Raw genomic sequence first — 72,089 nt, forward strand, 5'->3', positions numbered from 1 at the left:
GTTGTAAATTATTATACTTAGTAGCCTACTGCATGAGATTCTGTGTCGTACTATACCTGAGGATGCTATAACTAATGATTAAGTATGTAGTAAGTTCATCATTGAACATCCCTATGCCATATATAGGCTTAAGAAAAAGCCTGACAAACCTCCACTGAAAAAAGAGCACACTCATATGACTTTTTACATCCCACATTTACTTTAATGAAATATGGATCCCCCAATCTGCTGTTTCTTTCCTTTCTACTATGCTACAATACTTTTCTTATTTAAGAATAATCACTTTTTGGTAGCTTCAGTTATTTGTTTCAAAATGTCCGGTACAGTTATCTTCCTCTTTTCCAGTTCATAAAAAGAAGATGCAAACTGTGTGTTCAGTGAAGAATGAAAAATACATATCCAAGCCTTCTCCAAAAAGGCCTCAGTGACTTTTGCAACATCCTCAACTTCATTTATCTATAGGATGGCTTTTGATAGCTTTATGTAAGCTTTTTAAAGTTCAGCCAAGCCAGCTGCATGATCAACACAAAGACAATAGCTCCCACACACAGGGTTACATGGATTAAAGAACCCGATCCATCAGTAAACCTGCCAGATGGCAGTGGAAGAAAGCTTGTAACTCTCTCACTTTCATTTCAACAGCAGCAAACAATGTTCAGTGTTTAAAATAAACTCTTCCAGATGAGCTAAAGATAAACTCTGAGGTGGGTGGACTTGATCTTGCTAGGCTGCAGCTCTGAAGTGTTTGATTACATTAACACAAAACCCCTGGGTAGAACCCACTTCTGTCAACAGAATGCCTAGACTCAAACACCTACTACACGAAGCCATTTCCTGTGCTTTCATGGGTTGGTGGCAGAAACTCGCTTTGCTTTTTCACAAACTAATAATGATTATATATTTTTCTGTGCTCAATATTTCCTCAAACCGTGTGGATAACTTCAAGATATAACTAAAATGCCAACATATATGTATGTCTGCACAGATAAAATGTTTTGAATCTGTTTACAACTTAAAATTCTACTATTTATTCACCTTACTATTCTCATAGTAGCAAAAGGCGGGGTGGGGGGGGGGCGGCTATTAGGAAGATTTAGAACCAATTCCATTCTGTCAAAAGCTGGAGAACTATCTACATCTGTGGGTTATACCAAAAAGAAAAAAGAGGAAGGTACAAGTGCTTAAGTTCAACATTATAAAGGAAGGTACAAACTTCTTTGTTTTTAATAGACTCTAAAACCCCCAACTCAGGACAAACTAGGCTGGAATAGTTCATATGTAACATGGCAACTTCCAAATATAAAATGACATACTGAAAAATAACTTTATTAAACATTCAGAAACTTATTTATCACAATTAATAGGAGCTTTTTAAATGAGAGAGAGGGAAACAAAGCTGATGATGAAACTAAATTTTAAGAACTGGCTACAAAAACACTTTAGGACCAAATATATCAAGTTATCAATTCAATATATTGGTGCATTTTAAAAAATAAAACTATTCCCAAATTTCGATTAGAACCCCTTGGAAAAATATGCTTCACCACATAGAACACACTTATTGTCAATCCCACCAAACAAAAACTCTTCCGATATGAAGTGATACCCCTGCTGTACAATAGAAGCATTCTTATTTTGAATTGACTGGTTACATTTAAAAAGTTGATTAAAGCAGAAAATAAAAAAGATGAATGATATGTACCACAAAATGTTTGAACTTAAAACATATAACATGTTCATTTCTTTGTCTATCTTCTAATATAAGGCTAGGGGTTCAGCTGGTATCTTTGTTGTTTTTCTTTTTGAACATGGAATCACTTGGATTTCATTTTCTTACATTGTTCAAGAATACCTTGTTTTATTATGCTTCCCTTGACTGTGCTTTGCAGATACTGCTTTTTTTTTTTTAAACAAACTGAAGGTTTGTGGCAACCCTGCAGGAAGCAAGTCCATTGGTGACATTTTTTCAATGGTTTGTGCTCACTTCATGCCTCTATGTCATATTTTGGTAATGCTCAGCAATATTTCAAACTTTATGGCCGGGGGCAGTGGCTCACGCCTGTAATCCCAGCACTTTGGGAGGCTGAGGCAGGCAGAATCACGAGGTCAGGAGATCAGGACCATTCTGGCTAATACGGTGAAACCCCGTCTCTACTAAAAATATAAAAAATTAGCTGGGCATGGTGGCAGGCGCCTGTAGTCCCAGCTACTCCGGAGGCTGAGGCGGGAGAATGGCGTGAACCCAGGAGGCGGAGCTTGCAGTGAGCAGAGATCACGCCACTGCACTCCAGCCTGGGCGACAGAGCAAGCCTCTGTCTCGGAAAAAAATATGTATTTCAAACTTTATTATATTATCCGTAATGGTGATTTGTAATCAGTGGTCTTTGACGTTATCATAATAATCGTTTTGGGGCACTAGGAGCCCCGCCCATATAAGATGGCAAATGTAATTGATAAATGTTGTGTCTGTTCGACTGCTCCAGTCATTCCCACATCTCTTTCCCTCTGTTGGGTCTTCCTATTCCCTGAGACACAACAAAGGCGTTCAAGTGAAAGAAAGAGTCTCACATCTTTCAATTTAAATAAAAAACTAGGAACTATTAAGCTTAGTGAGGAAGACATGTCGAAAGCCAAGAAAGGCCAAAAGTGAGGCCTCTTGTGCCAAACAGTTGACCAAGTTGTGAACGCAAAGGAAAAGTTCTTGAAATAAATTAAACATGCGATTCCAGGAAACACATGAATTATAAGCAAGTGAAACAGCCTAACGTTGTTGATATGTAGAAAGTTTTAGTGGGCTGCCTAAACTGATCTTCTAAGATCAAACCAGCCACAATATTCCCTAAAACCAAAACCTGATTCAGAGCAAGGCCCTAATTCAACTCTATCTGGGTTGAGAGAGGTGAGAAAGCTGCAGAAGAAAAGTTTGAAGCTAACAGAGGTTGGTTCATGAGGTTTAGGGAAAGAAGCCATCTTTGCAACATTAAAGTGCAAGGTGAAGCAGCAAGTGCGAATACAGAAGCTACAGCAAGTTATCCAGAAGAGCTAGCTGAGAACATTGATGAAGGCGGCCACACTAAGTGATATGGTTTGGCTGTGCCCCACTCAAATCTCATCTTGAATTGTAGCTTCCATAATTCCCACGTGTTGTGGGAGGGACCCATGGGATGTAATTGAATCATGCGGATGGGTCTTTCCTGTGCTGTTCTGGTGGTAGTGAATAAGTCTCATGAAATCTGGTGGGTTTACAAGGGGAAACCCCTTTTGCTGGTCTCTCATTTTCTCTCTTCCCTGCAGCCATGTAAGACGTCCCTTTCACCTTCTGTCATGATTGTGAGGCCTCCCCAGCCACGTGGAACTGTGAGTCCATTAAACTTCTTTTTCTTTATAAATTGCCCAGCCTTGGGTATGTCTTTATCAGCAGCGTGAAAATGGACTAATACACTAAGCAACAGGTTTTTTTTTTTTTTTTTTTTTTTTTTTTTTTGAGACGGAGTCTCGCTGTCGCCCAGGCTGGAGTGCAGTGGCCGGATCTCAGCTCACTGCAAGCTCCGCCTCCCGGGTTTTTACGCCATTCTCCTGCCTCAGCCTCCCGAGTAGCTGGGACTACAGGCGCCCGCCACCTCGCCCGGCTAGTTTTTTGTATTTTTAGTAGAGACGGGGTTTCACCATGTTAGCCAGGATGGTCTCGATCTCCTGACCTTGTGATCCGCCCGTCTCGGCCTCCCAAAGTGCTGGGATTACAGGCTTGAGCCACAGGTTTTTAATGCAGACAAAATAGCTTTCTATTGGAAGAAGATGCGGTATGAGGCTTTTAGAGCTAGAGAGAAGTCAATGCATGGAAACAAAGCTTCAAAGGACAGTCTGACTCTCTTGTTTAGGGCTAATGCAGCTGATGACTTTAAGTTGAAGTCAGTGCACATTTACCATACTAAAAATTCTAAGGCCTGTAAGAGTTATGTTTAATCTACTCTGCCTATGTGCTATAAGGGGAACAACAAGGTCTGGATGACAGCACATCTGTTTACAGCATGGTTTACTGAAATTTTAAGTCCACTGTTAAGACCTACTGCTTAGAAAAGATGCCTTTCAAAATATTACTGCTTACTGACAATGCACATAGCCACCCAAGAACTCTGATGAAGATGTATAAAATGATTAATGTTTTAATGTCTGCTGATACATCTAGTCTGCAGCCCATGGATCAAGGAGTAATTTTGACTTTAAAGTCTTATTATTTAAGAAAAACAACATTTCCTAAGGCTAAAGCTGCCACAGTTATTCCTCTGATGGATCTGGGCAAAATAAATTGAAAAATCTTCTGGGAAAGTATTAACCGTTCTAGATGCCATTAAGAACATTCATAATTCATATGAGTAGGTCAAAATATCAACAGAAGTTAGAAAAAATCTGAGTCCAGCCCTCCCTCATGGATGACTTTGAGGGTTCAAACCTTCTTTGGAGGAAGTAAACACAGATGAGGTAAAAATCACAAGAGAATTGGAAGTGGAGCCTAAAGGGTGAGTACACTGCTGCAATCTCATGATAAAACTTAAAGAGATGAGGAATTGTTTCTTAGGGATGAGCAAAGAAAGTGGTTTCTGGAGATGGAATCTACTCCTGGTGAAGAGGCTGTGAACATTTCTGAAATGACAGCAAAGGATTTGGAATATTACATAAACGTAGTTGAGAAGGCAGCAACAGGGTTTGATAGGATTGACTTCAATTTTGAAAGAAGTCCTACTGCGGGTAAATACCACCACATGCTACAGATACATATTTCGTGGAAGGAAGAGTTTATCAGTTTGGCAACTTGCATTGTTGTCGTATTTTCAGACATTGTTCCAGCCAACCCAGCCTTCAGCAACCACCACCCTGAAGTCAGCAGCCATCGGGGTGAGACCCTCCACCAGAAGAGACAGAATGACTCACTGAAGGCTCAGATAATTGTTAGAGGTTTTTTAGCAAAAAAAAGTATTTTTAAATTAAGGTATGTAAATTGTTTTTAGACATAAGGCTCTTATACACCTAACAGACAACAGTATAGTATAAATATAACTTTTACAAGCACGGAGAAACAAAAAAGCTTGTATAAGTCACTTTTTTGTAATAATTGCTTTATCGTGGTGATCTGGAACAAAATCAGAAGTATCTCTGAGGTAATCCTGTACTCACTTAAATAGTAATATCGGATTTCTAGCTTTTTTGTCCTTAAAATGGACTCACAGTTTAAAGTTACTTGCAAACCACTAACTACAGTCTCCTTTTATATTTTTGTATTTATTTTTAGTATTTGATAGTTGTTTGGAAACTTTAGTCAACAGTAAATTTTTAATGACTTGCTTTCATTTACTTTTCACAAAACTACTTTTCTACTTTTCATATAAATTCCCTTTGTACTCACATTTCATTGACTTGCAGTATGATTAGTAATTTGTAATGTGATTATTAACCAGCACAGCTGACACATGCATGCACAAATTGGGTTGGGTTTTCTTTGTTGCCTTCTGCACGCGTGGAACTAGAATAATGCCTGGTTACATAATAGGTACTCAATAAATATTTGCTAAGTGAATAACAAATGGTACACAACTTACTTTTAAGTATATAATAGAACAAGAGGAAGCAGAAGGGCTGTTGTGTGCTAGAAGAAAGTCTATCAGCCTGGAGTTTCACATGCTATGTGCATTCGCATTTTTTTTTTTAGAAAAAGATAATAGAGAATCAGTTATTATTGCAAATCTCTTAGATGGCAGTTGCTTAAAAGTGCTTCCACTGCACTTTGATTACACATCTGGCTTAGCAAAAGCTCTTCCTTACTGTCTGCATAAAACTAAGCATTCTGTCTTAGTTTCCTCTAGGAGTAAACTACCTTTCTCCATGTTAACCTGTAACTAATTTAACTCCCCATTGCCCAGAGAAGGTTTGTGGAACATCTGAAGCTGTCTGTGGGGGCCAAGCTCCTGAAGGGTGATTAGTAACATGTTCTCTCTTTAGTGTTCCACAGGACATTTGGAATCAATTAAATATTCAAATACAGAGTCCCTCAGATCTATGGCCAGGCCCAGCAAGTTTGTCGGGGGAGGGAGTTGAAGGCAGATAACTGCTCTTCCTCACACCAGAATCTATAGCTGGAGACAGACCTTTAAAATATACTCTCTAGGCTTCCTGGTCTGCAAGCAAATAGTTGTCCACAATTAGAAATAATATAGAAAATCAACAGCAGCCTTATAGAGTAATAGGAATCACAGCATATACGACGACTACTCCCAAACAAGGTGTTTTAAAGGTAAACAAGTAGGTGAGTACATTGGGGCTGGAAGACTGTACCAGTCATTTCAGTACACTAGTATGGTATGTGCTGGCTACAAATGGTTTTTGCATTTTTAAAAGATTAGAAAAAGAAATCTGGCCTTTTAGATGAAGTCTGCTGAGCCTTGGTTTAGAGTTTTGTTTCCATCATATGTACTTGCTTAATCATTAGCATCGCTAATTACTATTACTGCTAATAGATAGTAATGATTATGTGCATTGTGGAAGGAGAAATGGATGCGTGCCCATATGTGCCAGGCACTTTGCTAAATGCTTTACCTACTCTGATGCTTTCATTCACTGAGCAATCCTTTAAAGCAGACACTTATATTTCAATATAGAGCCAAAAAAAAAAAAAAAAAAAGCTCAGGAAGGTTAAGTAATTTGCCAAGGTTACAGGAAGCATTACACAGTAGAGTTGTTAGTCAAACCCAATGTGGTGGTGTGTTTACGCTGTGAAACCCCTTGTCCAATTAAATGCTACTGAGAACCCCACTATATAAAATAGTTACTCTGAGCGAAAGTTGAAACAGAAGGCCAGCAACCTTAACCCTTCTCACAATAAGCTGCTTGAAACAGGAGTTAATTTTTCAAAAAAAAAAAAAAAAAAAAAAAATGAAGCCGAGAACCAGCATGGAAAATGGGCTTTCAACTCAATTCTTCCATTATCTGGCACAATACAGTCTCCTCTCTAATACATTGCTGAGGATGAGAACAAGTATCAAAATAACAGGACTGCCTTTTACTTATTTCTTTGCCCAGTAAAATGGTTTAAAGTGAGTCAGCAAAAGGGAGAATGAAGGAGGGGAAGTTAAGGACTTCTTCAAAATCTAACTCATCATTTTGGAGCTCTTAGTCCTCAATTCCATCAAACAGTGATGGGAAGGACATCTTCCAAATGGCAGCTCATTTTACCTTAATAGTTGGTGTTTCCAGATAAGTTTCTAGTTTTCCATCATGGTAAGTAAATATATTTTTTTATTATGGTGCCACAAACAAGAACTCTGAAAGGCTTAACTCTTACAAAAGGTCCAAATCCCCTGAAAAGCATCAAGTATCAAAATGCAGCCAGACAAAGATGGTATTAAATGAACAAAAGGGGCTTCCTTTTAATGAAGTCGAGGTGTAGGACAGATTTATTAGCTTCCATTTTTCCAAGTTGCATTCTGGTATATTTCCTGCCCATATTTCTAAGTTCAGCAGGTCTCTTTGTAGGATTACTTTTTTAAAATACAGTGTTTCAAAGAACATGATGCAGCTATATCCACTACACCTGCAGAGACACACCTGTGATGATACGCTGTTTCTCCAATTCATAAGGCAATGCTCTAACAGAAAACAGACCTTCTGCATGATATGCCAAGATCCTGCCATTCTTGAAAATAACTGATACTCATAAGCTGATATTATAAATGGTCTTAAAAATAATAACCAATCAAGAATTATCCCTGGACTAGTCATTAAATTCAGTGTAACTGTCTATACTTTAGTGTTATAATTCCTTTTTCCAATATGAGATAGTGAAACAAATAACTGAAATTAAGTAGATACTTTTGATGTTGTAACACAGATGCCTACAATATTACTATTTGGGCTCAATTATTCTTATGCATGCCATTATTTACTGATTTTTTACTATGTGGTGGCACTATACTTGATTCTTGAGGGAGGAAAGCTAATAATAAATCTCTTTTCCTTAGAGAATTTCTATTCTGATTATCTAACTGAACCTGTGAATGAACTCCTAAACTTCTGGTAAAAGTACCAAGATCAAGGGGGGAAAAAAGAGAGAATTGTCTCTGCCTACAAGGGTTGGAGAAAGGAACACATTTGAAAGGGACCTAAAGGCTAAGCTGTATTTCCAAGGAGAAAGGAGAGGGTATTCCAGACTGAAAGAACACTATAAAGAAAGGCCCAAAGCAAGTGACTAGGTGACTGTTCTAAAATCAGGACTGGGTTAGCTGATGGGATGACCAGAGATGTACTGTCCAAGATACCAGTTGTTAGACATATGCCTATTTAAATTAACATTACATATAATTAGAAATTCAGTTCTCAGTTGAATTTGAAGTACTTAATAACCCCATGTTTCTAGAGTCCACCACATCAGACAATGCAGAGTATTCCTCCCCTCACTGCAAAGTTCTACTGCACAGTGCTGAGTGTGACAGTATAGGGTAAGCATGGTGCCGTCTCATGGAACCTCAACTCTATCTTCAACAGTTTAATCTTCAGTTGAAATAAAAGTGGTTTATAAACCACTATATTCTAAGAAATCCCTTTAGGAAGAGCCTTTGGGGACTCCACCTTGGCAGCACTGAAATAACCTGCTTTACCCCTCCAGCTTCTACATTTCAGTGAAACACTTCTTTTGAAGAAAGAATTCTGCAGATTTTTTTTTTTTTTTTAAGGCTCAAAACCCACTGTTTTTTAAGCAGGAATGTGATAGATTTGGGTTTTAGAAATATTATCTCTCAGAGCAGTATACAAGATATGTGGCAAGAAGAGACTGGGCAGACCAAGATCAGCAGAGGCTAATGGTGATATGATAAAGGACTGTATTCAGTGAAGCCTCCAAAGAAATACACAGCTAAGAATTTGTATCAGTAAATTTATTCCAAGTAAGACTTGTGTGCACATACCAGGCAGATTATTTCCACACAAACACCAAACATCGTAGTAAAAATAGTTAACACTTTGGCCATGAAACTCAAAAATACTTGAAAAACCTCTTGATAGCACTTTGAGTCACTTAATTCTGACAAATATTAATATGTCATCCATGCTTGCCCACTTATAATTTTACAATATAATTGTATTTTTCATTGTGCTTATTATTCATTATACTTACTATATATATTTAAAACATCTTTGCTGAAATTCTCTTATCCCAAAAATAATTTTTCAGTAACTCCAAAATACCCACATGTACCTCTTAGCAGTGCTACTGCAACATCAAAATTCTTTTTCTTCAAGTAACAAGTTCTCAAGCCACACCATTCCTGATCACAGATATAACTGATATGCAGTTTTATAAACAGCTCTTTTACTCCTTGTTCCTATTTTAGCAGGCCAACCATCACTTCACTGATATCCCAGAGTTTTCTTGCAACAGATTCATCCAAAGCTTTGGGCAATAATTCTTCCTCTTTACAATCCCCAAAGTATCTTCCTGACACTCCTTCTACTTCAGGTGAAGAGGCCAAATAAATGGAAGTCTGGGCACCTTCTACTGGAGTTTTGAAAAAAGCCCATGACACCAAATTGAAGAGTGGTCTAACCAACAGTGGAATGTGTATGTGCCTCCCCAGATTTGTCCGTACAATACCAGGATGCAACACATTGACGGTGACATTTGTGCCTTCTAAGCGGCGGGCTAGTTCCCTGGTAAAAAGAATGTTAGCCAGTTTGCTCCGGCTATAACAAAAGCTTTTATTATAGCTTTGTTCACTGTTCAAGTCATCAAAGTTGATGTCTCCATATTTATAAAGTTTGGAAGAAACTACCACAATCCTGCTGGGAGCTGAACTTTTGAGGAGTCCAAGGAGAAGATTGGTGAGTAGAAAGTGCCCCAGATGGTTCACTCCAAACTGCATCTCAAACCCATCTTCAGTCTTCATGTAAGGGCACTGGAAGATCCCTGCATTATTGATCAAGACATCCAGCTTAGGCTCTTCCTTTAAATGTCGAAAAGAGAATGGCAGAATTAAGAACACATGCCTTGTATTGCTTTTTCTGTTCATGATAATTACATTTTAATAAAAATGGGAACTTGAGACTAAAAGCATTTAATTTGTTGATCTATCAATCAGATAACTACTTGAAACACTGGCAATTTTGTGTTTTAATTAATGGGGAAAGGGATTCCTCTGCAGGATGTTCCTCAGATAAATACTGATATTCATGATCTTTCATTCAACAGCTCTTTTTTCTCATTTATTAAAATGATATACAGAAAGACATTTATCCACAGTCATCTTCCAATAAAAGATGTAGAAATTAACTGTAAGACTTAGTTTCTGGTTTTATGCTTTTATAACATTTACAAATATATAAACTTTAACATTGCACTAGAAAGTTGACTACATGATCAGTACCAAGATCTTTCTCAAAACAAATACAGTCAATTTGAGGTCAAGGTGCTCCTAAAATCCCATATTTCTCCCTTTAATTTCAGTTGAACTAGGAAAATATCAATTTGGGAGTTATCAGGTTAATACTGAGATCGTATCAAAATTATAATGTGTACCTATGATAAAATGTTTAAAAATACTTGCAAACTACTAAAATTCTACTAACAGCTTCTATGAGCTTCCAATAATTGAGAGAAAAATAGAAAAAAAAAAAACCAGATGCACAAGCTTGATAGGAGCCTGGCTTTGTGCTTGTCACGTGTCACCACATCTAATTCCAACAACTCTATAAGCAAATGAAGCTCACAGGCTAGGTGACTTAACCAGTATCAGAGCTCCTAAGTAGCAAAATAAGATCAGATCTGAAGATTAAGTCTTTGGCACCAAGGCCTATTTTCTTAATTAGTAAGCTGGCATGGTTTTCTAATTGGGATTTTCGAAACAGCTAGAGAGGCAATGAAAGCTAGACAGACCATATGCAGTAGAAAACAGATAAGCATAGTTTATTCCCAGAGCTACTAGTTATCAACACCAAAGGAAACTTATGGTTGCTTTATTCTGTAGTTCTCTCAGGGGAAACGGCACCATGGGGGTGGAACAACTTCAAGTCATTTTCTTAAAACTGAAACAAGCAATAGAAAAGGTCAGAAATGCAAACAACACTGGAGAGAACATCATGAATAAATCGAGATTCATAATGAATAATCAAAGATTAAGAAAAAAATTAAATAGGTAATGTAAAAATATCCAGCGTAAAGGGGACTCTAATTTAGGAGATCTGTATCATCAACATTTTATACTTTGAACATATGCTTTTGTATCTTTCCAAATTAAAGTCCTAAAATTTAGACTGTTCTCATAGGGATGTCTTTTTATTCCTTAAATCATGTAAGATCGTCTTCTCTAGCCTTTTCTCGGTTGTTCTATGTTTCTTTTGATGGACAAAAAAATGCACAACATGTTCCAAGTGTAAAGACACTGTGATGACCCATGATTAATTTGAGGTCAACTTTCAAATTTCACTGGCCCTTCTGCCAACTATAAGTGAAAAGAAAAATGTGTTACATTTCACAACTGTTATCAAAGCCCACCTGTCAGAGGATTAACTATTTCTCATTCTGCCCTCTCTGAGCAACTTTGGGTTTGAGTCAACTTCAAAAAGAAGGCAAGAGTTCACTCATGGGGGAAAGAAAGGAGTATTCTTTTTCACAAATCCTTTGGAAGAGTTTCCTGAATTAATCATTTGTTAGTCAGCATTCTTTGCTGGGCTTGTGTCATTTTAAAATTTTATCATTTACTATTTTTTAAATTCTAGGAGATAAATGAAATAAATACCAAGAATACCAACCTGTGGGAAATCTAAATTTCCATTTTTTTTTCCTTCTAATTATAGTTACTTAACTTCAAAGCCAGGCAGGAACTGAAATACTTAGAAGCAAGGACAACTTAGTTATCTCTTTGTGTCCTCACTTTTTAATTAGTTCTGCCTCAAGTGCCAAAGAAGTACAGCCAGTCCCAACTATATTTTAAAGAGGAACAACTATATTTTAAAGAGGAACAGAAAGACCCACTCTTGATGCTTCCGAAATCTCACTGATGAGTATCATTTCTTAACCTGTGTTACACAATAATTAAATACTAGCAGTAAACAAAAAACCAACTCTCTAGTTCTGCAACAGCTCCTAAACTGTGGCCTACAGCGTTTAGCAAACTCTCAGGGTGTTGTGGAATATTTTAAATTTTCGAGGGAAACACAGTGATACTTGCTCAATATCTCAAAAACTACTAGCTCCAGGTGGTTCACAGCTTGAACATTACATTGTGCTATATTCCTTTCAATGACATTATTTCTTTGTGGAGCTGACTTTTAAGCAGCTGTTAGCAGTTGCTGTAATAAAAAACAAGAACAATGCTAAAAATCTACCTAGAACAGGAAATGAGGGTGGCAGTGTCCAATCTGATTCCAAGGTTTCAGACACTGGTGTAATGACCAACAGGGATACATTTCCCATTAGTAGTTATGGCTGTTTAAGAATAAAATAAAGATATTATTTTTTCTTTCAATTATATGCTATCTTCTCAAATAGCTACCAAGTTGTTAGGACATAACTACTTATTAGGTTGTGTCAAAGAAAAATAAATCTCAGAACCCAAAATCACTAAGTCAAAGGTTAAAGTCAAGCTGGGAACTGCCTCAGACAAACCTGCCTCCCATTTTATTCCTAAATAAGATAGCTACAAAGAAAAAGAAGCGGGGGCGGAGCAAGATGGCCGAATAGGAGCAGCTCCAGTCTTCAACTCCCAGCGCCAGCGACACAGAAGACCGGTGATTTCGGCATTTTCAACTGAGGTACTGGGTTCATCTCACTGGGGAGTGCCGGACGATCGGTACTGGTCAGCTGCTGCAGCCCGACCAGCGAGAGCTGAAGCAGGGCGAGGCATTGCCTCACCTGAGAAGCGCAAGGGGGAAGGGAATCCCTTTTCCTAGCCAGGGGAACTGAGACACACAACACCTGGAGAATCGGGTAACTCCCACCCCAATACTGCGCTTTGAGCAAACAGGCACACCAGGAGATCATATCCCACACCTGGCCGGGAGGGTCCCACACCCACGGAGCCTCCCTCATTGCTATCACAGCAGTCTGTGATCTACCGGCAAGGCAGCAGCGAGGCTGGGGGAGGGGCGCCCGCCATTGCTGAGGCTTAAGTAGGTAAACAAAGCTGCTGGGAAGCTCGAACTGGGTGGAGCTCACAGCAGCTCAAGGAAACCTGCCTGTCTCTGTAGACTCCACCTCTGGGGGCAGGGCACAGAAAACAATAACAAAGCAGCAGACACCTCTGCAGACGCAAACGACTCTGTCTGACAGCTTTGAAGAGAGCAGTGGATCTCCCAACACGGAGGTTGAGATCTGAGAAGGGACAAACTCCCTGCTCAAGCGGGTCCCTGACCCCTGAGTAGCCTAACTGGGAGACATCCCCCACTAGGGGCAGTCTGACACCCCACACCTCACAGGGTGGAGTACAGCCCTGAGAGGAAGCTTCCAAAGCAAGAATCAGACAGGTACACTCGCTGTTCAGAAATATTCTATCTTCTGCAGCCTCTGCTGCTGATACCCAGGCAAACAGGGTCTGGAGTGGACCTCAAGCAATCTCCAACAGACCTACAGCTGAGGGTCCTGACTGTTAGAAGGAAAACTATCAAACAGGAAGGACACCTACACCAAAACCCCATCAGTACATCACCATCATCAAAGACCAGAGGCAGATAAAACCACAAAGATGGGGAAAAAGCAGGGCAGAAAAGCTGGAAATTCAAAAAACAAGAACGCATCTCCCCCGGCAAAGGAGCGCAGCTCATCGCCAGCAACGGATCAAAGCTGGACGGAGAATGACTTTGACGAGATGAGAGAAGAAGGCTTCAGTCCATCAAATTTCTCAGAGCTAAAGGAGGAATTACGTACCCAGCGCAAAGAAACTAAAAATCTTGAAAAAAAAGTGGAAGAATTGACGGCTAGACTAATTAATGCAGAGAAGGTCCTAAACGAAATGAAAGAGATGAAAACCATGACACGAGAAATACGTGACAAATGCACAAGCTTCAGTAACCGACTCGATCAACTGGAAGAAAGAGTATCAGCAATTGAGGATCAAATGAATGAAATGAAGCGAGAAGAGAAACCAAAAGAAAAAAGAAGAAAAAGAAATGAACAAAGCCTGCAAGAAGTATGGGATTATGTAAAAAGACCAAATCTACGTCTGATTGGGGTGCCTGAAAGTGAGGGGGAAAATGGAACCAAGTTGGAAAACACTCTTCAGGATATCATCCAGGAGAACTTCCCCAACCTAGTAGGGCAGGCCAACATTCAAATCCAGGAAATACAGAGAACGCCACAAAGATACTCCTCGAGAAGAGCAACTCCAAGACACATAATTGCCAGATTCACCAAAGTTGAAATGAAGGAAAAAATCTTAAGGGCAGCCAGAGAGAAAGGTCGGGTTACCCACAAAGGGAAGCCCATCAGACTCACAGCAGATCTCTCGGCAGAAACTCTCCAAGCCAGAAGAGAGTGGGGGCCAATATTCAACATTCTTAAAGAAAAGAATTTTCAACCCAGAATTTCATATCCAGCCAAACTAAGTTTCATAAGTGAAGGAGAAATAAAATCCTTTACAGATAAGCAAATGCTTAGAGATTTTGTCACCACTAGGCCTGCCTTACAAGAGACCCTGAAGGAAGCACTCAACATGGAAAGGAACAACCGGTACCAGCCATCTCAAAAACATGCCAAAATGTAAAGACCATCGAGGCTAGGAAGAAACTGCATCAACTAATGAGCAAAATAACCAGTTAATATCATAATGGCAGGATCAAGTTCACACATAACAATCTTAACCTTAAATGTAAATGGACTAAATGCTCCAATTAAGAGACACAGACTGGCAAACTGGATAAAGAGTCAAGACCCATCAGTCTGCTGTATTCAGGAGACCCATCTCACACGCAGAGACATACATAGGCTCAAAATAAAGGGATGGAGGAAGATTTACCAAGCAAATGGAGAACAAAAAAAAGCGGGGGTTGCAATCCTAGTCTCTGATAAAACAGACTTTAAACCATCAAAGATCAAAAGAGACAAAGAAGGCCATTACATAATGGTAAAGGGATCAATTCAACAGGAAGAGCTAACTATCCTAAATATATATGCACCCAATATAGGAGCACCCAGATTCATAAAGCAAGTCCTTAGAGACTTACAAAGAGACTTAGACTCCCATACAATAATAATGGGAGACTTCAACACTCCATTGTCAACATTAGACAGATCAACGAGACAGAAAGTTAACAAGGATATCCAGGAATTGAACTCATCTCTGCAGCAAGCAGACCTAATAGACATCTATAGAACTCTCCACCCCAAATCAACAGAATATACATTCTTCTCAGCACCACATCGTACTTATTCCAAAATTGACCACGTAATTGGAAGTAAAGCACTCCTCAGCAAATGTACAAGAACAGAAATTATAACAAACTGTCTCTCAGACCACAGTGCAATCAAACTAGAACTCAGGACTAAGAAACTCAATCAAAACCGCTCAACTACATGGAAACTGAACAACCTGCTCCTGAATGACTACTGGGTACATAACGAAATGAAGGCAGAAATAAAGATGTTCTTTGAAACCAATGAGAACAAAGATACAACATACCAGAATCTCTGGGACACATTTAAAGCAGTGTGTAGAGGGAAATTTATAGCACTAAATGCCCACAAGAGAAAGCAGGAAAGATCTAAAATTGACACTCTAACATCGCAATTAAAAGAACTAGAGAAGCAAGAGCAAACACATTCGAAAGCTAGCAGAAGGCTAGAAATAACTAAGATCAGAGCAGAACTGAAGGAGATAGAGACACAAAAAACCCTCCAAAAAATCAATGAATCCAGGAGTTGGTTTTTTGAAAAGATCAACAAAATTGACAGACCACTAGCAAGACTAATAAAGAAGAAAAGAGAGAAGAATCAAATCGACGCAATTAAAAATGAAAAAGGGGATATCACCACCGACCCCACAGAAATACAAACTACCATCAGAGAATACTATAAACACCTCTACGCAAATAAACTGGAAAATCTAGAAGAAATGGATAATTTCCTGGACACTTACACTCTTCCAAGACTAAACCAGGAAGAAGTTGAATCCCTGAATAGACCAATAGCAGGCTCTGAAATTGAGGCAACAATTAATAGCCTACCAACCAAAAAAAGTCCAGGACCAGATGGATTCACAACTGAATTCTACCAGAGGTACAAGGAGGAGTTGGTACCATTCCTTCTGAAACTATTCCAATCAATAGAAAAAGAGGGAATCCTCCCTAACTCATTTTATGAGGCCAACATCATCCTGATACCAAAGCCTGGCAGAGATACAACAAAAAAAGAGAATTTTAGACCAATATCCCTGATGAACATCGATGCAAAAATCCTCAATAAAATACTGGCAAACCGGATTCAGCAACACATCAAAAAGCTTATCCACCATGATCAAGTGGGCTTCATCCCTGGGATGCAAGGCTGGTTCAACATTCGCAAATCAATAAACATAATCCAGCATATAAACAGAACCAAAGACAAGAACCACATGATTATCTCAATAGATGCAGAAAAGGCTTTTGACAAAATTCAACAGCCCTTCATGCTAAAAACGCTCAATAAATTCGGTATTGATGGAACGTACCTCAAAATCATAAGAGCTATTTATGACAAACCCACAGCCAATATCATACTGAATGGGCAAAAACTGGAAAAATTCCCTTTGAAAACTGGCACAAGACAGGGATGCCCTCTCTCACCACTCCTATTCAACATAGTGTTGGAAGTTCTGGCTAGGGCAATCAGGCAAGAGAAAGAAATCAAGGGTATTCAGTTAGGAAAAGAAGAAGTCAAATTGTCCCTCTTTGCAGATGACATGATTGTATATTTAGAAAACCCCATTGTCTCAGCCCAAAATCTCCTTAAGCTGATAAGCAACTTCAGCAAAGTCTCAGGATACAAAATTAATGTGCAAAAATCACAAGCATTCTTATACACTAGTAACAGACAAACAGAGAGCCAAATCATGAATGAACTTCCATTCACAATTGCTTCAAAGAGAATCAAATACCTAGGAATCCAACTTACAAGGGATGTAAAGGACCTCTTCAAGGAGAACTACAAACCACTGCTCAGTGAAATAAAAGAGGACACAAACAAATGGAAGAACATACCATGCTCATGGATAGGAAGAATCAATATCGTGAAAATGGCCATACTGCCCAAGGTAATTTATAGATTCAATGCCATCCCCATCAAGCTACCAATGAGTTTCTTCACAGAATTGGAAAAAACTGCTTTAAAGTTCATATGGAACCAAAAAAGAGCCCGCATCTCCAAGACAATCCTAAGTCAAAAGAACAAAGCTGGAGGCATCACGCTACCTGACTTCAAACTATACTACAAGGCTACAGTAACCAAAACAGCATGGTACTGGTACCAAAACAGAGATATAGACCAATGGAACAGAACAGAGTCCTCAGAAATAATACCACACATCTACAGCCATCTGATCTTTGACAAACCTGAGAGAAACAAGAAATGGGGAAAGGATTCCCTATTTAATAAATGGTGCTGGGAAAATTGGCTAGCCATAAGTAGAAAGCTGAAACTGGATCCTTTCCTTACTCCTTATACGAAAATTAATTCAAGATGGATTAGAGACTTAAATGTTAGACCTAATACCATAAAAATCCTAGAGGAAAACCTAGGTAGTACCATTCAGGACATAGGCATGGGCAAAGACTTCATGTCTAAAACACCAAAAGCAACGGCAGCAAAAGCCAAAATTGACAAATGGGATCTCATTAAACTAAAGAGCTTCTGCACAGCAAAAGAAACTACCATCAGAGTGAACAGGCAACCTACAGAATGGGAGAAAATTTTTGCAATCTACTCATCTGACAAAGGGCTAATATCCAGAACCTACAAAGAACTCCAACAAATTTACAAGAAAAAAACAAACAACCCCATCAAAAAGTGGGCAAAGGATATGAATAGACATTTCTCAAAAGAAGACATTCATACAGCCAACAAACACATGAAAAAATGCTCATCATCACTGACCATCAGAGAAATGCAAATCAAAACCACAATGAGATACCATCTCACACCAGTTAGAATGGCGATCATTAAAAAGTCAGGAAACAACAGGTGCTGGAGAGGATGTGGAGAAATAGGAACACTTTTACACTGTTGGTGGGATTGTAAACTAGTTCAACCATTATGGAAAACAGTATGGCGATTCCTCAAGGATCTAGAACTAGATGTACCATATGACCCAGCCATCCCATTACTGGGTATATACCCAAAGGATTATAAATTATGCTGCTATAAAGACACATGCACACGTATGTTTATTGCAGCACTATTCACAATAGCAAAGACTTGGAATCAACCCAAATGTCCATCAGTGACAGATTGGATTAAGAAAATGTGGCATATATACACCATGGAATACTATGCAGCCATAAAAAAGGATGAGTTTGTGTCCTTTGTAGGGACATGGATGCAGCTGGAAACCATCATTCTTAGCAAACTATCACAAGAACAGAAAACCAAACACCGCATGTTCTCACTCATAGGTGGGAACTGAACAATGAGATCACTTGGACTCGGGAAGGGGAACATCACACACCGGGGCCTATCATGGGGAGGGGGGCGGGGGGAGGGATTGCATTGGGAGTTATACCTGATGTAAATGACGAGTTGATGGGTGCAGCACACCAACAAGGCACAAGTATACATATGTAACAAACCTGCACGTTATGCACATGTACCCTCCAACTTACAGTATAATAACAATAAATAAATTTAAAAAAAAAAAAAAAAAAAAAAAAAAGAAAAAGAAGCTACATACCACCCTCACGATTTGCCCACATGGGCCTTAAGATCTTTACCCTAAAACAGTTCTGTTGAATTTCACCCTGGCAATGTATTAATAAATTGATAGCTCATCTTCACAAGTGCCAAACGACAGAACACTAAAGTCATCCTTCTGCTCACCTGAGACAAATGCTTATCTGATTGCTGCCTCTGCCCTATTGTTTATGTGAAAATGCAGACTCACTGAGCCAGTCTAAGACAAAAGTGATTATTCCTCTATCCCTCCTGCACATGTAAATTGTACATTCAATGAAAGGCTAATCAAAGACCCAAAAGAAGGCAACCTTTTGTCTCCCATCCACCTATGACCTGGAAGCCCCCACTTTGAGTTGTCTCACTTTTCCAGGAGAACCAATGTATATCTTACACATTTGATTGATGTCTCATGTCTCCCTAAAATGTATAAAACCAAGCTGTGCCCCGACCACCTTGGGCACATGTCCTCAGGACCTCCTGAGGTTCTGCCACGGATGCATCCTTAACCTTGGCAAAATAAACTTTCTAAATTTATTGAGACCTATATCAGATACTTTTGGTTTTACAGTTGTTTGGACTTAACTACGTAACAAATGAACTGGGAAATATTTCTGGGCTAACGGCATCATGAAAAAATTACTGAGAAAATTTGGGAACCTGTTCTATAGACTCAAGAGACTCCATGTCATATAGGCACCTTTCTTGTCCCAGCTAATTTTAAATTTCACTCTTCTGAACAAATGCCCTCTGAGTGCCAGTTATCCCTGCAAGAAACCCTTCTACCTCAGTCTCAGCAGAAAACATCCACTTATGTGGAAATACTTACCATTTGCACAAAGAAATCCTCACACCTCACTGCCAGGCAGCAGGAGGAAAGAACAGGGGTTAAAAGCAAGTGTTCTGCAGACAGACTACAAGCAAGTTGCTTAGCCTTCCTATGCCTCAGTTTCCTTGCGTTGTAAAGTGGGGATAATAATGCCTACTCCACAGGGTTACCGTGTACCTTCAATGACAAGTTATAGGCAAGGACACTTCATTTTCATTTAAAACAAAAAGGAAAATCTGAAATGCTTGGCACAACTCCTGGCATACAGATCTTCAATAAATGCTGGGTATTATTTTTACTCCTGTCCCTGTATGGAGCATGACCACTGGGTTCCAAGCTCTATTCCACTTGGAAATCAGGCCACAGTCCCGTTAAGGATGGTGCTGAGTTTACTGGTGGCAGCGAGCTAGCGCCCTACCCCAGCAGAAAAGGAGCAGAGGCCGCGGGAGGGAGAACTTTTTTTTAAAGGACTGATCTGAGGTCCTTGGCTAGCAACTTCCCCCAGTGCTCTGGGGTTCTGAAGACACAGCTCGGTGCAAATTCACTTCTGACACAGGAGAAACAATTCAGAGGCCATGGATCTACTCCAGGACGGTCCTCATATAACGAAATGAAATGTTCAGAAACTGGTTTATTTTTCTCTTGGGCCCATTTCTTTCTTGACATCCTTAGAGGGCAGAAGGCAGCCCTCCCAGTTAATCTTTCCTTCTCAACCTTGCAGCTTCCCGGCCACCTCTATGTGGCTTTTTGGACTCCTCTCACCCTCAGCGGTTCCCAAGGTGACACCTTGAACCCCAGGGCGGTACCTCGAGGCTCCGCCCCAGCCCGCAGTCCCCTCCCACCCCATGCCCACCCAGGCCCTCCCCACCAGCCCAGGGCCTCCCCACCAGCCCGGCCCCCCGAGGCCCACACCTGGAGCATTTCCTGGCAGAAGGCGCGCACCGAGCGCAGCGAGGCGAGGTCCAGCTCCCGGACTATGAGCTCGCCCGCCCCGCCGACGCCGGGCTCTGGGCCGCACTCCGCGGCCTGGCGGAGCTCGCGACGGAGCTGACCCGCCGCCTCCTCGGCGCGCGCGCGGTCCCGGCAGCCCATGATCACGCGCGCCCCCAGGCGCACCAGCTCCGCGGCCGTAGCGCGGCCCAGGCCGCTGTTTGCCCCGGTGATCAGCACAGTCTTCCCGTGCATGAGGCCGGGGTCCCCGCCTCCGCGCTGCCGCTGGACCCCGGACCCCGCGAACCGCCGGGCCGCCAGCCACAGCGCCCCGCCCAGAGCGGCCAGTACTGCCGCCGCAGTGGCCACTGCCATCGTCGGGCCCGAGGGCCCACCGGTCCCTCCACGGGAGTTCCGAAGCCGCTGCCTTACCGGAACCCAGGAGACACCTGTACGCGGAGAACTCTGGGGCGCGGCGGGTCGGCCCCTGACGGTGTGCGTGGGGCATCCTGGGACTTGTAGTTTCCCTCTGGGGGCGCCTGATTGGTTGGGAGAGTTCAGCGCCCCGGGTCCTGCGCCGTCCGTGAAACCTGCTCCCAGCTTAATGATGGAGGCTGGGCACCCAGCACAGTGTTCAGGCTGCTGGGGTTCATGCGTATTGAAATCCCAGAGTTGGGGCGCACTTCCCCGTGGGAATGCCTGATGAGTACTTTGAATTACAGATCTCTGTACAGGCCCTGTTACAAATGCCACTCCTCAGGGCATTTCGTGTGTTTTCCTTTGAGGGCTCCTGGGACTTGTAAATTCAGTTCAACTCACCAGTCTGGGGAATGGGCCCTGACAAGCTGAAGTCTGAGGTAGGACTGTTTTTCATAGATGAGACAAAGAATTAAGCAACATGAATCAGTTGGAAATAGAATGGGCGAGTAGTTCTCAAACTTAAATGCACATTAGAATCACCTGGAGGACTTGCGGTGGGGGTTCGGGGCAGGGGAATGAAACAAAACGAAAACAAAAAACCAGGGCCCCAGTACTAGGGTTTCTAATTCAGTAGGTACAGGATGGGGCCTGATAATTTGCACTTCTAACAAGTTCCCAGGTGCTGCTGCTGCAGATCTGGGAACCACACTTTGAGAACCACTGAACAAGGCATTATGTCACTGGTCCCTACTAAAAAAAAGAAAATCATCTTCAAATGATCTTGACACTGGCAGAGGTACAGTGGGAAAAGGTTGGACTTATTGTAAATATAGGCTTCTGAGCAGGCCATTTACAAATGCCTCCCTGCCCTCTCCATAGGACTATTACACACAACGATGGAAGGCAAAGTGCTTGGCTCACTGTAAAATGCCTCATTAATATCAGGGTTAGTGTCACAGGGACCTATCTTCAAGCTACAAATTTCATAGCTGTAGACGAAGCTACTTTTAAAGACTCATTCGTTCATCTGCCTCTCCATCCAATATGTGCCTGGCCTGTTCCCTGTTAGAGCCACAGAGAAATGGGACACCATTTCTGCTCTCAGGGTGCTTACTTTCTGGAACTGTGATCTCCCACTTCCCACCCTCCACCCATTGCAGGTTCTTCACACAAGGAAAAAGAGCCACAGCTTGTATAGTTTGAGACAAACTCCCCTATAATTGTGATAATCCATCTTCCACTCCCTTACATTTGGGAAGGATGTAACATGCAATAGTCAGAATACAAAGAAAAAGGGATGGATTCCAGGAGGTTTCTTATGATTAATGAGAATGGAGCTCAGAGGTGGGAAAGAGCACTCTTACTGGGGATTACACAAGGCACCAGGAACAGGAATCATGAGAGGTGGTCCTACACCACCCTATCCCCAATTTGAAGCTGCTGCTCAAACTCAGTGATCCCCCAGCATATCTGTTTCCACTTTATTGTCCTTTCTTCCCATCCACATCTTGTCCATCCATCAAAATTACAGGCTACCTCAAGTCTTTCTATTATGACCACTTCCAGCCTATGAAGATCTCTGCTCCCTTCATGTGTGACCCTCACTGGCACTGAAGACAAACAGCCTTCTAGTGTTGACTGTTTGAGTTTGCACATTTGACTTCCTTGACCAGATTGTTAAGGTTTTCAGTTTCCTAGAGGATAGGGTTTTGTCTGCATACCTCTTGTGGTCTTTGCATGGGAGGACACCTACAAAATGGTAGGTACTCAGTGAGTGTCATGTGTCACAACTGATATATTTTGGACTGGTTTACATAAAATTAGGGAGCATCAGAAGATGTGTTTCAGCTGTGGTCTTCTCTCATCTAGAGTCAGGGGTATAATACATATGTCCAGGTGGAGTAGAGATGAAGGTGGAGGTAGAGAGAGCAGGAAAGGTTAGGAGGAAAAGAGGAGGGAGGAATCCTTAGACCTGCGGTGTAACTGCTGTGTAGTTTATGCATGGAACTTAATGAAATGATTAATCTGTACCAGATGGGTCCAAAGGCCATGAAATTAATAACTCTCTTTGGAAGGGAGGAAAAAGACCTCATTATAACTTTTGAAGTAAGATTTGAATTTGAATCTAATTAGTCTTAACACTCATTAGCTCCATATCCTTAAACAAGCTATCTAATTAACCTTTTTGAATCTTAGGCTCCTCATTGATAAAAAGGAAGGTAATAATAATACTATGTAACAAACATTTAATTTGATAAGAAAATGAAGTAACATGTGAAAATAACCAGGTCACTGTGCCTAACATATATTTAATGACCAACCAATTTTTGTTGAAAACAAAACAAAAATCACATGAGAATGACAATGAAGGACCAGGATTCTACACTTCATGTCACATTTTGAAGTGGTAGCGTAGGGTCTTTTTTTTTTTTTTTCTTTCCCATACAAATATGGATGTGCCAGCCTGCCAGGCCCAAAGCCAGAGACTTCAAATATGAAACTCTGTGGACCAGAGGCATTTAACCCACCAAGTAATTTTCAGAGAACCTTTCTTAAGAGTTTCTGTTTAAGGCTTATCTTAGAAAGTACCCTGGAGGAACAACCAGATGATTTATTTCTAAATGAGCAGTATCAAAATTGTTATGGAGGTAGAGTGAAATTCTCATTTTGCTTTGTTTAAAGGGCTGGCCATAGCAGTCACAGAATACAAAGCTCCAGTTTTCAAGAGTGTACTTAACCATACTCCTTCTACCTTTGAAGACACTATTCTACAATGCTGATGGGTAACAATTCATTGTTATCTACAAACATCCAAAAATGAGCAGTGCTTCATGAAACTAAGTAAGCTTCTAAAACAGTCCCTTAAGCACGCAAATATTCAAGTTCTAAACTTATCTTAAAGAGTCATCATTATGGCTTACACAGAGATAGGTGCAATGACATTCAACAGTATTGGTAGTTCAAAGAGAAGTAGTTTGATGGTAACTTGAGGGTTCAAAAGGTTTTCCAAAAAATCAAGAGGAAATCTTTCCAAACAGGCTAAGTTTTAAGGTCCAATTTTCTGCAATACCTATCTAATAATCCTAGAGAGTCAAAAGAAGTGGCTTCTGTAATACCAGACTATTACCACTTTATTTCTCCTCCCTGCCCCTAACTACTGAATTTTTTATTAAAGCCATAAGCTGCCATGGAACCTAACTTCTGTGCCCCTTCAATGTGGAACATGTGGTCATCAAAGAAGATATGGGGCCGGATCTTCACCAAGATGGGACTTTTGGGGGCTCCAGCAAGGAAAAGAGCTTCGTCTATCTCTAGACCCCAGCGTCGAAGGGTCTTCAGCACACGGGCGCCTGAACTGGCTGCACTCCTAGCTGTAACCAGGTAGGTCCTGATAGGACAAAGTAAGCGTTCATTTTTGGCATAGAACTTCTTTTGCAGTCTGCCTAAATCTTCCAGAAAGCCTTTCAGGGGACCCTGTAAAAGGAACATATATCACAGCTGTGATACAGTGAGCCAAAGAAAGTGAATGCTAAAAAGCAGAGACCTATAAGATACAATACAAAGGATATAATACAGCATGACATGCAGTGTTATGAAGCTGATGGCAAAAGGCTAAAACTCGATAGGAATTTATGTGAATATGTTGTCTGATATGGAACCATCCTTGCATTCCTGGAATGTGCCTAAAATGACCATATGATTTAACATGTAAACCTATATACTTTAAATATGAAAGAATGTTCAATAAATAATTAAGCCAGGACAACAGACATAAACTATCCATGGTAAGCTGGAATAGTGGGTCACTCTAAATAAACTCTAATTAGTTACCAAAGCACTACTCTTTTAATTTGCTTTTTGTGAATGTGCATTTTAACTTTATAAAGTATATGCTTTTGTCTAGCTTAATGCTGTTTGACTTGAATCTAACTGTGTCTTTCATTTTTAACCTTTCCAAACACTTAGTTTTAGTATCTCTTGCGTAGAGCCTAGAATTGGATTTTGCTACGTGATACAACCTGAAAATCTTATTTTTTAAAACAATAGTTGTTTTTGTTCATTTACATTTATTTATATTACAAATATACTTGAGATTGTTTCTGTCTTGTGGTTTTTATTGCATTTTCCATGTTTTAAAGATTTTAAAGAATTGTTCAATAATCTGTGTCTTTCTTCTTTGTAGTTGTATATGGGTGGTTCTTCTGACATTTAAGAAGGTTTACATTATTTCCTTCTATAAATTACCTTTAAAACTATAACCTTTTATAGTACCCTCAGTCCTCATTTTTAAAAAGAATCCCAGATCTATTATTCTTCATAATGAGAAATAATGAAAGCAGGGTGTTTCTTCAATGTGTCTGTAGTCCTCTATTTCTTCTCCACCATCTAATTTTAGTCATTTATTGACTTTTCCTTGGTGTTTATTTACTTTTGCATTATTACATTTTGTTTTATTTCTATTTATCAAGTTTACATTTCATCCTTTGATTGGCTGTTGTAACTGAAAATTCCAGCATACTTCTTCTGTAGACCTTCTTTCCCCATATTTTTCCATTTTTTGTTAGTTATATAATTTGTACATCATACAAATTTGTTCTTTTGTACAGTTGTTTTAGTTCGAATTCTATGGTTAACTATATTATATGAATGTTTGTGCCTTTGTGCTTCTAGTCCTCCACGTGTTGGCCAAAATTTGTCCTATAGTACTAATTTTCTCAAAAACATCTTATGGTAATAATCCCTGAGAATATGGTATATTCTCAACTGTATATCTGTTTCCTCTGTCCTTGAATAAACTTTTGGCTGGATATAGAATACATGATTTATATATAAGATTCTCCACAAGATCTTATAAGTAGTGCTCCACTGTCTTTTGCTTTTGAATGCTGCTCTTGAGAAGTTTGAGGGCCTCTTGTTTCCCATCCCACCTCTTCCACCACTTATATGAGTAGGTAGCCCAAATAATTATTTCTTCATTTTGAAGCCCAATAATTTCACTAGGCCTCTCAGTGATGGTCATTTTGATTCTATACCTCTATCACACAATATGGGCTTTTAATATTTAATATTTTAATCATTTAATATATAAATATCTTTTGATAATTTATCAGTTTTTAATTTATATTTTTACATTAATTTGCATCTTTATATTTAACATCAATTCCCCTCCCAACATGATTTTAAAGTTCTTCTTCAGGGATTCTACTTAGGCATATGCTGGGTCTTCTTTACCTGTTATCTATTTCTGTCATTTTTCTATATGTAATTGTATTTTTAATCTGTACCAGATGGGTAATATCTCTATTAGAAGGGAGGAAAGATTTACAGCATTCTATAACTTTCACATTTTATCATCTCTTCCTCTATTATTGCATTTTTACTTTATGATCTTGCTTTAAGTCTTTAAAAGTCATGGCAAATGTTCAGTCATAATTATCTGTATTATGTCAACTTTTTCTTGTAAGAGCTCTTCATCTGTTATTAGATTTTGTTCTTTTTTAATCTGCCTTTTTCTCATAGTATCTTTGAATGTATTCAATGTCAGTTCTCTTTTTATTATTACTTGTACTAAAGTAGACTGGTTTTTCTTGGGACAATTGGTGGGTTTCTAGGGGAAGGTCAATGGGAATATTTGGAGACTGACTTGTTTTCATGATTCAAAGGCTCCCTTCTTTGCTGTCATGGAAACAAACTGTTTTCTGTAAACACGACTTATTGTGTAACCATTTACTTAAATTTTCTTTAAGGCTGTATATCTTAGGAAAAAACAAGTAAATATACTTTCTCATGGTAAGAGGCCAAACATATAGGTGAAAAAACTGGGACTGTTTTTTTGACAAGAGCAGCAAACTCATAGTGACTGTTGGCAGGAGCCACCATCATTGCAGTTAGTCTTTAAAACACAGAGGGGCACAGTTTCCCTTGCTGTTTTTGGATGATTTCCAAATGGAAGAAACAGAGAATGCTGAGTTTATATCACCATATTCAAATCAAGTATCCATCTCATTCTCTTTTACTTCTATTTTGGGGTATGTTTTGTAATTTATATATTTGCACAGTAGTACAGCATATAATTTATCAATAAAAATATAAAATTACCAGGGAAACTTAGAAAAAGCAAATACTAGGGAAAGACTGTTACTCCAACTCTGATAACGAGAAAACTCCAATCTAAAAAATAACTTTTCTTGAGCCCATCAAAGAGCTGAGATTGTAGGGTAACCAACTAGCATGAAAACTAGGGAAAAACAGGCATCTTCAAGAAGATGTAGAGTGCAAGAACTGTGTACTTTTGGTAGAGTGTTGAAAAAAGTTATACCAGATTCCATACAAGCAAGTACAAGCAATTCAAGTAATTTAAAAAAGACATTGAGAAAGAACTAGGGTGCACCAATGAGAGAGCATAGAAGCCCTGGGATCCACAGGCATGAGAAGTACACACTCTCTTTTAGGCTTTTCTCCATGGACTTCACTAGATGCTGATGACAAAGACTGCAGGCAGTAGGGTGATAGAATAAAGCCATCCTTGATGGTACAGGTGTGGAGGAGGGGAGCAGCTGCCACTGGGGGCAAAGACTAAAACTCCCCCAGTTGCTTATACCCTCAGAAACAAAGAGCTTAGACTGCTAGAAGGGCTTTGAACACTGTTATCCTCCACAGCATGAGTAAAGATCCACTGTTACAGAAGAAAACATTCTAACTTTGGGAGGATAAGAGACTATCAAGGATCGGTACCATTAGATATTGGCTATCACTGGGGCATGGCAAGATCCAGGAGAATGTTCATCCCTAAGCCCTAGGAAGATAGAAGAAATAGCTGGGAAGGGGTAAGAACGAGGAGACCTTCTCTGCAGCAGACACACAGGGAGGGCCTACTGCTGAAAGTCGACTAGAAATCTGGAGAAAAACCCTCTGGCAAAGTTGATACCAGACAAGCTTGGATCTTGTGGTGCCATGAAGATAACCATAGCAACCACAAAATCTAAAACAAGTTTAACACCTGATTTGATTGATTCAATCTATCACAATAATTGCTAGTCCTACAGTAAAACAGAACAAAACAAAATGAACAATCTACTTTCAGGAGAAATTAAAAGAACTAGACTTATGACCCAGATATCACAAATATAACAGAGGGAATTGAAAATAACTGTGATTAATATATTTAAATGTATGCTTTAAAGGTGGATACCATACATGAGTAGACTAGCAATTTTGGCAATTTTGGCAAAGAGATTGAAATGATAAGAGAGTTGAATGGAACTATATAAAGAGTGCCTAATGGATGTATCAGTAGACTCAACACAGCTAAAGAAAGAATGAGTGAACTTGAAGACAAGTCAATAGAAATTGCCCAAACTGAAAAGAGAGAAAGAGAAAAAGAAAGAGTGGGGAAAAAAACCCAAAGTATTGAAATGCTGTGGGACACACACACACACATACACACACACACACACACACACACACACTCTTACACTCCCCTCTCATATTCAAGTCAAAGGAAATATAGACAATTATGAAGGCAGTCAGAGAAAAATAGACACATTACATACTAAGGACTAAAGATACAAAATCCATAACATTTGTCGTCAGAATCTACACAAATGAGAAGACAATGGAAAAGCATCTTTAAGGTGCTGGAAGAAAAACATAGTAAGCCCAGAATATTACATTCAGTAAAAATAAAATATGGTTTTAAAAAATAAATAAGGTTAAGACTTTTTAGGCAAAGAAAAACAGATTCAGTACCAGTAGATTTGTACTACATGAAATGTTAAAGAAAACAAAATAAAACAAAAGATCTCCTGGCAGAAGGAATATGATAGCAGAGAAAAACCTGATCTACACAAAGAAAGGAAGCTCTCTGAAAATGATTAAAAGGAATTCGAATATGAAATACATATTTTGCCTCATCCTTATTTAGTAGAAGGTATTTAATTACCAAAAACAGAAATAGTAGTGGAAAAGAAAAATAAGTGTTGCAGTCCCCAAGTCACTAAGCTAAACGGAAAAGTTAAGCCTGGAACAGCTTAGAGACGATCTGCCTTCCATTCTATTCAAAGTCACTGCTATGCTCGCTGAGATAACTACATATAGGATTGCCTTCTTTGGAGGGGCTAATCAGAAACTCAAACCTGCCTGGAGTCCTCCTTTTCCAGACCAAACCAATGTTCATATTACATATGTTGATTAATAAATATCTCATGTCTCCCTAAAATGGATAAAACCAAACTGTGCTCTAACCATATTGGGCACATGTCATCAGATCCTCCTGAGGCTGTGTCATGCGTGCGTATCCTCAACCTTGGCAAAATAAACTTTCTAAATTTACTGAGACCTGTTTCACATTTTCAGCGTTCACAGTAGCAAAGTATAGAGAGTTTATAGCATAGATAAAATAAAAATATACGACAACTGTAGCACAAAACAGGAGAGGGAGAGTTTGGCAGTTCGTTGTTGCAAGGTTCTTACCGCACATATGATGTTATAGAGTATAACATTGTTTGACAATACATGGTGATTACTTAAAGTTGCATATTGTAAACACTAGAGTAACTAATAGAAATTTTAAATGAGTCATAAGCCAATAGTGGAGATAAAATAGCATGTAAAAACACACAGTAAATTCTTAAGTAAATAGGGGAAAAAAGAAAAGGAAAAGGAAACTAAGAATGGTTGGAACACAGAGAAAGCATAGGAAGATAGTAGATTTTAATCCAACCAAAGCTATGATCATGTTAAATTTAAACATCCTAAAAATAGCAATTAAAACACAGGGATTGCCAGATTGTATAAATAGCAGTACCAACTGTAATATCTATAAGAAAAATAAGTTAAATATAAACAAAATTTAAATATAAAGGCATAGATAAAAGTATAGAAAAATCATATCATACAAACATTAACCCCCCAAAAAAGCTGGAATGATTATATGAGTATCAGATGAATATTACATAATTATGTATTATATAATATACATATCTCAATATAATCATATCTTAAATATATACATATCTTAAAATACTAATCTTAATACCTTATTAATATTATGTATTATATAAAAATTATATTATGTATTATATAATATACATAATATAATTAAGGTATTAATTAAGATTAGCATTTCAATCTAATTAAGGTATTAATTAGATTAAAGGTATTAATTAAGATTAAGACAATATAATAATCCTAAATATGTGGACACCTAAAATCAAAGATGCAAAATACACTGATGTAAAACTGATAAAATTGAAAGGATAAATAGATAAGTTCTCAAATATATTTGGAGATTTCAACACTGCCTTCTCAATAGTAGGTAAAACAAATAGACAGAAAATTACTGACAATATAAAAAACCCAAGCAATATTACCTGAATTAATTTACATAATCTAATTGACATTTATAGAATATTTCATGACAACAGAATATTCTTTTCAAATACACATGACATATTCATCAAGATAGACCATATTCTGGGCATAAAACATACCGCAATAAATTTAAATAATTGAGATACAAAATATATTTTCTAATTACAACACAAAAGAGTTAAGCTTTGTTTCAACAATAGAAAGATATCCGAATAAACTCCAAATATATGACAATTAAATAACCTACTTCTAAGTGACCTGTGGGTCAAAGAGGAAATCACAGAGAAATTTTAAAAATATATTTTGAATTAAATAAAAAAAAAAACCATCATCTATCAAAATTTGTGGGATGCAACTTCAGCAGTGTTTAGAGGAACATTTATAGCATTAAGTGCTTATATTAGAAGAGAGGTTTCAAATGAACAATCTCAGCTTCCACATTTAAAAACTTAGGAACAGCTGGCTCAGGAAAATTGATTAACCTCTGGCCAAACTGACCAAGAAAAACAACAACAAAAAAGAAAAGACACAAATTACTAGTATCAGAAATAAAAGTGGGGACACATCACTGAGGATCCTACAAGTATTAAAAACATATTAGTAAAACACTGTAAAAGTTTATGTCCATAAATTCAGTCATTTAAATGAACAAATTCCTTGAAAAACATAAGCTCATAAACAGAGAGAAGAAAAGAATGAGAAAAGGAAGAAAAAGATAAATGGAAGTTCTATAGCTACCAAAATAATTGAATCAGTAGTTAAAAGCCTTCCAACAAAGAAAAATGTTCAGGCCCAGATGGCTTCTTTGAAAAATTCTACCAAACATTTTAAATAGTTTGTATCACATTTTATGAAGGTAGTACTACCCTGTTACTAAAGTCAGATTAAGGTATTACAAGAGAATAAAACTGTAGAGGATGAACATGAAGACATAAATGAATAAATAATACAAAATATTAACAAATTGGATTCAGCGATATATGAAAAGGATAATACCACATGACCAACTTGAATTAATACCAACAACGCAAAGCTGCCTCAGCTTTTACAAATCCATTAACGTAATTTGCACCTCAACAGACTAAAGGAGAGAAACCACATGATTTTTCTCAATAGATGCAAATCAGGCAGAGTCAAAATTCAACCTTCATTTATTATAAAAACTCTCAAAAAACTAGAAAGAGAAGGTAACTCCCTCAACCTGAAAAAAAGGCATCTAGAAAAGACCTATGGATAACAGTTAAGAGTGAAAGACGATGTCCCCCTAAGATCTGGGTACGTGGCAAGGGTGTCCACCCTCATCACTGTTCTGAACATTGTACTGGATGTACTAGCAAGGTAAAAAGTCAAGAATGATAAATAACAGATATACAGCATGGAAACACAGAAATAAAACTGTCTTTAGTCACAGTCAACATTATTGTTGACTTAGAAAATCTCAATCTACAAAATTGTTGTGAGAACTAACAAGGAAATTGAACAAGGTTGCAGAATACAAAAACCAATTGTGATTCTATGTATTAGCAATAAATAATTGGATAGTAAGGATTTTAAAAGTACCATTTATGATAGTACCAAAGTATTACAAAATGCATAGGTATAAATAAAAAAATGCAATATCTGTGTGCTGAAACCTACAAAAGACTAAAAAAAAAAAAATTAAATGTTCTAAATAAATGAGGAGAGGAGAAATACCATGTCCATGGAAAGAAAGACTCAGTATTATTAAGATATCTATTATCCCAAGCTCTAGATATAAATAAAACAAAAATAAAAATAAAAATTCTCACAAAAATTTTCCCCCAGAAATAGATACACTTCTTAAATCTATATGAAAGTGCAAGGGAATCAGACTGTACTCTCTCTCTCTCTATATATATATATATTTTTTGTTGTTGTTTTTGTTTTGTTTTGTTTTTTTAAATTTTAACAAAGTTGAAGTACTCACACCACCTGGTCCTAAGAACTATTGTAGCCAGGCGCAGTGGCTCAGGCCTGTAATCCCAGCACTTTGGGCAGCTGAGGTGGGTGTATCACAAGGTCAGGAGTTCGAGACCAGCCTGGCCAATATGGTATTTTAGTCTCTACTAAAAATACGAAAAATTAACTGGGTGTGGTGGTAGGCGCCTGTAGTAGTCCCAGCTACTCAGGAGGCTGAGGCAGGAGAATGTCTTGAACCCGGGAGGCAAAGGTTGCAGTGAGCTGAGATCACGCCATTGCACTCCAGACTGGGCGACAGAGCGAAGACTCCATCAAAAAACAAACAAACAAAAAAAACTACTATAAAACTACAATAATCAAGACAATGTAATATTGATAAAAGGATGAATATCTATATTAAAGGAACAAGACAGAAGGTCACCATTTTCAACAAATAATGCTTCAAAAATTAAGATATCCAGGAAATTAGAATAAGCAGGAAAAATGAACCACAACTTGTACTTTGCACAAATACCATATTGACTCACAAGAGACCGTAATCCTAAATTAAAAGCCTAAAACCATAAAATTTCTATATAAAAAGTCAGGAGATAATCATTGTGGCCTTGGATTAGGCAAAGATTTCTTATATATGATATTAAAAGTGCAATTTCTAAGAGAAAAAACTGATAAATCTGACTTCATCAAAATTATAAGTTTCTGCTCACTGCAAAGCACTGAAAGATGTTAGAAGAATGAAAAACAAGCACAGGCTGAGAGAAAATATTTGTAAAACACATGCCTGATAAAGGATGAGTATCCAAAACATTGAGGAACTCTCAGAAGTCGATAACAAACCAAAAACCCAATAAAATGAGGAAAAGATCTGAACAGGTACTTCACCAAAGAAGATACATGATGGAAAAAAGCACCTGATAAGATGCTCAATAACGTTGGTCATTAAAGAAATGCAAGCTAAAACTACAATGAGATTTTTTTTTTTTTTAATAAACACGAAAATTGCTTAAATAAAGAAAGAAAAGAAAAATACTCAATACTACCAAATGCCAGCAACAATGCAAAGCAACAAAATCATGCATTGCTTTTAGGAATGCAAAATGTTATGGTCATTTGGGAAAATAATTTGACTGTATCTCATCAAATAATGATACAGTATACTACTTATCACATGACCTAGCAATTCCACTTCTAGGTATTTAAAAATGAAATGAAATCTTATATTTACACAGAAATTTGTATTCAAATGTTTAAAAGTAGCTTCATTTATAAATGTCAAAGACTAGAAATGACCTACTCCTTCAACAGGTAAAAGAATAAAGAAAACATGGTACATCCACAGAATAGAATACTACTCAGCAATAAAAAGGAGCCAAGTACTGATACATGCAATGACATGCATTATGCTATAATAAATAAAACAAGTCAGATTGCATCCCATATGATTCCATTTATGTGACACCTGGAAAAGGCAAAACTATAGAAAAAGAAATCAGATGAGTAGTGGTTGATGGGGTCTGGAGATAGGGTACTAGGATGACTACAAAGGGACATGAGGGAATTTAGTGATTTAATGAAACGGTTGAGTATGTATTTTTATGTTAGTGGTTATTTCACAATTATATATATTTGTTAAAACTCTTAAAACTATCCACTTAAAATTATAAATTTTACTCTATATAAATATACCTCAAAAATTCTGATACACACACACACATACACACACACACTTAGAGACCATTATCCCAGAACGGTGAGACAAGAGATAGGGATCAAATCAGGAGATATCAGTTACTTGTCACTGTACTACACTGGAGATTGGAGGCTCATAAACTACATTCAGACTTGTTCAATTAATCCTCTCCAGCTGTCCCATTTGCTGGTGACTTTCAGACCTCTTCCATTTGACAAAATTAAGATATTGTCATGACCAAACCACCACCCTACTAGCAACATACTTGAATGTCTTCAGTAGGAGTTGTACCTCACAGATTCTTTCTCATCAATGGAGCACCCAGCAAAGCCTTCTGGCCTTTATGGAAAATCACCTTTTTTATGTAAAAAATGGCATGGTTTTTAAACTGGCAGAAGTACTGCATAATAAAGGAAAGCATGAAATTTGTTGGGTATTCCTGCAATAAGTAGAGTTGGGATTCACAATTTTAATTGTTTAATGGGAGAAAAAGGCCATTTAAGGAGCAAAAATAAGCCGGGCGCGGTGGCTCAAGCCTGTAATCCCAGCACTTTGGGAGGCTGAGACGGGCGGATCACGAGGTCAGGAGATCGAGACCATCCTGGCTAACATGGTGAAACCCCGTCTCTACTTAAAATACAAAAAAATTGGCCGGGCGAGGTGGCGGCGCCTGTAGTCCCAGCTACTCGGGAGGCTGAGGCAGGAGAATGGCGTGAACCCGGGAGGCGGAGCTTGCAGTGAGCGGAGATCGCGCCACTGTACTCCAGCCTGGGTGACAGAGCGAGACTCCGTCTCAAAAAAAAAAAAAAAAAAAAAAAAAAAAAAAAAAAAAAAAAAAAAAAGGAGCAAAAATAAGTGAGAATACATAAAACTAGGAAGTTTCTGCAAAGCAAAGGAAACAGAGTGAAAAGGCAACCTATGGAATGGGAGAAAATATTTGCAAACTATACATCTGATAAGGGTTAATTTCCAAAATATACAAAGAATTCTTACAACTCAACAGCAAAATAAAAACAAATTAAGCTGGTTAAAAATGGGCAAAGGACTTGAATAGACATTTCTCTAAAGAACACATACAAATGTCAATGGGTATATGAAAAGGTACTCAACACATTAATCATCAGAGAAATCCAAATAAAAACCACGATCAAATATCAAATTTTACTAGTCAAGATGGCTATTATAGAAGACAAAACAAAACAAAGATACCAAATGGTGGGGGAGTATGTAGAGAATGTGGAACCCTTATACACTGTGGGCAGAAATGTAAAATTGTGTAGCCGCTGTGGAAAACAGAATGGAAATTTTTCAGAAAAAACTAAAACCAGAACAACTGCCAAATGATTCAGTAATCCCACTGTTGAGTATATATCCAAAAGAAATGAAAGCAGGATCTCAAAGAGCTATGTAAACTGCAATGTTTACTACAACATTATTCACAATGGCCAAGATTTGGAAATAACCCAAATGTCCATCATCAGGGGAATGGATAGAGAAAATGTGGGATAAGACACAACATAATATTAATCAGCCTTTAAAAAGAAGGAAATACTACCATTTGTAACAAAATGGATGAGACCTGGAAGACCTGCTAAGATGAATAAATTCTAGAGATCTGCTGTACAATGTAGTGCCTATAGTTAACAATATGGTATTGTACACTTAAAAACTTGTTTAGTGGATAGATCTTATGCTAAGTGTTCTTACCACAAAACAAAAAAATGTTTAAAAGACAAGGAGAAAAGTAAGTTTTTGGGAGCGGTGGATATGTTTATTACCTTATTTGTAGTGACAGTATCATGTGTGTATGTATATGTCCAAATTCATCAAAATGTATACATTAAATATGTGCAACTTTTAAAAATTAAGTGTAACTCAATAAAACTGAAGAAAATAACAAAGTACAACATGAGAAAAGAACTGAAAAATGTAAAATTTAAAAGAAATTTAGATTATTTACTTCAGATGAGAAAATACTACTTTAACATTTGTCTGGAAGCAATGTTCTTTGAAGTGTTTTTGTTTAAGTGTTCTTTTTATGGAGGATTTCCACATTTCAATAATGGTGAACAGCTCTGAATTTCAGCAGAGTAGACTGATATAAAATATAACAAAGCATTTTCTTCTCAAGAGTAAGCTTTGTTAATACGGAACTTTATAACACTAGGTTAAGGTTTCCAAAGGAGCTATTTAGAAAGAGAGTATGAAGTTGAACACACACACTCATAGTCTAAATATTGCTTGCTTTAATGAGAGGTGACAAAGTAGAAAAACTTTTCAACTTTCAGTTAGTCTATTCATACTTTTATAAATTTATATAAAAATAACAATATTTAAGTTTAACTTAAGTTCAGGAAGAACTGAGAAAAAGGACAATTAAATTTCTTGGGAAAATTGATAGAATAAAATTAAAAGACCTATAAGTTTAGATTCAGATTAAATGACATTTTGATCTCAGATTTCCTTTTGTTCAAAAGTTATAGGTTCTGTTCATTTTCGACCTTGATTTTAACACTTCGGTTCATGGATGGATTGAAAGGTACTCAACAGCACTAATCCAAAAAAATCTAAATATTTAGTTTCAGTTTGATTACATATTCATAATTTGCACTTGTTTGAGGATCATTATTTGATTCAGTTCAAGTTCTTAGTTGTGCATATTTTCTCAATTAAGCAATGCCTTTCTTGAGTTTGAAGTCAAGGACAGAGATTCAACAAATGCTTACTCTAATCTATTGGAAATGACCCTACTATTTTGAGAATTTATTATGTAGTAGTGGCTTATTGATAAGTAGCATTTCCTGTTACTTGCATACTTCTTATTATGGGAAGATCATACAAGCATTTCCAAAAGTATAGATAAAATAAGGTTAAAATTAAAAATAAAGTTATCAGCAGTGAATGCATCAAAGTGAGCAATTCATGGAAGAAAGAAAAAAAGCTCCAAAGATAAGACAGTAAGAAGGAGTGGCCTGCCTAAAATAACTTAAACATTCATCAGAATGGACCAATATTGATATTTATATAGAATAGAAAATAAATAAGTACATAAAAAAGTACATAAAAATTAATTAGCACTCATTGAACCTACCTGAGCAAGAGGCTTACTTTCACATAATGTATCATACTGGAAGAATTTGTCCAGCCCATGCTCCTTGGTAAAATGTTCAGACTCATCAGAGAAGAGGACAGCATCCCCATCAAAGGCTACACGGAGCTGGGTGTCACAGTAAGCCATGTCTTTGGCTCCATCAAACATTGTGGCAGAGGCAATACCTGATAGATTATGGAGACTGATTAATACTCTTCTTAGGTCCATGCGTTATAGTTTCTACCATTAAAAAAACAAATTCTCCCAGACCTTATGTTTTCTCTCTAGCTATTACCTGATGGCTCAACTCCTCTTCACAACCACAGATCTCAGAACAGTTGTCTATGCACTGCCTCTGTTTCTATAGGAATGGGAACATGTAAAATGGATTGTAGGACAATTACTGAGGATGTCCATTTCCAGGAAAGTCAAAGCTCTAAAGGACAGACTTAAGTGTTGCCCCATGTGGAAAAACTTCAGAAGAATATCCAACAAGACCATAAGCCTCATAATCATATGCAAAACTTAATGTAAGTAACCATTAGTGTAAACCTCTTTATTAACTAGAGGAATAAAATCAGACTAATACCTTCTTGTATTGCCTCTTGCACTTTTTCAGAATCTGCAGCAATATACAAGTTGGTAAGATATGCCTTCAAATAGCCAATTGGGTTTTTTCCGCCGGTCAGACAGAAGCGGTCAATCAGTAAGCCTATTATCAGACAAGAAAGACTTTGTTATGACAGAGATTAAAGACAAAATGCTGTAAATCCAAGTAAAAGTTACCTTACAGATAACTGAACTTATTTGTAAATTCAACTGGCTTTATTTGTGAACCTAAAGGAAAGTTACCTTAGAAATAAACTTTTATCCCAGCACTTTGGGAGGCCGAGACGGGTGGATCATGAGGTCAGGAGATCGAGACCATCCTGGCTAACACGGTGAAACCCCGTCTCTACTAAAAAATACAAAAAACTAGCCGGGTGAGGTGGCGGGCGCCTGTAGTCCCAGCTACTTGGGAGGCTGAGGCAGGAGAATGGCGTAAACCTGGGAGGCGGAGCTTGCAGTGAGCCGAGATCTGGCCACTGCACTCCAGCCTGGGCGACAGAGCGAGACTCCATCTCAAAAAAAAAAAAAAAAAAAGAAATAAACTTTTAAAATCGTCTTATAGCACCAATATTTAAAATTTCTAAACTATTTTATGTAATAGTGGTTGTGTTTGATACATTATAGTTTATATGCATAGTATATTCACATAGATCATGCCATTTTATTCTCACAAACATACTGAAGGTATTATTATCTTCATTACAGGAAAGGAAAGTTAGACATAAAGACTTAATCTAACACACTGATTTAGATGCATAGAGCAGACTTGAGCCCAAGTGTTTGACTCTTGTCTAGACTAGAACAGGGTACTTTTTCTTGAACTACAGCCTGCTCACTTACTGTAAAGGTCTATTAAGATGTGGCTCTTGAGATCGTGCTACAGGACTCTAGCCTGGCAACAGAGTGAGACTCTGTCTCAAAAAAAAAAAAAAAAAGGCTCTATCTCAAAACCATACAATTACATGGAAAATAAACAACCAACCTGCTCCTGAATGACTTTTGGGTAAACAATGAAATGAAGGCAGAAATCAAGAAATTATTTGAAGCTGATGATAACAAAGATACAACATACCAGAATCTCTGGGACATATCTAAAGCACTGTTAAGAGGGGAGTTTATAGCATGAAACACCTTTATCAAAAGATAGAAAGATCACAAATTAACAACATAACATGACACCTAGAGGAACTAGAAAAAAAAAAAAAAGAAAAAAACTAACCCTAGAGCTAACTGAAGAAAAGAACCATAATCAAAGCTGAACTGAATGAAATTGAGATGTGAAAAAATATACGAAAGATCAACAAAACCAAAAGTTTGTTATTTGAAAGAATCAATAAGATTGATAGACTGCTAGCTAGACTAACAAAGAAAAAAAGAGAGAAAAATCCAAATATACACAATCAGAAATGACACAAGTGACATTACTACCAACCTCACAGAAATAGTAAAAACAAAAACCCCTCAGATTGTTACAAACACCTCTATGCATAGAAACTAGAAAACCTAGAAGAAATAGATAAATTCCTGGAAAAATACAACCTCCAAAGATTGAACCAGGAAGAAACTGAAACCCTGAACTGACCAATAACAAGTTTCTAAATTGAATCAGTAATAAAGAGCCTATCAACCATAAACAGCCCTGGACCAGATGGATACTCAGCCAAATTTTACCAGACATATAGGAACTGGTATGAATCCTACTGAAACTATTGTAAAAAATTATGGAGGAGAGACTCCTCCCTAATTTATTTTATGAGGTCAACATAACTCTGATACCAAAACCGGGCAGAGACACAGAAAAAAGAAAACTTCAGGCCAATATCCCTGAAGAACACAGATGCAAAAATCCTCAACAAAATACTACCAAACCAAATCCAGCAGCACATCAAAAAGCTAATCTACCATGATCAAGTAGGCTTTATTCCTAGGATGCATAGTTGGTTCAACATACACCAATCAATAAATGTGATTCATCCAATAAATAGAACTAAAAGTAAAAACTATATGATAATCTCAATAGATGCAAAAATGGCTGTCAATAAAATTTAACATCCTTTCATGTTACCCCCCCTCCCCCATAAAAGCCTCAACCTTGAAGGAACATACTTCAAAATAATAAAAGCCATCTATGACAAACCCAGAGCCAATATCATACTGAATGGGCAAAAGCTAGAAGAACTGGAATAAGACAAGGATGCCCACTCTCACCATTTGTATTCAACATAGTCCTGAAGTCCCAGCCAGAGCAGTCAGGCAAGAGAATGAAAAAAGACATTCAAATAGAAAGAGAGGAACTCAGATTATCTCTCTTGGAAGATGATATGATTTTTCACCTAGAAAATGCCATAGTTTCTGCCCCAAAGTTCCTACCTCTGATAATAACTTCAGCAGTTTCAGGATACAAAATTAATGTGCAAAATCAGTAGCATTTCTATATACCAGCAGTGTTCAAGCTAAAAGCCAAATAAAGAATGGAATCCCATTTGCAATCACCACACACAAAATTAAAATACCTAGGAATACAGCTATCCATGGAGGTGAAAAATATCTAAAAGGATTACAAAACACTGCTGAAAAAAAATGAAAGACAACACAAACAAATGGAAAAACATCCCATGATCATGAATAGGAAGAATCAATATTGTTAAAATGGCCATACTGCTCAAAGCAATTTACAGATTCAATGCTATTCCTATCAAACTACCAATGACATTTTTCACAGAATTAGAAAACACTATTTGGAAATTCACATGAAATCAAAAAAGGGCTTGAATAGCCACAGCAAACCTTAGCAAAAAGAACAAAGCTGGAGGCATTACATAACCAAGCTTCACACTATACTACAAAGATACAATAACTAAAACAGCATGGTACCAGTACAAAAACAGACACATAGACCAATGGAATGGGTTAGAAAACCCAGAAATAAAGCCACACACCTACAACCATCTGATCTTCAACAAAGTCAAGAAAAACATGCAATGGGGAAAGGACTCTGTATTCAATAAATGGTGCTGGGATAACTGGCTAGCTATATGCCAAAGATTGAAATGGGACCCCTTCCTTTCACCAGATACAAAAATTAACTCAAGATGGATTAAAGACAATGGGCGTCTGAAGTCGAGGCCTGCCCAGGGTCCCTGTGGCCAGCTCTGCCCAGCTCCCGTCAAGGATCTGTCCTTTCTGCCCGTTCCATTCCTAGACCTTGGATGGGTGCTGGTTCATCTCAGCTCCTTAAGTAGGGCTTAAGGGAACCGGACATTTCTAGGCTTCAGCCGTTTGATATTTCTGTTAAACAGACACAGAGACTGTCTGCTTTCATTCTCTCTCCCCTAGCTTCCCCATAAGCATTTCGCACATTTTTATTTGTTTGGAGTAGATAGGACCCAGTCCTCCTCCTCCCCCTTAGGCAGCTGACACATGGTTTGCAAAGTTCTGTCCCCTGCTTGGCATATACCTACTCAGTCAGAGGCCTGCAGGTAGGACAGAGGGCGTGCAGAATGGATCTTGCTTGGCCAGTGCCTTAGTGTGTGACCTCCAGTTAACTCCGTGAGCAAAGTGGGCCAGACATTCTCACCAGAACACTCTACATATCTCCTTGGGTCATGTCCCAAGCCCTCGAGGAAAACCTAGGAAATATCAATCTGGACAGGCTCTGGCAAAGATTTCATGATGCAGACACCAAAAGCAATTGCAGCAACAAGAAAAAAATTGACACATGGGAGGTAATTAAAGAGCTTCTGCATAGCAAAAGAAGCAATCACCAGAGTAAACAGACAGCCTATAAAATGGAAGAAAATATTTTCAAATTATGCATTTAACAAAGGTCTAAAATCCAGAATTTGTGAGGTATTTAAACAGATTAACAAGCAGAAACAACCTCATTAAAAAATGGGCAAAGGACATGAATAGACACTTCTCAGAAGACATACATGCAGCCAACAAGCATATGAAAAAAATGCTCAACCTCACTAATCATTAGAGAAAATCAAATAAAAACTACAATGAGATTATCATCTCATATCAATCAGAATGGCTACTGTTAAAAATCAAAAACTGACCTGCTGATGAGGTTGTGGTTAAAAAGGAACACTTACGTGCTGCTTTTGGTGGTGTAAAATAGTTCAGCTGGTATGGAAAGCAGGTTGCAGATTTCTCAATGAATTTTAAACAGAATTACCATTTGGCCCAGCAATCCCATTGCTGGGTATATGCCCAAAGGAATATAAATTGTTCTACCATAAGAATATATATATGGCAGGGCATGGTGGCTCACGCCTGTACTCCCAGCAGTTTGGGAGGCTGAGGTGGGCAGATCATCTGGGGTCAGGAGTTTGAGACTGGTCTGATCAACATGGAGAAACCCCACCTCTACTAAAAAAATACAAAATTAGCCGGGCGTGGTGGCACATGCCTGTAATCCCAGCTACTCGGGAGGCTGAGACAGGAGAATCACTTGAACCCGGGAGGCAGAGGTTGCGGTGAGCCAAGATAGTGCCATTGCACTCCAGCCTGGGCAACAAGAGCAAAATTCTGTCTCAAAAACAAACAAACAAACAAACAACAACAACAAAAAACCAGAATATGTGCACAAAAATGTTCATTGCAGGACCATTGACAATAGCAAAGACATGTAATCAACCTAAATGCCCATTGATGATGGACTGGATAAACAAAATGTAGTGCATATATACCGTGGAACACAACCATAACAGAGAATGAGATCATCTTTTTTGCAGCAACATGGATGGAGCTGGAGGCTGTTATCCTAGGTGAATTAATGCAGCAACAGAAAACCAAATACCACATGTTCTCACTTATAAGTGGGAGCTAAACATTGAGTACACATGGACACAAAGAAGGGAGCAATAGACATCAGGGCCTACTTGAGGGTGGAAGGTGGGAGGCAGATGAGGATTGAAAAATTACCTATTGGGTAATATGCTTATTACCTAGGTAATGAAGTAATCTCTACACTAAACCCTCATGACATGCAATTTAGTCATATAACAGTGAATTATCATCATTAAACATTAATATAACATCAAATGCTTTTGTAAATCAGTAACTGTTACAAAATAACACTGGCTGTCTGAAAGGGGTTTGTAAAATAGGCACCTTCATATACTATGGGTAAAAGTATACATTGGTACAAGCTGTCTAGAAAGTGATTTGATGATACGCAATATGTATTAAGAGCTTTTAACAGCTTTGTACCTTTTGACCTAAGATTCCTTAGTTTTTTAAAAAGGAATATTCTGAAATTCTGATAAAGATTTCTATAGAAAGGTCTCAGTTTAGGGTTGTTTATAAAAGCAAAACGTTCAACAATGTGACAGTAGTTATATAAAGTATAGGATTATCCAAATGATAGAATATGTACCAATTCAAAGGATTTTTTTTAGATATATGATAAACTGGGTAGCTACACATGATATAAAGCAGAATACTGTCTAGTTAGTTGTTTATCATTTGTATGGACCAGGAGAGTCGGTCAGGTCCATTAACTGTCTTGGTGGAAGTATCTGCTTTGGTATTAGAAAATGCTCTCATTTTTTTGCTTATGTCAATATTGGGCATATGTGGCACAAAAGTGTGCTCTACAAATCCCTAAATCATGTGAATTTCATCACTCAGAAATTATTTGGTGACACCGAGACTCCAGAAATGATTAAAGCATCGTCCCTCTTCTTAAGGAGATCACAGTTCACTGAGGAGCCTGGCATGTAAAACATTTGTTATAATAAAGACCCCGGCAGACAGAGATACGAATTGCTTTCAGTACCCAGAGAAGGAAGTAACTAACTCTTCTGGGTCAAAAGATTTTTATTCCATGAACAAGGCTGCATGAGAAGGTTGTACACAATCAGTTCATCAGCAGAATTAACAGGTAAATAACTGATTTCTTATGCTTCCAGCCTTGATAGGTCAGCGTGGTGAGGGATAGATAGACCTTAATCACCTACTAAATCAATGTTAAATACTAGCTGTTGTTTACTAGGTGATTGTTATATGGCACTCATTTATGTTAAATTTTTATGTTCTCTCTTTTTACTTCATAACACTACGGAGACTACACTTTTAAAAGGCAAAAATATTTTTAAATGTACTTCAATGATTCCAGCCTTATAGTTAGAATAATATAAAGTAAAACTCATAACTTATATCATGATTATTTGTGAATATGCCCAATTTAAACGTTATTTTAACTTCACACACCCATTTAGAAAACAGGCCAATTGTGCCTGAAATAATTCAGGTAGTTCCATAATAGGAAAAGTTGGAACTTTCTCTTAAAGTCCCCAACACACTGATAGAAACACTGAAGAGACTAGAATCAATCAAATTTTCCATGTAAATTATTTTATGTGTGGGGAGAGAAAGCAGCCGGGGACAATCAGATTTTAAGAGTGGAAAGGAGAGGTGAAAACCTTTAAACCTTTAACACGAATCTGTGGTGAGCAAGAAGTTTGATCACACAGTAAAAACCTTTGGGTTGACGGCTCCTTGAAGTCAAGTTCAGAAGTGAAAAACATAAAACAGAGAAATATATTGCAGGACCTAGGATTAAGACTTTGAAATTCACACTTGACAAGTTAAGTCCAGAGCTTTGAGCCCAACTCTGTGCTGAAGTTAAAAATGAACATGGCCTCTCTTGTTCTGACATAGGCAAATAAACATTCCTGGCGCAGAAGGGGGTGTCAGTATCAAAGACGCTGCGTTTGGTTAAGCCACAGTTAGCAAAATAACATGGTTTCTCTCTTTCAGAGCAGAGAGCTGTTCTTCCACATGGTATTTATTTTACTTACCATAGTGATTGACGCTGTTTATAAGCCGCACTCCCACTTGGGCATGGTTATTAGTCATCAGTACAATATCAAATAAGTCCTGTTCATCAGGATATAGATCACGGAGTCTAGCATTGACATACTGTAGTGCCTGCAGGTTACAAACATGAATGTGTGTAAAGAGGGGCAGGCAAGGTGGTTTTGGGGAGGCCACAGAGGAAGCATCTCATCAGAGTCAAATTCAAGCTCTGAAGAATCTTCTCTGAGAGATTCTGGCTCCTTTAAGGAAGATTTATCCCATGCATTTCTGCATTATCAACCTCTCATTCATAGGAACTCAGTTAATGTTCAGAATACATCAGTAATATTTGTTGAGAATTGTTTCAACTTTGGGTTCACTAGAATTATCTCTGGGGGACAGGTAGAGAGTAGGGTCAGGCTAATCCTTTTATGCTCTGTCTAGGTTTGATTGATTTTTAAAATCTGCTTTTATTGATCATCTAATGATTGTTTTTTAACTTTGAAAAATATGGACTGCTTCATGAATCTGCATGTCATCCTTGCCCAGAGGTCATGCAAATTGTCTCTGTTTCATTCCAATTTTAGTATATATGCTGTCAAAGAGAGTACTTTGTGTATTAACATGTATCTTTAGGTTTGTAGCTCCTGCCCATGCTTTTACTATGACTCATAAGTACATTCTACCAACAACTTGTAGAGGTGTCATTTGTTTTTGTATGGTTAAAATGTTATTGTGTAATATTTATATAAGCAGATCAAAGTTGTAAGTGCTATACATTTCAGTGTAAGTTCAGAGAACCTTACCTTTTCTATTAAAATCACACCCCTAAGTGCCAACAGCATCTTTATTTACTTAATATGCTATGTTTGGGGCCAGAAGAGCTAAAGTGAATTTCATTTCACTGTAATATGGCGTTTTATTTCTACTACTCAGGATTATAAATTCATTATGGCTTCTTAGCACTCCTTCGAGGGAGAGAGGCTTCTGTTACAGGTCTCATGATTAGGACTTCACTTAGGGAAGGCTAACATACCAAATCTAGGGCTGTGGGCTGGAGTTCCTCCACAGTCTGGAAGCCTGTGCGAAATCATAAACTGACCTGGGTCAGCTAGAAGGAGACAAGAATGACAATGGTGGGCTAGGAATGATCTGGGAAATTGAATGCCCTCCCAAGGGTTGGCCTGGGTCCTTCCCTCGCCATCGAGGGTCCTGGTGGACCAAAGACAGCTTGCAGAGTACCTTGACGAAGCGGAACGCCGGACCCGGGGTCAGGATGACATTCTCATTGGTGAGCTGATACTCCATGTACTTTTCCAGACCCTCTTCCTCGTAGATTTTCCTGCCGTCCACCATGTTGAAGAGCGCGCAGGATGAGAGAGCAATGGTGATGGCGTTCTTGGGTTTGGGCTGCAGAGAGGGACGGCAACGGGAGGACAGTCACATAGCCAGGAAGGGGACAGGGTTGGGGCTCCTCCACGGGAGGGTGAGAATAGGACCGCGGGTCCCTGCCTGGAGAAGTGGGGTGCTGGAAACAGCTGAGGCTGGGACTCCCTGAGGTTTGGGGAGGAGAAGCGGGAGACTGGGGAGGACCTCCCTGCGCAGTGGAGAGGAGGGCGGCTGGAAGAGGCTCTGCTGCCCGCTGCAAGGAGGGGCGCCCCGCGTGCCAGGGGTGGCGGGCTCGCTCACCGGCCTGGGACGCGAGGAGCTCGGGTTCTTCTCATAGAACGACCTCATGGATGCCCAGTAGGCAGCCTCGTAGTCGTCCTCATCCTCCCGCTGCTGCTGCTGCTGCTCAGGCAGACAGTCGCGGTCCAGTTGGTTGGAGGCGGGGTAGATCCCCCTGCGCTGGCTGGAGGACTTCCATTCGGTGGGGGATGTGCGCGAATATTCCCGCGACTGCGAGTCCCGGCTCTGGCGGATTTCCCTCACGATGCCTTGGGCCCAGGCCTCCGGATTGTCTTGCATTTTGGTGTTGCGCCGGGAGCCAGGATCGGGCTCTGGGGGCGTGGGAGGCTGTGAGTCCTGCGACCGGGGTGGCCGGGGCGACGCGGGCGGCTGGAGCGAGGGCTGCCCGGACAGTGCCGGCGGTGAGGAGTCATGAAGGCTTGGGGAGGTGGATGGAGTCCGGGAGCTCGTGGAGCTGCTGGGGAGCTGCAGCAAGACAATGGGCGTCTGAAGTCGAGGCCTGCCCAGGGTCCCTGTGGCCAGCTCTGCCCAGCTCCCGTCAAGGATCTGTCCTTTTTGCCCGTTCCATTCCTAGACCTTGGATGGGTGCTGGTTCATCTCAGCTCCTTAAGTAGGGCTTAAGGGAACCGGACATTTCTAGACTTCAGCCGTTTGATATTTCTGTTAAACAGACACAGAGACTGTCTGCTTTCATTCTCTCTCCCCTAGCTTCCCCATAAGCATTTCGCACATTTTTACTTGTTTGGAGTAGATAGGACCCAGTCCTCCTCCTCCCCCTTAGGCAGCTGACACATGGTTTGCAAAGTTCTGTCCCCTGCTTGGCATATACCTACTCAGTCAGAGGCCTGCAGGTAGGACAGAGGGCGTGCAGAATGGATCTTGCTTGGCCAGTGCCTTAGTGTGTGACCTCCAGTTAACTCCATGAGCAAAGTGGGCCAGACATTCTCACCAGAACACTCTACATATCTCCTTGGGGCATGACTCTCCCCGCTCCCCATGTGAATGTTAGAGTGATGGCTGGGAAAGTCGCTTGTCGGGAGACTGGAGCATCTCCCCAGGGCCTTCAGAGCTCCTTGTGCCAAGGGACCACAGTTATATTGAATCATTTTCCTAAACAGGAAAGGACTATTCTAGAGAAAAATCTCCTTTACTAAGGTGAGCAAGAAGTTATTAGGCATCCATGTATGATTTCAGATTGTTTCACACATGACTCAAAAAAGGATGTTTTTGTTTAGATGATTGAGTCAAATGCGATAGAGATGATGAATTGGGTAGGAATGCATGCTCTCCCAGTGGCTGGGTCTGGATCATTCGCTCTGCTTCCAAAATCTTAATCTCAAAACTAACTTTTTTTTGTTTAATTGCTTATGTGGTCAGGCCTAATTAAAGACTCAAAGCCCCACACAATCTGACACTCTTTTTCTCTTGTGGTGACCATTTCCTTCTCTCTTCTGAGAATCACAGTTAATAACTATTTGTCGAATTAAGGAAGGAAGGAGGAAGTGTGCAGCCTCTAGATCTAGAGCCCCTGGGTTTTCATGCTAGCTCTACAACTTATTAATGTGAAACCTTAAACAAGTTCCCTCTATACTTCAGTTTTCTCAGCAGTAAAATGGGATTTATGGGCGGAAGGGAGTTCTCCTGAGGGCTAAATGAGCTAACACATGTAAAGCACATAAACAGGGCCTTGCACATAGAAAGCGTCAATAAATGTTAACCATTGTTATTATTCTATCATCTACTCCTCCCTTTCATCTTTACCTCTACCTTAGCACTGGTGTTCCTGCTTCTAGGCTCATCTATGGATGGAGCCTTGGTGGATGGGCTGCGGGATGTTCTAGACCATTGACTGCGCACAAGGTACCCTCGAGAGTCTGTCTTGCGCAGTGATGATTCTTGTGATCCCTGTGATGGAAAGAAGAAACCCAAGGGTGTAAAACCCTGTCACCCACTCCTTCTATACAGGTGCCTGCAGAATAGTCATGTCAGGCTGAATATAGCAGCACCCAGTGAGAAGATCCCTGGCCTCATTGACTCTTAACGTGAACTCTTGTGTACTGTTCTAACTCTGGTCAAGTCCTCACTTCTGTTTGGAGCATCTATGTGGGGGTCCATTTGAAAGAGCATCCAAAACCAAGATGCAAACATATTTTTTCACTGTGACTCCTAGTATATGGAACTTAGTATGGTTCACCATTGTTCCTCCCTTTTCCTCACTTCTTCCCTCGAGGATAAGCCTGTTAACTGATGCTGAAATGATATATCCACCGTTTTTTACCAGACTCTAAAGGTGAGGGCAGCTGATGCCCCACTGAGGTTGCAGGGGGACTCTAAAGCAGGTGCTTAAAAGGAATGGAGCCCTCAAGCTTTCCTTTTAGGAGAAACAAGAATGAAGGAGACCAGGAAGCAGCAAAGTAAAAGAATTTCTATTTGCCATATTCTTCCCCTCACCCAGATTGTCTGTGGTTCCCCTCCAGAATCAGTAGTGCGATCTCTGCTCACCCTCATCATGGTGATCTGCTGGCCCTGCTCCCACAACAGGCACATGTGAATATAAATACGTATTGTGCGGCAGGGGCCAAGGGCTGTTCCCTCAGCTGCACAAAGGCAGCGTCTACACGACGAGTGACCCCGGAAGGGGCAACATCTCAGCGAGTGATTCGGATTGACTGCACGCCTCATCTGAAAGATTGTGCAGAAAGTGGTCAATGCGATGGCCAGACCCCCTCCCCTCCCTGATTTGAACAAAGATCAGTCTCCTCCCTGTGTAGGCTGAGCAGAGGAGCCTGCTGTGGTTCCACACATTCTAAGTGAACACTCGGGTATGGATGGAGAGGAAGGCAGGGCCCAACCTCTCCTAGTTCCTTAACTTCCTCATGAGGACATTAGGGATGCCTTAATACAATTCTCAACAGCTTGGTCTTCTCTCCCAGAACTCCCTGCTCCCTAACATTTTCCTTTATGCTCTCTGCTCCTTAATTTCCTCACCTCTGCTACAGAGATCGGCTCACCTGATTGCTCAGACGAACTCCTTGTTTGTCAGATTCCTTTCTTTTTTCTGCTTCTAGACTCTCTTTTGAGGACCTCATTCCGGGCTCATTCTTGACATGGAAACAAAGAATGTTTATTAATTTTTAATCTCAGGGCGTTAGGAACCTTGACTTTAAGAATACAAGGATAAAGAAAACATGGAATTTATTTATTTGCTTATATAAAAAGATATAAACTCTAGACCTTAGTTTCCCCCGTTTTAACAAGAATGAGTAAAAGATAACACATATTTTATTAAAAAGAATTATATAAACAAAATTTAATATAGAAATTTGTTGGTTCATAGATTTGAGATATAAAGCATTTATTGTTTAAAGACTGATAACATGGGAAATATTAGAGAATTGTGAAGTTGTTTATGTAGAATAAGTTTTTTTTTCTCTGTTACTCTGAAGATTGCTACTTATGAAACTTATTTTTCCTTACCATTTAGAATTCAATTTTTTCTCATTTTCATCATCACTATAGCTCAAATTTTCTGTGGATCTAGCCTCACCAATATTAGTTTGATTTCTAAATATAAGGACCTTAATCTCATACAAATTTATTGAAAGTCATGTCTTCTGTTCCTATCATGTAATTACTCATAGATGTAGAGTGGAAAGGGATTTCTTACCAACAAATTAACAACAGATAGGGAAAACCAAGTAACAGAGCACAAGAAGATAACTCACTTTGTGGAACTCTACTCAAATATTTATGTTTTCATTTTCATTTGGAGGAGATACTTATTGGAGTATTATTTAAACTGTTTTATGATAAGTAAGTGGCCGCAATGTGATCAAGATTAGTGTTATTTATCTGTTTAAGGAGCACAACTTCTAGGTTAGACCAAGATCCGCTAGAGCACTCTATAGTCATCCATTTAAGCTCTATGTTTTGCAGCAGGAAAAATCTCATCAATGTCAGTTGCATGAGAATGTTAGTTGCATGAGAGAATGGCATAGCTGTATGGCTCCTGAACTAATTTATAATCTTTTCATCAACCCTCACCCTCCTTATACACATACATAGCAGTCACCATAATATCCTCTTACTTCTAATTCCAAATGATATTTTAAATCCAGTTCCTTTTTTCTATCTCAATTATCATTGCGTTGTTCCAGGCCTCTGACCATCCTGGGACTACGTTTTTAGAATATAGCCTTTCAAGCAGGTTTCATGGCCTTAAATCCTCTCCACTTCTAGATCTGTCCACCGTATTTATTTAGAGTAATATTTACGAGATGTAAATCTAGTAATGCTTCATTCCTGGATAAACACTTTCTTCACTTGGTTCAACCAGGAGCCTCATGATGTATTCCTGTGTACCTGCTACTTGCATGCCCTTCACTCTACACTTTATCACTGTGTTCTACTAATACCAAGTGACTTGTATTTGCCTGCATACACCACCCTTATTTCCTTATGGTCTCCTCTTCTCTCTTATGTTCTTCAAAACCCAGCTCCGTGTGACCTGGGGGAAGTTCCCAGAGTGAAATATTGCCCTGTGTTGCTTGTGTCTTTTGTATATACTTTTACAGAGCAATGAGCTGTCCTTTGTCTGTTCTGTCTCCTACTAGGCCATGCCTTCTTCAAAGACAGCCACTGTTTTTACCTTTTACTACTAACATATGAGTATATGCTAAATGAATACTGACTTATTGGAATGATTTGTATACTACATGTTTTAATCTTTTTCTTTTCTGTCTTCGTTTTTTAAAAATTTCTCCTTCTTCCCATTTCTCTGCTCTTTCCATTGCCTTTATTCTCTTCCTTCTCTTTTCCTCTACATGAAGCCATTATCTGAAATTATTTGGTTGTTGCAGAGCCTTTGCAGAGGCAAATGATGGACTGATGTCCACATTTCTTCAGCCCCATGGCAAGATTCTAAGACACTCGATTCACTCACCTTTTTCTGTTTGAGAGATGTTTGACTCATTTTTTAACTGTTGAAATTCTTTTGTTGTTATCCAGATTTTTGTCTCCCCAGCTCCATTTCCTGTCACTTCCCTTGCTCAGTCTAGCTTTGCATTTAGAATGTCAAATTTATGACATCATATGTGATTCCATAGTAACAAACTGACTCTGTGAATATATGATTAACCTTTTCTTAAAAAATAAAAAAAAATATTTCTTCATTTTGAGTGTATCTGCTCATAGCCATTGTCTTTGTTTTCGGAAATTGATGTCTAAACATTGTTCAGATGTTCAATATGTAGCAATATCAATATTACCACTTCCTTCTTTTTACATCTTTTTAAGCATTTCTCTCCCATTCATTATATTAATCTCATTTGTGGCTGTGTGTTTCCTGGTACTGCCAAAATGAATGGCAGAGTCATTTGTGGATCCAGTCATTTATCCATGTTCATTCTGCCAGACAGACTTTGGAGGGCTTCCCTCAGATCTAGAGACTCTCTTTGACAGCTGGGATTTTGTTCTAGACATGGAGTTTAGACTTGAGTTTGAGTTTAGCTTTAGTGTCTCATGTTTCTTTCAATGGCAAAACCTGTTGAGGAAGACACTGACAAAGTCCTTTCCCCATGGCTAGACTCAGTGTAGAATGTTACCTTTGCTGCCCCATCCTTAACCCTTAACCCTGGGCTGCCCCATCCTTAACCCTTTAAACACTAAAGCTAAACTCAAACTCAGGTTTAAACTCCATGTCTAGAACAAAATCTCAGCTGTCAAAAATAGTTTCCAGATCTGAGGAAAGCCCCCGAAAGTCTGGGAGAGTGAACATGGATCAATGATTGGGTCCACAAATGAGTTCGTGATTCATTTTGGCAAGTAACAGGGAACCAGTAGGATTGATATTTGTAAAAAGTAGCCCCTAACTCTGGTTTACAGAATCTAAACATGTTCTTCATTTTAGTTTTCTCCTTTTATCTTCACCCAGGCTTTAGATAGGAGACATGTGCCATGCCAACCTGAGCTGATGAAATCATAAGGGACTGAGGCAGGTTTCTGGCCTGTTTTCATGGGATAAGTTGATAGCTAAGGTTGAATATCAGAAGTTGTTGATGGTTTTAATTTAAGTTATCCAAGGATCTTTTAGTGAGTAAAACATTCAGACTGTAGGTAAGAGTGCCTGGGTTTAAATTATTTCATCTCTCCTCTACTCCCCACTGTACTCCCAACCCCCACCATTCTACCCAAAATTTGTACAGGGGTCTTTTGTTTTTGCATGGTTATGATGTTATTGTTTAATAATTTTTATAAGTTATGTAGACAATCAAAGTTCTAAGTGCTATACATTTCAGAGTAACTTCAGAGAACCTTACCTTCTCTATTAAAATCACACCCTTAAGTACCAAGAGCATCTTTATTTTCTTAATATTCTATGTTTGGGGCCAGAGCAGCTAACGTGAATTTCATCTCATTGTAATAAGGTGTTTTATTTCTACTATTCAGGATTATAAACTCATTATGGCTTGTTAGCACTCCTTCGAGGGAAGGAGCAAAGGCTTCTGTTATAGGTTTCATGAGTAGGACTTCACTTACGGAAGCCTAACATACCAAATCTAGGGCTGTGGGCTGGAGTCCCTTCCTCCACAGTCTGGAAGCCTGTGCAAAAGCATGAACTGACCTGAGTCAGAGGTTTATTCAACTCACACTTCTGCAGACTATACAGGAAGCATGGTGCTGGCGTGTGCTTCTGGTGAGGCCTCAGGAAGCTTCCAATCATGACAGAAGGCAAAGAAGGAGCAAGTGTGTAACATGATGAGAGCAGGAGCAAGAGAGAGAAGGGAGGAGGTCCCAGATTATTTTGAACAATCAGATATCCTGGTAACTCATTACCATGGGAGGGCACCAAGCCATCCATTAGGGATCCACCTCCATGACCCAAACACCTCACACTAGGCCTCACCTCCAACATTGGGAGTCATCTTTTAACATGAGATTTGGAGGGGACAAATATCCAAACCATATAATAGGTTAAGCATGTTCTTGTTGCAAGACTTAAATTTGCTGCTCCGTCTGCTGCAGTGGCCCATATATCCACATGCCTTAATTCCTTATTTTAGTTAACTCTGCTCTCAAGCAATCTCCTCAGAGAGGACTTCCCTGACTGTCACTAACAATGGGACCTCAGTTCCTTCATCTTTTAACCCTTACGTCACTTTATTTTCAATCATGACATTTGTTTCAACCTGACTTTGTTTCACAAGACTTTATACGCTTATTGTCTTTTCTGGTCCTGCTGAAGCAAAAGCTACTTGTGAGAAGTGACCTATGTATCTTTTCTACTGCTGCTTTCTTCTTGCCTGGAATAGTTACTGGGAGGTACGTCCATAAATATTTGTTGAATATAAATACACGAATCTTTTAAGAAATGCATTTACTTAACAGCGATAAGCAGGATACAGAATATTGTGTTAACAGTAGTGGTGGAATTTTTTTTTTTTGAGACAGTGTCTTGCTCTGTCACTCAGGCTGGAGTGTAATGGCATGATCTCGGCTCACTGCAACCTCCACTTCCCAGGTTCAAGCAATTCTCCTGCCTCAGCCTCCCGAGTAACTGGGATTTCAGGCATATACCACCACACCCGGCTAATTTTTGTATCTGACAGAGATGGGGTTTCACCATGTTGGTCAGGCTGGTCTCTAACTCCTGACCTCAGGTGATCCACCCACCTCGGCCTCCCAAAGTGCTGCGAGTACAGGCGTGAGCCACCGCTCCTGGCCATGTGGAAATTTTAAAAAGTCATTTACCTATGCCTTTGAGGAGGACCATGAAGTTAGTGTGTGGGAAGAAAACCCAGAAAAGTGCTGTGTTTATTTCCTGTCCTTTAAAGCTTTTTTTTTCTAGAGATCAGGGGTTCTCAAGCCTGAGAGTGCATCAGAATTACTTTGAGAGGTTGTTAAAGTGACTTTGCAACAGGAGAATGGTTAAACTATGGCACATCCGTACCATGGAAAACTACTCAGCAATGCAGAGGAGCAAACTATTGATACACACAATAACCTGAATGACTCCACAGAGAATTATGCTGAGTAAAAATGAGAGCCAGTCCCCAAGAGTTATATACTATATGATTTCATTTGTATAACATTCTTGAAGTGACAACAATTATAGAATGGAGAACAGATCAGTGGTTGCCAGCATGAAGAGGTGGGTGAAGTTAAGTGGGTGTAGCTAGAAAAGGGCAAAATGAGAGATCTCTGTGGTGATGGAAAGTCTGTATTTTTTATTTGGTTGTATCAGTGTCAACACCTGGGCTGTGATATTGTACTATTGTTTTGTAGAATGTCTAAATTGGGCAAAGGGTAATGGAATCATTCTGTATTTTTTTTTTTTGCAACTGCCTATGAATCTATAATTATTTGAAAAATTTTTTAAAGTTTAATTAATTTCTTAAAAAACACATACACACAAATTTTGGGGCTTTTTCCCCTAGAGTTTCTGATTCAGTAGACCTGGATAGGGCCCAAAACCTAAATGTGTAACACGTTCCCAAATAAAGCTGATACTGCTGGACTGAGCACCACACTTTCATAATCACTAAGCCAGAGTAATTAGGAATTCTTCATAGTCACAGGTAAGCTCTAGCTGGTCCACTGACCCCATGTGAACAACATCAAATAATCCTCTCCCATCTTAAATATCATTTCCTGTAGTAAAGATTAGTGAAACAGTCTCTAGAATGGGTATGTCAGACTCCAATGCTCAAGACAAAGCCTCATTTTTTTTTTATTATTATACTTTAAGTTCTAGGGTATATGTGCACAACGTGCAGGTTTGTTACATATGTATACTTGTGCCATGTTGGTGTGCTGCACCCATCAACTCCTCAGCACCTTTTTTTTCAATAGGGCCCTGTCTGATTGGCTGGACCATAAGCAGTTCCCAGCAACAGCTGCGTCCTTTTCTGACATCCTTAGTTGGAAAGGAACTGTCCAAGTTGTAGGTTCACATCCTTGGCTGCACATTAAAATTACCTGAGAGCTTTTAAAAATCCCAGTGCCTGGGATCTTTCCAGGCCACAATCATAGACAAGTTTAATTAGAATCTCTGAATGTAAGACCCAGGTATCAGTATCATTGGTGTTTGACTGGAGGGCTGAGCCCTAGACTCTCAGTAGAACTTCTAAGGTACCTACCTTCCTTCCTCCCTCTCCCCACATTGCCTTGGGTTCAGTTTCCCAGATTCCACAAAGGGGAGGCAGCACCTGCTCAAGAAGCTGAACTCCCAAGCTAGAAACCCCAGTCTTACATTCCTTTCTCTCCCTTATCTGAGGTTCTTACAAGTTGCTTGTCTTTGTTCTCAGCAGTGTCTCTCAAACACCAGGCACCCTTGCATTCCATTAGCTTTTGCCAGGTCTTCATCTTTTCCAGTGAGCTGTGCAAGAGTCTCCTCACCAACCTCCTCAACTGTACTATTGTGTCCTCCTCAAATCCATCATTATATAGCCACTAAAGAGATCTTTCTAAAACACCAATAGATTCTTTCACTCCCTTATTTAAAACCCTTTGTGGAGAACCTTTTTTTTCCCCTTGGAAACAAATTAGTATGATATCCAAGACTCTCCATGACTGAGTCTTTCTCCCATTCCTTGCCTCCTTTGCAAGCTTCATATATCTAGATTTCCCCAACAAAACACTTCTTACTGCCTTAAAAAAATCCTGATTTATTGAGATATAATTAGCACACCATACGATTCACCTATTTAAAGTGTATAATTCAATGGTTCTTAAAATATTTGTAGTCATGCAACTATAAATGCAGCTGAATTGTAGCATATTTTCAACAGATATAACCCCTAACTTCTCATCCCCTGCCCAGCCCTGAGTAATCATTAATTTACTTTCTTCATAACCCATTTTACAGACTGATGCATCACTACCCAGTAGAATTCTGAACTTTGGAGCAAGACTGACCTAGGTTTAAATCTTACCTTAGCTAGTCTATATGTTTGAATCATTTACTCCATCCAAACTTCAGTTTTGTTGCCATCAAAATTGGAAAAGTTACATCTACTTCTCATACAGACTGTGAGGATTTTTGACAGTATAAGAAGGTGTCTAGCAATAATATATAGGTGTTATCATTATATTTTAGTGAATTATGAATATAAAAATTTGAAAAAATCATTGCTGTGATCCTATAACCAATAACTAGATACCTCATTGCAGCAGTAACTATACTTTCAGATTTTAGTAAGAATGTGGTCTAATGTGATATTTCAAATCAAGACTGTCTTAGAAAATTTAACATGATTAGCACTGGACTCAATCTAGGTCATGGGGTGGATAGTTTTGGAAATATCAGGCCTAAGATTAGTCAGCATAGGTGCATGATTCCTGAGGCTCACAGAATGGCTGTAGAGAAGGGGAAAGGGTCACATTTTCTTATGATCTCTACCTGTCACTTAGATCAGCTTGCTGTATTAATTTTGCATGGACATGTAACACATTACCACTAACTTACTGGCTTAAAATAATGTGCATTTATTATCACACAGTTCTGTTAAGTTAAAAGTCTGGGGACGTTCACCTTGATTCTTTGCTTAGAATCTGTTAAAGGTAAAATCAAGGTGTCAGCCATGTTGAGCTGTTACCTGGAGGTTCTGGGGAAGAATCTACTTCCAGTCTCATATGGGTTGTTGGCAGAATTCAGTTTCTTCTGGTTGTAGGACGGAAGTCCAAGTTGCTGGATGTCAACCAGGGAATCACCCTCAGCTCCTAGAGGCCACTCTCAGGCCCTTGCTCTATGGCTGCCTCCATCTCATTAATGGAGAACCTTCCTTGTGCTGAATCCTATCAGTCAGAAAAAAACTCCTTTTAAAGGGCTCAGATAATTAGGTTATGCTCACTGGGATGATCTCTTTTTTATTAACTCAAGATCATCTAATGAGTAAGCTCAATTATATCTACAAAGTCTGTCTTGCCATGTATGATAACATAATCATGGGAGTGATGCCCCGTTGTATTCCCAGGGCAGGGAATTACACAAGGGTGAAGGTCTTTGGAGAGATCATCTTAGAATTTTGTCCTGCACACTTATTTGACTTTGCCTAAGTGAATCCTCAAAATAGGGAATTAAATAAATAAAACTCAGACTTGCAAATTGGTGTCCACCATTATCTGTTTCAGTGCATATGGACTATCTGGGGCTAGTATGGGCACCTGATTTGAAGATATATTCTGTTTTTAAAGGTATCGACTAGGAAATGTAACATGTATGAACGTGTTAGAGCCTGTCACTAAGTCCCCAGGATGTACGTGTGTGGATATTTTTGGAGGAGTTGTGTACTTTCTGCTGCACCTTTCTGAGATCTGTGATTGTTGATGTGGGCATGGAACAGATCTAGGAGCACATTGACACCTCAGAGAAAGTTTACAAACTCAAGATGTCTTCATTGGAATAGTCCTAAAATTAAGTACAAGGATAAAGTCGTATATCCTTCTTAGCTCCTTTCTGTAGAAATGGAAGTGTATTTCATGGTTGATCTCTAAATATACTAAAGTAACAGTATTAGTTTTGGGGTCAAATAAATTTGAGTTTTAAAACCAACCCTGTTACTAACCACTTGCTTAACATCAGGGAAGTTACTTAACATCGATAAATCTTTTTTTTTATGTCTATGAAATGGGTATTATACCTAGTTGGAGGGTTTTTAGGAAGAAATAAATGAGTAGCACATATAATGTGCTTGGCCCAAAATACTGGTTCGTGGTTAGGGTCTATGGTGAGTTGAGTCACGAACAATAATTTGAAGCTGTTCCCATCAGGAGCTGTATTCTATTTCCCATCTTTTGAATCTGGCTCTCTCTTGCGATATGCTTTAACTAATATAATGCAGGGAAAATAACATTATGGGAGTGCTTGAGCCCAGGGCTCCCAAGGCTTGCGGTGACTATCTTCTTGGAATGCTGCTTCCATGGGGTGGCTTGAAATCTTCATGTTAAGAAAATAAGGACAATGAGAAATAATATTTTTAAGCACATGCTAGACACATTGCATTTTGTACTATTTAGTACTTTTTAATCACCAAGCAGTGTAGAGTGAAACAACTTGCCTGAAGTTGCGAAGTGATGGTTGTTTAATCACACTTTCTCTTCTACAGTGGCCCGGTCTTTTATACGTATCTTAACAATAGGCCAGTCTGGAATCCTATGTAATTAATTGGATAGTCAAAAAATTGGATAAATAAAGTTATTATAGTTTCTAAGTATGAGCTTCATCCAATGAGACTGTATCTCTATGTATTCGCCTATTTTCACGCTGCTGATGAGACATTCCCAAGATTGGGTAATTTACAAAGAAAAAGAGGCTTAATGGACTCACCGTTCCATGTGGCTACGGAGGCCTCACAATCATGGCAGAAGGCAAAAGGCACTTCTTACATGGTGGCAGGCAAGAGAGAATGAAAGCCACATGAAAGGGGAAACCCTTTATAAAACCATCACATCTTGTGAGACTTATTCATTACCAGGAGAACAGTATGTGGAAACCACCCCCATGATTCAATTATCTCCCACCAGGTCCCTCCCACAAGACGTGGGAATTATGGGAGCTACAGTTCAATATGAGATATGTATGGGGACAGAGCCAAACCCTGTCACTCTAAAAGTCTCTACAGGTCTCAGATCATGACAAAGGAGCAGCTTCTCATAAGCTTGGCCCTGCTCATGGTGCATATGCAGAATACTCTTGCCAAACGCTGGTAAGTGAAAATTCCTTGTCCAAAATATCGACTAGAGGTCAATGTGTATCTACTAGCCGCTTCCCAGATGGCAGTTACATCAACATTCCACTCATGTAGGTCAAAGTTGAAAAATACAAGTTCTGGGAAGGTTATCCAGAGACGCGAGCATGTCTCTCAGAAGTCATCAGCAAAGAAAAAAGTTTTCTTTGAAGTTCATAGTTCTTGAATCAGTCCATCTTGACCATCCGCATGATTCAGGGGTTACTATGGAGTCAGAGCACCAGAGAACTCTGTCCATGGACACTAGATAGAATGCCTTTGATGGATTGGGAAAAAAATTCTAAAAAGTGAAAAACACTTGTACTTTAAGAAAAGAATTTTTAAAAACATCCTGGGGAAGGTAGTCTCAAATGTAAAGATGCTCTATAAAATATAAGGTCTTGAAAAATAAAAGTGCCACTTACTTGCATAGATTAGGGCTCTGGAGTTCAATCTTATCTGTAAAATAGGAATTAAATGCCTATGCACATCTTGCAGTTTTTTTTGTGAAACATGAATGTGGTCATGCAAAGAAAAGCACAAAAGAAGTTCACAGGAAGTTCTTTATAACACATCCCACCAAAAATCTGCATGATGAACAAAGAAATAGGTCACTTGGAAGATGGCCAAAGGATTTGAAAACTGGGCAGGCTAAGTGGAAATTGATGACCACTTCCTCATAAAGGTAAGGGAGCTTGGTGCCAGTGCAAAATCGATGTCTTGCTCTTTTTAAGAAAATCATGAGGAATTTTTTCCATGTTTTATTAGGCTTAGCCAAAATGGTACATGTTCACCTTTTCCCTCCATCCTGCCTTCAACACTTACTTTAGTAAGTAAAATTAACAAATAACCCCATTTCTCCCATTAGTAACAGCCATAAGTTGGAATGTTCGACACTCGCCAGCATTAACCAAACCCTAATCAACCAAATGCTGTCTGCCACCCCCTCCTTACAATGCTCACCGTTCTTTCCCCACGCCTGTGATAGCTTTCCTGAAAGACATTTGTGTACAGAACTCCTGTCTTTGGTTCACTCTCCCTCACATCATTAATCAACATGCTATGCCTCATCCAAAGGAGGGAAAATAATCCAGTTTCCTGCTTCACGCCAGCCAGATGAACAGGTGCTAAGTAGGACTTACATAGGCACTTAAGCTGCTGCACCTGGAATCGTGGTGCGTTTATGAGATCGTGTCTTGGATCTCACAGAAGCTGTCTTTGTGTTGACCGGTTCTGTATGATGTCTTCATGATTCTGCTGTCCAGGGTCAGGCCTTAAGTAGAACAATGCAGGAAAATAACTTCTAGCCTAGGTTCTTCAGGAGTTGATCAGTTTGCTAGGAGAACCTGTGATCCGAAAGGGACTGTGGGGATGAGGAGACTTTATTAGGTAACTTTTAAGAAAGGAAAATAATCAAACAAATAGGCTCAAGACAGGTTAATCACACCTTGCCTACATTGAAACTAAGGGATTTCTTGTGTGGGGGTGGTCCTTGTAGGAGCTTTCAGGCACCAGGAGCTCCCAGGTGGCGTGTTCACCTCCTTGAGACAGGCAACATGTTGCCAAGAAAAGAAACATCTTCATACTCTGCAGATGTGGCTTTTCATATTAGTGCTGCCACTTCCTATGTGTCTCTGAGAGTTGCTTAGCCTCACAGCCCATTTCCTCATTTGTAAAATAGGAATGATAATAATAGTGACTTCATAGAGAGAAAGGAAATGAGGAATGTAAAGGATCAAGCGCAATGCCTGGCACAGGACAGGCACTCAGTAACCATCGTCTTCCCAGGTTCCCTGCCTCCCGATTCACCTGCATAAACATATTTCAGGCACTCTGGGTAGGGTTTTATCTGGACCCTGTGACCACCTAGGGAAGGCCCTGCCCTGAACCGCAGTGCCCCGTGGACGACAGACTGTGTGTCTTGTCTGTTTGTTTTCCTTTGGCCTGTTTTTTTATTTTGGGTCTGTGTGATTTCCTGGCAAAAGCCCCATCAGTGGTGAGAAAATATGTGTGTTTGCTGTTATATTTGAGGAGTGAGCAGCTTGTTCCTAGAGGTCTCCCAACCCCCGAAATTGTTGCAAAATGTAGGTCAGCAGTGTCCTCAGTGCAGCACAGCTCAGAGTAGAGTCCCAAGTCTGGACCAGCTTGGATTCTGTATTTTTGGTGATGAAAATGGATAGAATTCACTCTAGTGATGTTTTTCAGTTTTTTAACGTTTGGCTTTGGCATCAATGACCTTCATTTTCTTTTCCACTTAGTTCCTTTGGCTTCCCACTTCTTCCTGTCCAGTAACATTTTAAAAAGCTTGCTTTTGCTCCTGTGTTTCTGTTCCTGTGGCCAGGACCACCATCCTCCCAATCAATAGTTCAGGAAAGATCCCAAATTAATTACAGATTGCTGCATTTTCCTCCCTGTCACATCCTGTTTCTCTCTAGCATCTTTTGGCTTGACTTCCTTAATACCAGTAAAAATCAGCCACACAGCCGCATCACGTGTCCAGTGTCTTACCGTGGGCCCTTCCGTGGCACCTGTGCATTCTCTGTCCTAAGCCCCAGGCCTGCCAAGTTATAATTACTTGTTCTTATGTTTTTCTTTTCCACTAATCTGTGAATGCCTTTCAAGGACAGAGCCTATGCATTATTCATCTCTGCATCCCCAGTGTTTAATACACTGTTTGAACAAAATGTTTCCTGAATGAATAAAAGAATGAATAAAAAATCATGTGTTCCCAATTAGAAAGACTTTCTGTGCCGTAGGGTAGACAAGGGTTTGAGGAGGCACTTTCTAGGACAATAAAACGAGACTCCCAATACTATCTCCATCGACCCTGGGCTCTAATGAGACTATGCCTATTTGAATTTTTCCAACTTTCAGCCAAAGCACAATCAGTAATTGATTAGTCTCCTTTAGAGTTTGGCAGAGGATATTCTAAGTAAATATAGGTATGAGTGCTGCCCTTATGACCCAGGAATACCTACAACTTCACATGTCCAAAACTGGACTTACTGTCTACCTTCAAAATCTTTTCTTTGTCCTCTGTTTCTTATTCCAGTGAGCTCTGTTACCTGAGCAGGACTGGAGAGGCATGCAAAGCCTCTCCTGGCTCCACTATGAAACTGTTCGTTTGGTCACTGAGTTCTACTGATTCATCTTCTGTAATGTTTCTTGACTCTGCACCCTCCTCCTGCTCACTGTCTAATTCCTGCCCTTCTCGCTTCTGATACAAACTTCTACACCAGGTGCACTGACTTCCCCAAGCCGAGGTAATCACTTCTTATTTTAGGCCACAACTGCGCTGAGAGTAAAAATCTCTACTGATAAGATGTTTCATGTATTTGTTTAAATATGTTTGTCTCTACTAGACCATCAGCTGAGAACAGGATTATGTTCATTCAATAAATAAATAATACAGGGTTGAATATAATTTGAAATTAAATTATAAAAAGGAATTCTTAGATTTTTAAAACTCAGATTCATCAATTGTTTATATTTTATTCCACTTAATTTCTCTGTCTCTTTTTTCTTTCTTCCTCTTACATAGATGCTTTTTTTTTTCTAATTTGTGAACAAATTGTACTCAATGTGCCCTTTTATTCATAAATAGTTCAGTGTGCATTTACTAAACAAGGATGCTCTCTTACATAACCATAGTGTAGCTATCACAAACTTGAAACTTAACATTGGTATAATATTATTGTCTAATCTATGGACTCTATTCACATTTCGCAACTGCTTCAACATAAGGTAATTTAAAGTTATTATTTTCCCTGTTTAGGATCAAATCCAGGATCGTATGCTGCCTTTAGTTTTCATCTCTTTAGTTTTCTATCACTGGTATATTTCTTCAGCCTTTCTTTGTGTTTTTGACCTTGATTTTTTTTTTTCTTTTTTTGAGACAGAGTCTCTCTTGGTCGCCCATGCTGGAGTGCAGTGGCACAATCATGGCTTACTGCAGCCTTGACCTTTCTGGCACAGGTGATCCTCCCACCTCAGCCTCCCGAGTAACTGAGACTACAGGCATGTGCCACCATGTCCAGCTAATTTTTGTACTTTTTGTAAAGATGAGGATTTTCACCATGTTTTCTTGAACTCCTGGGCTCAGGCAGTCAGCCCACCTCAGCCTCCCAAAGTGCTGAGATTATAGGTATGAGCCACCATGTCCAGCTGATCTTGACTTTTTGAAAATTATAAGCAAAATATTATGTAGTATGTCCCTCCTTTGGGGTTTTCTGACAATTCCTTATCATTGGATTCAGGTTGTAGATTTGGGGCAGGAATGCCACTGAAGCGATGTTGTGTCGTTCTGAATGGTAATGTCAAGTTGTCCTAATATTATTCAGTGACTTGGTTGAATTTGTGTCCTCCAAGTTTCTCAGTTACTAATTGTCCCTGTGTAAGTAATATGCAATTGTGATGAATGTGTAAATATAGAATCCTGACCAAACTTTCATCAGTGGTTTTAGCTTCCATTGATGTTTTTCTAGCTCTATTATTCCTTTTATGTTAATTAGATGGTATTCTATTTTAATAAAGTACTTCCTATTCTCTCACATTTACTCATTTCTGTAAGTATGGGCTCATGGATTCTTATTTATTCAATAGGTATAGTTCATGATTTATGCAGATGCTCAAATTGTCCCAGATTTGGCCATTGGAAGCCCTGTCAAGTGGGTTTCCTTGCTTTTGAAATGTCCCCATGTTTCTTTCAGCACTTTCTTACTTTCTAGAGTAACAAAATTCTCCAAACTTATCTTGTACTTTTTCTGTCACATCCTTGAATTAGCCATTTCTTCACAGCTGTAATTTTTTTGGTGAACAATAGCATTTAGAAGTCAATATGTAGGCGTTAAGTGTTCTTTTTGTTCTAGGCCCTGTCAGTGGATGGATGTCCCCTTCACACACACACACACACACACACACACACACACGTTTATTCCCATATGTCTTTATCTACCTGCCTGTCTATGGTATTAAAAACTGTGGGTTTATATTGGTACCTTCAATTCCAACCCAACTTTTCTGTGTTCACATTTACTTTGAATATATTGTAAAGATCTTGTTGCTATCTGAAATCTTTGTGTTCAAGAACATTTTTTACGGTTATGAAAAGCCTACAAGTTCTATATATTTTCATTAAAAGAACTTTTTTATGTAGTTCTTTTATATACACAGGTGTCTGAAATAATTATTCAATTAAAGTGCCACTCATATATTTCTATGAAGGAAGTCAATGTTTTATTAAATTTTTATCTTGCTTTAAAAGATAGCCTCAAGAGGGAGATCTGGGTATTACCCCAGCTCTTTCATTAATGCAGACAAGAGAGTTTTGAAACAGCTGCCAAGATAATAGCAGCTGTTACCAGGTTTGGATGCTCCTCCAATAACATCATGTGTGTTCCTCTGTTTTCAAACATATTCCACCACATTTTTGTTGTCATTTTATATGTCTGCCTCTTCTGTGACATCATGAACCCCTTGATTGTACTTTTTAGTTTAGTACTTTATCACAGGCCTCAATAAATGTTTTTGAAGGAATGAAGGATGGGTGACTAACTGATGAAGTGAATGACCTTCTCTGTCTCTCCAGGGTCTGTTTAACTTATTCATTTTAAAGCCTGATCTCAGGCTGGGAAGCTGTGGGATAGGAACAAAGGGGAATATACATGCATTTCTGCAATAGATCTGTATGGCAACAGATAGATTATAAGCTATGGCATATATTGAGAACCTGCTAGGTGCCAGATGGCTACGTTATGTATTTATCTTATTTAAGCCTTACAACAACTCAGTGATGAAGGAAATAATAATCTCATTTTCAGATGCACATTTCAGAAAAGCTAAATAACTTTCTGAGAATATTACGGAACTAGAATCCAAACTCTGGCTGGTTTAACTTTAAAACTTAAATTTAATTTTGCTGTGTGATGGTGGACATCAGAAATTGGATGACATCAGAGCTGTGAGGTAACAGAGCCAAAAAGTTAGCTAATAGATGACATTCTCTAGAGGGACATCACCAAAATGAGTGAACTTATCAAATAAATGCAATGGTGAATATAAACGTAGTTTATTGTATTGGGGAGGAAGTGTGACATTTCTGGGGGAACAACAGACTTTAAAAAAATATATAGGCCAATTGAGTAGATAGTATTTCAGATACTATCAAGAAAAATGAACTTGGCCAGGCAGGGTGACTTGTGCCTGTAATCCCAGCACTTTGGGAGGCCAAGGCAGGCAGATCACCTGAGGTCAGGAGTTCAAGACCAGCCTGGCCAACGTGATGAAACCCTGTCTCTACTAAAAATACAAAAAAATTAGCCGGGCATGGTGCCCGGCACCTGTAATCCCAGCTACTTGGGAGGCTGAGGCAGGAGAATTGCTTGACCCCAGGAGGCGGAGGTTGCAGTGAGCCGAGATCGTGCCATTGCACTCCACCTGGGTGACAGAGTGAGACGCTGTCTCAAAAAGAAAAAAAAAATGAACTGATGTAAAATGAGATGATGAAACTGAGGCCTACACAGAAAAAGTTATCTAAAGTCACACAGCAAGTTGATGTTGGAACTAGGACTCGAAACAAGGTCTTTGTGTTCTGTCTCTTATTACTGTACCTCACTGCTTTCTTTTATGTTATTTCATTTTTTTCATAGTCTGCCTACCTTTTTCATTTGCTTTAATTCAATAGCAGAATGCTCATTGAGAACTTTGTATCAATCATTGTGCCAGGCACCGGAGAAACAAAGGCAGGAGCACAAAATTTGGGGTTAGCAAAGCACTTGTCTCTTGGTAAACAATGGACAGCCTCCTCCCAGAGTGCAAACAGAGGTCAGGAGATGCCAGCCCATGAATATGGCCCTGTGTGTTTTGTGGGCCTTGTTACTGTGCATATGTACTGAGGCTCAGTGTCACATTCTGCATTGCCCCCTGGTAAACAACACACAGAAAATGGATGAGAATGACTATGAAGAGGGAGAAAATGTCCAGATGTTAGTAGCTCATAATGTTTTAATTTAGAGTAGTGCTTTCGCCCAACACCATCACCAAAGGTTTGTCTTTGGTTTATTTGTGTTATCACAACAGTTACGATGGAGTTAAATGCAGCCTTTGAAAAGAGGATTTTTGCTTGTTTCATTTACATTCTACTGTTCTTTCATGAAACATTTCTAAATATCCATGGGGCCCAATTCTTACAAAAATAAATCAGATAAACCTAGGGTTCTTGCCAAGTCAAATATCTACAGTTTCTGGCAATTATGTAATTTCCAACTCTGCTGCAGTGACTATTGCTGATAAGTCAATCGTCATAAAGAGAAATATTCCAGACCAATCTTTATTAGTGTGTCCTTCACTGATATATGCAATGTCTTTTTTTTTTTTTTAAAAAAAAAGCAGAGTTACAACTTTTTTGGGGGGTCTCTAGTGAATGGCTTCTCATCATAACAATTTATATCTGGATAATATCATAGTAAAACACGAAAATGGTAAATTAAAACCAATGAAATTAGGTTCTGCTGTTATTAATAAGAATGGCTCTGGTTTTCACCATTTTGTCATGATGGCACTGTCATCTAATGCAGCTGTGCAGTAATGTCTTTCTGGCATTACAGTTTGATTTGGCCCAGAGAAAAGCAATATTGAGGAAGTTACTCTGTAGAGCTTCTCCTGGAAGAAGGAACTTGAGAATCACATACTAATTTAAATCGTTCTTTCAAGTTGAGGTTAAACATATTATTGATTAGAAAGAGCTTTTATGGAGAGAGGAACTCTGCTATTCTTTATGAGTGGTATAAAATAAACAAACTGAATATAACAGCTCCTGTTTTTTTTTCAGAGTCACATATCTGTTTGGTGCAAATATATATCACTAAAGATGTTTATATGAAAAAGCATTACTTTTAAATCATCATTTTTTGCCCATGCTTTGAGAAAGATCCCCTGAGACTGACTCGCTGTAGCTAGAGCTCATAATGGTAAACTCTTGCTTTTATTGGGGTCACCATGGTTTGTGCAATATTTCACTCACATTATCTCATTTATATCCTCCTACAATACCCCTAAGAGATAGGTGGGGTTTAATTTTATAGATGAGGAAGCTGTCATTCACGCTGCCCTTGCCCAAGGTTCTTTTGAGTAATTCTAGTAAGTAGCAGCCCTGGGACTCAAGTGGAATTTCTGACTCTTGACCACATCCTTCCCCAGTACTGTGCTTAAGAGGCAAGTAGTCCTTGTAGGTGCAAAACCATATGCATCCTAAAAGGACTACCTGTCTCAAGCGCAGTTCCTTTGATTTCTCTGAAGAGAAAGTAGCTTGATAGCACCGTCTTAGTTCAGTTGCTGCCCTCTTAGAGCACAGAGTGATCACCAAGATGAACATTCTTTCCCACCTCACACTTACATGGAGAAAGGAGCATACAGGAAGGTGGACGTCTATGTCAGTGGAGAGCCCAGACTTTTAGCCTCTCTCAGAACAGGCTTGATCTACAAATTGTTATTACAAGAATCCTGCTTATGGAAACACAGCTTTTCAATTTCTTGAAGATCGTCCAAGCCAGCCAGTTGTTGTTCTTTATGGAAAAAATGTCCTTCTTTGCCAGTATCAGTGAAAAACACAAGCAAAAAGAATGGAGCTTATTCTTAGTGGCTAAGAGTTATTTATTTCAGATCTCTGCTTCTTAGGGTATACTATAGGGTTAGTTAAATGGAAATTTCCAGCTACAGTATGTTTGGAGACAATCAATCTAGATAGGTAAGAAAATTTCAACAGAGAGGCCGGATTGGGTGAAGAGGACTGGAAACAAGCTTTCCACAGGTTCTTAAGGCAAGTGATAAAGGTATGGTGTTGCAAAAGATGGGGCTAAAAGAAAATATGAGAAACACACAAAAGGGTATCATTGGCTTTGCAAAGAAATGCAACATATACATACATTTGTGTTTATGTATGTATGTGTTTATATACATAAATAGTTTTTGAAAGTAAAGGCTATTTAAATTGCAAAAATTAGAATGCAGAGAGAATAATTGCTATTTTTGTTTTGCATTTAATGGGCATTGATTTCAGACTGTTGGACAATGGTGCTCATCCTCACTTTGTGCAAGCAGGACAGTTGCAGGGTGAACTTGATGTATAATTAATCAGTTTGACTCTTAAGCTCTTTTTGTGATTGAACAGCAGGAGCCAAGCATGCTCCTATTTACTTGTCAGTTTTTCTGCTAGACTATGAAACTACTTTGCTGGGGTTTTATAGTGAGATATGTCTCACTGATCTATGTCCTTGGTTTGGTTCCTAGTGTGGTGCTTGATGCATAGTACAACTCAGAAGAGGTTTGTTGAATGAACGAAGTTAAGTTACCATCAGACTTTAAGAGGGGGCATTTCTACTGGGACAGTTTTGGTCAACCGTGGCCCCCATCTTATTCTACCTAATAGCAGCATTTGACACAGATGTTCATGTGTTCTTTGAGTCGCTTTCTTTGCTTGGCTTGCTGGCCACTTGGTTCCCTCCTAAATCACTGGCTGTTCTTGTTGCATCTTCTCTCCGTAACCCTCTTCCTCATCTGTGACTTTGAAAGATGCAAGAATCTGTCCACCAACGTCTCTCTTTCTATAGTCATTTCTTGTGTGAATATATGGCACTGGCTCTGAATGTCATCTATACTTCTTCAGATCCAAACTCTCTTTAATTCCAGACTCAGAAATCCAACTTCCTATATAATATTTACACATGATTGTTGAATTGGCATCCCCAATTGAACAAACTGAAAATAGACTGTTTTGATATCTAGCACCATCTCTACCCCCAAATCTGCATCTTCTCTGATATTCCTTATTTAAGTAAGTGGCACTTCTATTCACCCAGTCTCTCAAGTCCAAAACCTTGAAGTCAACCTCCCCACCCCATTTCTTTCACACAAATTCATCCACTAGTTATGTCAACTCTACTTTTGGAATATATCCAGAATCCCACCTATACTGTCCTTTCTGTATTGCTATTTTCTTACTTTAATCCACCATTAGCTCTTAGTTAAGCTTAATTAATGTAATAACTTCCCTATATGCTCTTACTAATTCTTAATTCAACTTGCTCTCCATCACTTATTCTCTTCCTCATGTAGCAACCAGAGTGATCCTTGTAAAATATAAATGATGCTGTGTCATTTCTCATCCCTCAGCCCTTCAATGAATGATCCTCATACTTGGAGTAAAAAATGTGCTTGCTACCTTCTGCATAATCTGGCTACCTCCTGGATGTCACTCACTGCCTGTTTTCCTCATTTCTCACTGCAAAGAATGTATCTATCTAAAGATCTTGTTTCTGCTGGTTTCCTTTTGCTGGAAAGTCATATTCCTAGAGTCTCGTGAACTCTTTTCCATTTTATTCACTGTGCAGCCGTACAAGTGGGTCTGTTTTCAGAGTGGGAGAGGATTACTGGGCTCCCGCATATTTCATTAGGATTGCTTTGGAAATGAGGGCGCTTGGATTCCCTGCTGCTCTTGTTTTATTTGGGACTGTGCAACAAGGACAGGGACAGGAGTAGGCCTGCAAAGGCGATTAACATGCAGCATGCACAGCTCATTTTACAAGCCTGGAGTCTCTTTAAGTGTCCTCCCTGGGAGTGTTTCCCTCTGAATTAGAAAGCTCTAGTTTTAGCTTGATGAACTGGTTTCTGGTAAATTCAGTTGTTCTAGCCCCTGCTGGAACTAGAGTGATGGATATTCAGAGCAGAGAATGTGGCTTTTAAAAATGACATCATGAATAGGGTTGCCAGATTGAGTAAATAGAAATATACAATAGCCAGTTAAATTTGGTAATTCAGATAAAAAATGGATAATTTCTTAGTACAAGTATGTTCCAAATATTACATAGATCCTCTAAAAAATTGCAAAGGACATTTATAATTTAAAAAATATTGTTTATCTGAAATTCAAATGTGATTGGACATACTGTATTTTATCTGGCAACCCTAATCATGAATAATCAAAAGTTGATATTGCTGTGTTGTTTGAAGGCAATAATTTGATTACTAATTAGGTTCACTGAAATCAATAGATATATTAGTTATTTGTCTTCATTTTTTAGGAGAATTGTGTCAATAGAATAAAATATGTATTTTATCTTTTATATTGTGGAAAAATCAGAATATTCATATAGACATAGATATTTGTTATCTGTATGATAATTTACTATACATGTTTAGAACATTTGTTTTTATTTAATGCATGATTGAAGACTGAAGCCTGAATATGAAATTCTTTATTTTATTAAACTAGTATACATAATAAACATAGTAGATTAAGTAAGCTCGGGAATTTTATAAATAAAACTATTTCCTGATTATATAAATGATATATGTTTTTTATAGAACATTTAGAAAATACATAATGATATTTTAAAAATAAGCCTATAATGTTTTTTATCTATTTTTTTTTGTGGAAAAACTTTTAAAAATATGTTGGGATTATGTAATAATATAATTTTGTTGCCATTAGAAATTTATCATTACAACATGTATCCATTTTATTTCATTAAAAGCATTTATGAAACATTTTAATAAAGATATAATATTCTTTTTCCTTTTTGTTTTGTTTTGTTTTTTCCTGTTCTAATGTTAAAATGAGGACATTGGTACATAATTGTTTGAATCACTGGGTATTTTCTTTGGATTTATTTCTGGAAGTGCAGTTACTTGATCTAAAGATCAAAGTATCTTTAAGACATGAGCTGCTTGTTGCCAGTCTTGTGGAAGCCTATATACTCTATGCTTTATGTTTCCATCTTCTGGCCAGAGGAACCCCACTGGTCTTTTTTGCCCTCCCTGCCTCTACTCACTTCTTCCCCTTGGGATAGATGTGACTTATCTGATGGATAAGATTGAAAGCAGGAAGTATGAGTCAATTCCTTCTAAATTCTGTTTCTTTCAGATCTAACTATCCAACAGAAGGCACTTTTGCCACGTGGTTAGATTACCAGGGTAGACTCTGCCTGGCTGCGCATGCCTGCAGTTGTTCATTCTGCTAATGAGGAAGTTGAAAATTGAAGACAATATTAAGGAGCCCATTGTGACTATTCATTTAATTTACACCCTCCTGTCTAGTGATTTTAAGTAATACCTCTGACATCTGGTCTTTACCTTTCTGACATTCATGTTTAATTCTTAACTAGCTCCAAACTCAAACTGGGGGGAAAGATGTAATTAATTATCTCAAGGTAAACCCCCCCAAGACAAGCTTACAGACCAAATAACATGAGGAGAGTGAGATTTTGGGTATTGCCAGCATTGCCTTAAGGCATTACAGCTTTTGTTGTGTAGATCTTGCAGTCTTTGACCTTTCATCTTGGCAGTTTGGATGGTGTGTAATGAGGTTGTGCAGCTGGAATTATTAATTAGCATGGGTCATACAAGTTTTGGTAAATATGAATTGTGTGATCCTCTATGTCTTACTTTGATCTAATTTACAAAGGTATGGTTTGGATGAGATGAAATTCCATCTTGCTAGGAAAAGAGTCTCTCAGTTCCTGCTAAAAGGTCATTTTAAAATCACTGTATAGGCTTCTAAAGAATTTTCTGATAAAAGCCTTTTTCCTCCTCTCTACAGGGGAATTTTTTAGTATGGACAGCAGGCCAAGAGCAAACACTTCAAAGATAGCTTCAGTCTGTGAGGAATAGACAGCACCAGAAGACCAGTTTCATCGGCTCAATCCTGCAAGTCTGGAGACAAAACACATTTTTCATGAATTTTTCACTTTCCAGCTCTTTCCTTCGTCTTCTTAGTAGACACCATTTTTAGCACTCCTAACTCTGGTGCTCTTAGATTTATAGATGTCTATATTCTATATTCTAATGTCTGAACTGTGAGAAAGAAATTTATGTGTTTCAACTTCATTCACAGGGCACATTGAGGTTTTGGAGGATTCTGAAGCTTCAGGGAAATGACAGAAAATTATGAATATAAAATTAGGCATGAAAATGAATATTAAGAATGAGAAATAAAGTCCCAACAGATTTTCAGGAACTTGGACATCCAGATCTCTTTTTCTGAAGCCTCCTTGTCAATTTACCAGAAGTGCTTACCTTGAAGTACTTCCTGACTGCTATAG

The 72,089-nt window shown here is 38.9% G+C and overlaps 2 protein-coding genes and 1 non-coding gene across 8 annotated transcripts; all 3 read right to left on the minus strand.

The window, feature by feature from the left end:
• Positions 1-8,900: 8,900 nt before the first annotated feature.
• RDH14 (retinol dehydrogenase 14) lies at positions 8,901-21,230 on the minus strand. Its single transcript, XM_025354670.1, has 2 exons — positions 20,634-21,230; positions 8,901-9,986 (listed from the first exon to the last, which is right to left on the minus strand). Exons 1-2 carry the CDS (start codon positions 21,024-21,026, stop codon positions 9,369-9,371), a joined length of 1,011 nt encoding a protein of 336 aa, XP_025210455.1. The 5' UTR covers positions 21,027-21,230; the 3' UTR covers positions 8,901-9,368.
• Positions 21,231-23,300: 2,070 nt separating this feature from the next.
• Positions 23,301-51,862, minus strand: NT5C1B (5'-nucleotidase, cytosolic IB). Of its 6 annotated transcripts, none has more exons than XM_025354666.1 (10): positions 51,213-51,862; positions 49,282-49,371; positions 48,773-48,952; positions 48,038-48,175; positions 46,271-46,735; positions 45,824-45,991; positions 44,584-44,713; positions 37,755-37,877; positions 37,166-37,350; positions 23,301-24,545 (listed from the first exon to the last, which is right to left on the minus strand). In XM_025354666.1, exons 1-10 carry the CDS (start codon positions 51,240-51,242, stop codon positions 24,222-24,224), a joined length of 1,833 nt encoding a protein of 610 aa, XP_025210451.1. In that variant the 5' UTR covers positions 51,243-51,862; the 3' UTR covers positions 23,301-24,221. The 6 variants fall into 6 exon arrangements, with proteins under 6 accessions (XP_025210451.1, XP_025210450.1, XP_025210449.1 ...); XM_025354665.1 differs by having other exon boundaries at positions 48,032-48,175; XM_025354664.1 differs by having other exon boundaries at positions 48,722-48,952.
• On the minus strand, positions 45,086-45,192 carry LOC112605421. The gene has a single exon (XR_003115417.1). It is a non-coding gene; the product is annotated as a U6 spliceosomal RNA (small nuclear RNA).
• Positions 51,863-72,089: the final 20,227 nt, after the last annotated feature.

Source organism: Theropithecus gelada, chromosome 13, assembly GCF_003255815.1.
Source record: "Theropithecus gelada isolate Dixy chromosome 13, Tgel_1.0, whole genome shotgun sequence".
Classification (NCBI taxonomy): Eukaryota; Metazoa; Chordata; class Mammalia; order Primates; family Cercopithecidae; genus Theropithecus; species Theropithecus gelada.

Bases quoted from the DNA above. Each gene is read 5' to 3' on its own strand.
- NT5C1B (XM_025354664.1), bottom strand. From the start codon at position 51,242: ATGAGTCAAACATCTCTCAAACAGAAAAAG. The intron at 48,953-49,281 runs GTGAGCCGATCT...ACAATCTTTCAG, and splicing joins GAGTTCGTCTGAGCAATCAG to ATGAGGCGTGCAGTCAATCC. The intron at 37,878-44,583 runs GTAAGTAAAATA...GTCTGATAATAG, and splicing joins AAACAGCGTCAATCACTATG to GCTTACTGATTGACCGCTTC.
- RDH14 (XM_025354670.1), bottom strand. From the start codon at position 21,026: ATGGCAGTGGCCACTGCGGCGGCAGTACTGGCCGCTCTGGGCGGGGCG. The intron at 9,987-20,633 runs GTGTGGGCCTCG...CGACATTTAAAG, and splicing joins TCTGCCAGGAAATGCTCCAG to GAAGAGCCTAAGCTGGATGT.